Consider the following 72,089-nt stretch of genomic DNA (forward strand, 5'->3'; position numbering starts at 1 on the left):
GCGAAAGTTTTCAGTAGTACAATACTATATACTGTCCACTCATTATAGCAGTTTTCCGACATACGTAATGTCAGCAAATTAATTCAAACCTGGGTTCCACTCACGTACTGGTATTCACACACTATGATACTCATGATAATAATATTTTATGTATGTACATGTGTACCCCCATTTTGATTCACCTTGTCGACATTATGGATCCCAATACTCATAATGTTTTCAGTGGTATTCTTTTTCACAATGCCCATGGTTCTTTAAAAAATCGTATGAATCCGAGCTAGAATAAAACCAGAGGGTCATTACGTGTTTGTTCTCTTTATTCTCTTTATTCCCACCCCCACAACTATCGAGAGTAGTCACCTCAGCCACTTACCGTCAGATCAGCTATGATTTTAATCTGCTTTCTGATGCGTCCTGAATACCCCTATGTAACCCCTGTGTACCCCTCCATGTTATGTAACATTGCACGATCATTGTTTTCACATTTTTTCACACTTCTTTTGTAAGCCAATGGAGGGTAACACTCGTCTTGACCGAGAAGGTTGTTGCGCAAGTTCGCCCACCCTGTAAGAACTGGATTGTATATCAGGGAGGTGGGACTGTGTTTAAGCAGCCTCAGCATTTTACATGCTGATTTTTTTTTTTTTTTTTTTTTGTCGACACATGCCTAGTATGAAATATTTGTCTATCCCTCCTCCGCCCGCTTCACCCTCCTCAGCAAAACACTTGTTTGTTTTATTTTTTAATTTTTCGCTCTTTTTACAAGTGAGCGCCTATAATTCCACTGTTTTTTCTCCACTTTGTCAAACAATATAAGTTATACTGTAGTTTCCATATATCAATGCAACCAGTGCGATGAACTCCAGGAGGGTTGAATCGGGAGCGAAGGTGGGATACACAGTACATCTTTTTTTCGAACATTAGCCCGGTGTATTCGTGCATCCAAATAATAAATGACGCTTCCCCTAGGACTTTGGAATGAAGTGGGTTTTTTTTTTTCTTCCTATTTCCTTGTCACCTTTGTAAGCATGGCATCTAGTTCACATACAGCTATTGCCCCGTCTGCCCCTGCGAGGGCTGTCAGTATTATTATATTACTCACTCACTTCAGCAGTTGTCCGACATTTGTAATGTCAGCATATTATTTTAGCCTGATTAGTTATGCCCCTTGTGTATAATGTAAAATGAATGTGAGACTTCCGGGCCTTGATAATATTATGATACTACATAATGATCCAAGAAATGGAAGGGGTTTTATTTTTATTTTTATTTTTATTTATACACGCATTTATCATCCATTTTCTATATTTTCATCCTATAAGTCAATACTTATTTCCTATAAATAACGAATGATCTTTCCAAATTCGGGAGCTATCTTTATCTCCATGTCCGTTTATATGCTTTGCACTGGTACTGTCAAAGTTCTTTTACAGGCTTTGGCTATTTGTGTGTACGCTTTCTTCCTGTGTTGTTTATGTATTCTATGTTCTTTGATTATGTTGCCTAAAGTCTATGTTTTCGTGAATTTGCCTACTCGCTGTACTATCCGTGAACCCGGAATTGTCCGTGCATCTTTTGTGCCAAAAATGTTCATTCCTTTGCTAACTCGTCAGTTGACATGCCTTCATATACGTTATGCCTCTTTTTATGGCTAATCGACTTAATGTACCTTTTGATTCCCTAGATGATGATGAACTCTTTGATCTGTTTAGATGTTCCCCTTCGGAATTAAGTCGGAATAAGTCACAATCGTCTGCTTTTTTTTGACGATCTTATTGTTAATAATGTAAACTCATTTTCAAAAGATATATATAATGATTTTGATTTTGAATATGACTCCCCTCAAATTCCTTCTAAATATGTAACTGTTGATCAGTTTAAAGATTATACAAAAAGTTTTTCACAAAGCATATTTTCTATGTTACATTTAAATATAAGGAGTATTAATAAACATTTTGATGAGTTGCAGATATTATTAGATAATCAAAATAAACAACAAATTTCAGTAATAGGTTTAACTGAAACATGGTTATCATTTGACGTTAATTTGCCGTATGCATTAAATGGTTATGAGTTTATTGTTAATAACAGAGTAAACAGGACGGGTGGTGGAGTCGCTTTTTATTTATCTGAAAAATTTGAATTTAGTGTTTGTGATGAATTAAATGTAATGAATGAAATTGTAGAGACTTTGTTTGTGGAAATTTGTATTCCGCAAAGTAAGAATATTATAATTGGTATTGTTTATAGACCCCCAAGTTCTAGTTCCAAGGATTTTTTGAATTGTATGACAAATTTATTAAAAAGTCCTTTGTTTATCAATAAAAGCATTTTCATAATGGGTGATTTTATTGATTTGATTAGGAATGATGATATCACATCTCAAGAATTTCTTGAAATGTTTTTGTCAGCCTCTTTCTTGCCACTAATTTCGAAGCCAACTCGTGTTACAAATCACTCCGCAACCCTCCTTGATAATATTTTTTCTAATTCAGTGCAGATTTTAAATTCTGCTATAATTTTATCTGATATAACTGATCATTTCCCTATTATAACATGTTTTGATCTTAAACATTTGGTTAATAAGTTTCAATTTTCTTCATTTAGACGTAGAGCTTCACCGGAAAATTTGGCTAGCCTTGGTGCTTGCTTAGATAGGGCTGACTGGTCTAGTGTTTATGATAATGATGACGTAAATGCATCATTTGAAAATTTTTCAGGGATTATGAATAAATATTTAGATGAATATATTCCTAAAATAAAAGATAAGTTAGTTAATTATAAAACGTCTCCTAAACTTCCATGGATTTCAAAATCCGTTCTTCGTTCAATAAATAGGAAAAATAGGTTATATTATAAATTCAAAATGAAAAAAACAGAGAAGTCAAAAAATAAATACACTTCGTATAAAAATATCTTAACGAAGATTATACGGTTGGAAAAGAGGAAATATTATATGATTCAGTTAGAGAAATATAAACATGATATAAAGAATACATGGAAGATATTGAAGCAGGCTATGAATATATCAAAAAAGAAATTAAATATTACAAAGTTAAAACATGATAATAAAATTGTTGAAGATCCTAATGATATAGTTAATATTTTTAACTCTTATTTTTCAATGATTGGGGAAAATCTGGCAGAAAAAGTACCACAGTCAAATATGCATTTTTCTACATTCTTAGGTCAACCTAATTCTAGTTCAATTTTTTTTGTTCCAACTACCAAATATGAAATAATAGATATTGTTACTGCAATGAATAATAAACGAAGTGCCGGTTATGATGATATAAGTAATTTTATTTTAAAGGGAATTATATCATCAATTGCTGACCCACTTTCATATATTTTCAATAAATCTATACTAAATGGTGTTTTTCCTGAAATTATGAAAATAGCTAAGGTTTTTCCTTTATTTAAAAAAGGAGATGAATTTGATGTAAGTAATTATAGACCCATTTCTTTGCTTTCATCCTTATCTAAAATTTTGGAAAAATTGGTGTTTGTAAGAACAATTAATTTTCTTAATATTCATAATGTTTTTACAAATTCTCAATTTGGGTTTCGTCAGAAACACAGTACCATTCATGCCCTTTTGAAGTTTATTGACCACGCCGCGCATACTATTGATAATCATTCTCATCTTATTGGTATCTTCCTGGACTTCTCCAAGGCCTTTGATACGATAAATCATGACATTTTATTATATAAATTGTCTCATTATGGAATACGGGGGAAGGCCTTGGAGTGGTTCAGGAGTTACCTACAAAATCGAAAACAATATGTATCTCTGAACGAGAATGACTCAAATCTAGAATTTATTAAATGTGGCGTCCCACAGGGTAGCTTATTAGGACCATTACTTTTTATCATTTATATTAATGACTTTTGTAGATCATCTGATATACTCTCATTTATACTTTTTGCTGATGATTCCAATGTTTTCTTTTCTCACCGAAATCCAGATACTCTCGTAAGCATTGTTAATTCTGAACTGAAAAAAGTTACTCAGTGGATAAGAGCTAATAAATTATCACTTAATCTCAAGAAAACTAAGTATATGCTTTTTAGCAATTCTGTAGAAGCTTTGCGCACAAATATCATTTTTGATGACACTCTGTTAGAACGTGTATCTCATATAAAATTCCTTGGTATCACAGTGGATGATGAACTTTCATGGAGACCGCACATTATTAACATTAGTACAATCATTTCACGTAATATTGGTATCATAAATAGACTCAAGTCTCATATTCCAATGTCCTCTTTGTTGACCTTGTATTTTTCTCTGATTTTACCGTATCTTAATTACGGACTCCTAGCATGGGGTAGTGCCCATCAAACTTTATTAGATAAATTACTAGTACTGCAAAAAAGGGTACTTCGTATCATATGCGGCGTCCCGCCACGTTCCCATTCAGAGCCATTGTTTACTAAATATAAGATTTTGACAATTAAAGATTTGTGTTTTTTTCAGCTTGGTCAGTTCATGTTTAATTACAATGCAAATGCACTTCCCAGTATTTTCAATTCAATGTTTCCACGGAATCAGTTTTTTCATAATTATCCGACTAGACAATCTAATGAGTTTCATTTGCCCCTCCTGAGAACTTTATTAGCTCAGAGTACATTTATATACACCGGTCCTAGATTTTGGAATTCATTAAGCTGTGAAATAAAAAATTCCCCTTCTTTGCATTCTTTCAAGCGCAAGTTGAAATCATTTCTGTTAAATCCTCTTTGATATATTTCGTCATTAGTTAGATCTCATCAACCTCAGGGTTCATCATCCATCCACCAATCTTTCGTTTACTGACTTCATTATTACGTAATGGATTCATGGATTATTATGCAATAGCCATTAAATCCCTGCACAGCTGCGTGCAGTACCAGCCCTCTGAAGCACATTCTCAATCACCCCCTGTTCCATTTCCCTAGTTCAGCGTGTAGGCATTCTCTTATTCTCTTTCTCTTTTTTTTTCTTTTCCTTTCTCTCTCCCCATTCTTTCCGTCTTTTTTGTCAAGTCGTGTCATGTCTTTTGTATTTCTCCTGTCTTGTTCCTTTCTGTCGTAAATTATAACTGTGATAAGTATTTGTAAATAAGTAATTCATAAGTTTGTTCATTTTTTGAGTGGTTCACAACATACAAGCTCGCTTTTCAGTGGACCTCTCAGTTCTTTTTTTCCCCTCAACTGAAGCATAACTTTGTACTTTTTTGCCAGTATGCATTCTTTTGTTTATTTGTATCATTTATCTTTTACAAAGTCGAATGTTTATGTTTATGATGTAATTCCAAATATATTATGCGTTATGTTTTGTTGAAAAAAAAAGAAGAATGAAAAATAAATGAATTGAATTGAATTGAATTGATCACAAAAACAAACAAGCAAACAAACAAACATGAAAAACATAAACAAACAAGCCCTTCGATACTCAATTATAGGCCTTCATGCGGTTGAGTGATTTCAGCAATAAGAAATCAGTGAAAATTTGATGAAAAATTGGACAATCCATTCAAAAGTTATGATTTTTTTTTTACAGTCATTGCTGTCATCGCTGTATGAGAAGAGTATAGTATACAGCTCATAACGTCACATGTGGAAAACAGTAGGCCTATTTAGGAAGTATTAAGAGAATTCCATAAAATGTCACTTTTTATCGAATGCACTTTCCCTCAGCTTTTAATTGTCCCCGCGAACGAGTTCGAGCAGGGGACTATGAAACGGGCTCCGTACGTGTGTGTGTCCGTGTGTCCGTGTGTCCGTGCGTCCGTGCGTCCGTGCGTCCGTGCGTCCGTGTGTGCGTCCGTGTGTGATCAAAATCTTCAATTTGCTACTTCTCTGTCATTTATGAGCCAATTTTGATTCTGTTTGCTTTATATGATAGCACTACATGGGAGCTTTGAAACTTCTACACAGAATTTCAATTGTGACCTTTGACCTTGACCTTTGACCTATATTTTACATTTTGCTACAAAATGCTACTCCTTCGCCATTTCTAACCCGATTTCGATTCCGTTTGCTTTATGTGATGGCACTAGGTGAGGGCTTCAAAACTTCTACACAGAATTTTGACCTTTGACTTCTTTGACCTTTGACCTTGATTTTTGACCTATATTGTACATTTTGCTACAAAATGCTACTCCTTCACCTTTTCTAACCCAATTTCGATTCTGTTTGCTTTATGTGATGGCACTAGGTGAGGGCTTCAAAACTTCTACACAGAATTTTGACCTTTGACTTCTTTGACCTTTGACCTTGATTTTTGACCTATATTGTACATTGGCTACAAAATGCTACTCCTTCGCCATTTCTAACCCGATTTCGATTCTGTTTGCTTTATGTGATGGCACTAGGTGAGGGCTTCAAAACTTCTACACAGAATTTTGACCTTTGACTTCTTTGACCTTTGACCTTGATTTTTGACCTATATTGTACATTGGCTACAAAATGCTACTCCTTCGCCCTTTATAACCCGATTTCGATTCTGTTTGCTTTATGTGATGGCACTACATGTGTATAGGTGAGGGCTTCAAAACTTCTACACAGAATTTTGACCTTTGACTTCTTTGACCTTTGACCTTGATTGTTGACCTGTATTGTACATTGGCTACAAAATGCTACTTCCGGCGGGGACATATATTACGCACCGCGTAATTTCTACTTTTCCTTGTTGATATTTATAATGGTTTATAGGGTAAGTGTTATTTGCCCTGATATGGCACCGGAAGGTCAAATATGCATATCAGAACGTTTGATCTGATTGTACGATTTTCCTAAAACTTAGCTGATGCGTTTTACTAAAATTCCTGCATACATTCAATCCACATGTAGGCCTATATTTGGTCCTAAATGATATATTCAAAAGTTTTCAGAAAAGAAGCACGTATATTTACACTGTAGTCTAAACTTTCCTGATCATGCTGTGTTGTTATTGATGATTACGATTTTGCTTGTTTGTTTTATTTCTGCAATACAAAAACTAGGCCTACTGTCAACAACAATTATAGCGAATACAGCGAATTGTATTATAGACGTCCAGGTGAAACAGTCACACAACAAAGATTAATAATATTGTTTTCATTATGATTATCATCACTATCAGCAATAGTCATCACTTTTCTATTATACCATCGATATTACTACTGATACTTCTATAACTACTACACAGGTAACTATATTATATAGTACGACTATCAATACACTGATGTATTATTATCATTATTATTGTTACTATTAGTAGTAGTAGTAGTAGTAGTAGTAGTAGTATTAGGTCTACTAATTATCATCATTAATCCTATCATCATGATTACCATTATCATTATTATGATTAGAAAAAGAAGAGGAAGAAGAAGAAAAAGAAATATAGAAGAAAAAACGAAAAGAAAAACAAAACGGTAAGAACAAGAGCAACAACGACCACCACCACCACCACCACCACCACCACAACTGCATCCTGGGAACAGCAACAGCAACAACAGCACCAACAACAATAACGGTAATCATCATCATCCACACCACCACCATCAACAACAACAACAACAACACAACAACAGCAGCAACAGCAACAACAACAACAACAACAACAACAACAACAACAACACGTGTTTAATCGCAGCAGGAGAGAGCTATCCAGAGGCCAGCAGTGTAACTGGGCATACGACAGCATGGGCACCAAAGAGCGTACAACCCTAAGAGGGTCTACTCGCGCGATTCTAAACGTAAACAGGTGTAGTGCTACGCCATGGAGCCCAACGGCGGCCATTTTAGGAAGCAAACCGCTGGATTATCGCGAGCGTCTAATACATGACCTATAGGAGTGAATTCTGCCTCCCCTTCATTTTCTTCCTTTTAAGGGAGCAAACAGCGGTATAGCTTTGTTTAAGACCTCAAATCTCCATTTAGAAGCATCATTTATGCCTAAAGATGAAAAAAATGAAGAAATTTTCATTATTTTCGAATCTGTAGTCCCTCAAAGTTCGAGCTACTGAAACGCTTTTCTCTCCATCTCTCCCTCTCTTTTGCCCTGCCCTTTTGGCCTTATAAAACATCTTTGGGAGGGGGGGGGGGGCGTGTCCCCTGGATTTTTTTCTTCTGAGGATCACCCTCCCCCCCCCCCCCTGTTTTTCCAAACTTAGTATTCTTATTTTTCTTTTCTTTTTAAGCACCCTTTATAGACCTTGTCACGATGATCTGCAATGGGAACACGTTGAAGAATGATTACAAATATCATGATTGAACATTCTCAAATATTCCACCAAAGGTGCGCATCAGATGGTTTGATTTTAATTCTGAAAATGCATAGGCTCCCACCCCGGACCCTTCGGTCCACCTCTTACACAATGAAGACGCGCATATTATGTCGATCTTGGATGAACAGGTCGCGAATAATAACAAAATAAAATTAGCCACATTTTCCCTACATTTCCTCTCTTTTTTTGAATTAAAGATTGCAAATATTCCGCCAAAATGTGCACCAAATCATCTCAATTCTGAGAATACAAAAGCTCCCTCGTGTGGGAGGGAGACATCCTCTAAGCCCCCCCCCCCCCCCTTCCCCCGGGCCCACTGTCAACTTCCAACACACATGACGTGCACCATGAAGACCAACAACGTATAGATCAAGAGTTGACAGATACCATGATTCAGCCAATCACTGTCCCAGAATCTCTTTGATTAAAAACATTTTAAATATCATTCCACAAAAATGGGCACCGGCCAAAGATTGTTGAATTCTTCTTGAGAAATCCAAAAGCTCCGACGGTATAAGGGGCAGTGGCGTAGACAAGTCCTCAGATTAGACCTGGTATGATTTGCAGCCGAGAGACAATCTCAATGTATTATGGCCAAGAAAGGCGATTAATGTCCGTTCAATGCCCCCCCCCCCCCACACACACACACACAGGTGCTGTTCGTTATTCCGAAGGTTCGTTATTCCGAAACACACAAAACATTTGTGGCGTTATTCCGAAGGTTCTTTAATCCGAAAATGAAATAGGGTTCGCTATTCCGAAGGCCCGTTTATCCGAAAATGATAGGGTTCATTATTCCGAAGGTTCGTTTATCCGAAAGTGAAATAGGGGGTTCGTTATTCCGAAGGTTCTTTGATCCGAAAATGAAATAGGGTCCGTAACGAACTTTCGGAATAACGAGCTTTGTTTCATTTTTGGATTAACGAACCTGTGGAATAACGAACCTTATTTCATTTTCGGATTAATGAACCTTCGGAATAACAAACATTGTTTTCGGATTAACGAACCTTCGGAATAACGAATCTTCAGAGTAACGAACCTTTGGAATAACGAATCTTCAGAATAACAAACCTTCGGAATAACGAACTGTAACCCCCCCCCCCCCCCACACACACACACACACATCACGATATTTAAATACATGACCACTTTACCCAGGAATATTTTTCTATTAGGGCAAGAATAATCGACATTTATTTGTTACAATAACAAGAGACGTTTAGGGATCAGTAATGTGAAAAAGTATAAGGTGATGGCGGCAAAGATCACAATTCTAATAAATAAGATAATTTATACTAAGAAGAAGAGTGTCATGGTTGATAAGAATAAATTCTTATTAATTTCATTTACTCCAGGACAGCACATGATTCAGCCAAAAGGGCTGTTTTTCATGTCCGTGCATCATAACTATAAAAAATGATAATAATACCATGCACCGCATTCGTTTGGTCCCTGTTGATTCTAATTCCAATTCAAATTTAGATTCAAATTTTATTTTTACTTTTTTTTTACGAAGAAATACTGGTATGTGAAATTTGACATGCGTGTCGTTGAAAACACAGCGACCCGGTCATATGCAGGGATACATTATGTTCATGTCTATAATTAATATGATCAGTACAAAAAAGAGACATACAATTCACAAATTTTAAAAGTGTAACACAGCGAAAAAGACCATTGTCTACACTACCCCATCCACTGTATCCCCCCCCCCCATCAACAAAAAAGAAAGAAAGAAAGATAACCCCCAAAAGAAGAAATAGAATAGTGTTCTGCAGCTTCAGGCCCGTAACTGGGGGGGGGGGGGGGGGTTTCAGGGGGTTCGAACGAACCCCCCCCCCCCCCCCCCCCCCCGCTAGCGAGCAGGGTCCGCTTGAACAAAAAAAAAAGGAAACCTTCTTCCCAAAGCTCCAAATACGACAGAAGAATGAAATGATATATACGAACATGTTCAGAGAATGCTCACACTGATTTGTAGGTTTTAGCAAGCTTTTGGATTTAATTGTCGCATGATCTACGACAACAGGGCATGACACCATAACAATGTGCCTGTATTGTATGATTTACAAGTACAACGAACTATATTGAGATAAGTGCAATGTTTCCTACACAGAAATATACAAATTTCGGCTCACTCGCTCGTACTAATTAAGAGTATTTTTTTCAAGTCCTCGGTCTGTTGTTGGTATAAATCGTTTAAGGCCGACTATATCTTGATTAGAATTTTAAGATTTAATAACCAAAAAATGACAAGAATTCTACGTTTTGTAAGCTGTTTTTGTTCGGTTATAAAGAAAGAAAACTGCCGGTCCCGAGCATTTCGTTATAACGGAGTGCACTGTATCTTGATTAGAATATTGTAAGATCTAATAACCAAAAACTGACAAGAATTCCATGTTTTGTAATGCGTGCGCTTCTGTAACTCTTTGCTTTAATATACTGAGTAGTCTAGCCCACCTAGCCTAGCCCAGTGCTATAAGTCCCTAGAGAGGAGCTATGTATTCCGGATTGTCCAGAAGATGCAACCAGGAACAAAAAAAAAAAAAGAATAGAGTGAGAGGAACGTTTCACTGACACCGGACCTGGGATCCCTCATGAAAAGTACGGTAGCAACAACGAAAGCCAAAAAATACAGAGACCCGATGGATGGCGTAGATGGCGTCAATACCACAGAAAATAATGTGTAAAAGAGTTCTGTGGTCAATACTCGGTACACGAATTGTACGCCACAAAATCTAATAACAACAACAACAACTGTATGTAATTTGTTTTGGAGCTCAGAAATCGTCGCACCCTCCCACTTGGTGGAAACCGCTCCCTGCTCTCAATCGTCGCTGTGGTAGATTTTGACGTCACTGAAATGTAGCTGAGACAATGTTTTACCAAATTATCTGTGTAGTCCTCTCGATATACCTCTTCCGCAGATTTCAGCTGTCAAGAAAAATGTTTAAGCAAGGAAGCCCATTATTTACTCTCGGGTAAGTAGAAAAGCTGGAAGGTGGTGTTTTCTGTGGTCCCACATACTCTCTTTTTCGCTGTGTATGCTCGTCCTCAAAGCAACTGGCCTGACCAGACCGCTGTGCTTCTGTTCACGACAGCGGCTGCGTGTGGTTACAAAGCAACCAAATGTAGCAAAGCTTGTTGGTACTTTATAGTACTAACATGTTAGGTAGTGATCCTCCAGAAGACCCCAAGCGGAGTTTAAACTGGAGGGAGGTTGCGGCAGAGGGTGGACTCAATTTGGGAAAATGTATTTTGAAACTGCAGTCTTAGGTGGCTAGTATAACTGATCAGTGGGAATGCTGGGGGATGATTGCTCCAATTTTTATGGGATTCATTTAAGAATAAGAGTACATTGTATATCTATTGTTGTGTGAACATTATTTGCTTCAGAACAGTCTCATATTCAAGTAAAGGTTAATGTGCAGTTTAATGCCCCATCACTGTACAGGCATGGTAACCTATAACCCCGTCGCGGGGCGCTGTAACACAGTAACAGCCCTTTACGGTACGTATTTGTCCGTATGGGGTCGCTGCTGCGGTTAGGTAACGTATATCTATTGACGTATTGTTGTGTGCTTCGCTCCCTCAAACGTTTCCACTTCCCCACAGCTGATTTAGTTACTGTACACTCAGGATACGTACGTCCTGTTCGTGAGTATGGCTGCCCAGTGTTCAGTGGCTCCCTCACAAAGAAACTTGAAAGTCAGTTAGAAGTAATTCAGAAAAGAGCCTGCAGAATAATATTAGGCAAAAACTACACATCGTACATTACAGCTCTTGAAACCTGCAAGTTGGGCACTTTAGCTGAAAGGAGAAGACAGCTGAGTCTAGAATTTGCTTGTCGGATGGTTAAAAACCCGCTTGTATCCCACTGGCTACCTGCTAAACACCAAGGGCATCAATACACATTGCGTTCGAACACAAGGTACCAGCAATACAAATGTAAAACAAAACGGTTTCAGGACAGTGCAATTCCATATTTCATTAATCTACTGAATAATAAAGATTAGAAGTTTTTATGCATTTGTATAAGTAGCATTTCAAGTATAATGTTTTCCGGCTGTTTGTTCATCAGTCTATTTGCCTGTGTTGTTTTTGATATGGTATTATTTGTAATAGAAAAATATATTGCGGATTTGAGTAAATGACCGCATATGTGGTACATATGAAGTAATAGTGAGGATTTAAGTGATTTTATCAGTTTTTGAGCCATAATTTTTGTGATTGTTATAGCAGAGACGGGTAGATTTCGCTTTTCCTTTTTTAATTTCGAATATTGTTTTGTTATGGTAACCGCATTTTTTTTTATAAAGAAAAACAATGAGTGTGGATTGAGTTGATCTCTTTTTCATTTCAGATTTTGATTTGAGATATAGTTTCTTTTTTTCTGATGGATGTAGTTTTTTGATATGTAGGCCTAAAAGATATGTTTTATTTATTTTCAAGGATGAGCTGTCATGATGATAATAATTGTTTAAAAGAAAAGAAAGAAATATTGTTTATTTTATTGAAATTTGGCACACGTGATTAATGTGATGTGTAGGTGTGATTTTTTTTTAAATCAAAATTAATATATGTAGATGAAATAGTAATGGAATTTTTTTAATGACTAGTTGCATAATGATATGTTGACAGTGAATTTTTTCCCCTTTTGCTCATTTTTTTCTTTTTTCGTTTTTCATTTCTTTTTGAAAAAGTAATCTGAGTATTGATGGGCTGGTACCCTCACTGATTTCATTATCAGTTGTAATAGTAATGGTTTTTTTTTTTTTTTATTCAGTGTTGAGCAGTGTTGCCATGTTGACAGGATATTTTTTATCTCCTTTTTCTTTTCGTTTTTGTAAAAGCAATTTCAGAATTTATTGGGCTGGTACCATCATAGATTGATCACTTCTTGTGATTTACCACATGTGACCACTGTAATATTTGTTCTTTTTTATGTCATGTCGTTATATCATTGTTTGTACAGATCACAGAAGAAGTCAGTCTGTTTTTATAACTATGATTGTAAAACATGTGCATTTCAGCCTTTGGCTGCTAGACATGATTTTTAATAAAACCTGTTCAAAAACCTGGAAACATTTAGCTGCACATTACTTGAATATGAGTAGATTAGGTAGGACCATTCTCATTCTGAAGCAAATAATATTCACACAACAACAGATATATAATTTGACCGATAAGTGTGTCTAATTCCGCGAAAAACTTCTCATTTATAGTAATGACATTTGCTGGGTCAGTTTTTTGCTTCTTTAGACAGACACCATTGATACACACGCTATTGCGACGGTTTCAACCGTTTGGTTTAACGCAACTTCGACCCAGTTCCCCCCGCATAAAAATGATTATCATTATTTTTTTCCAGCTTGGTTTTCAAACCAATGTGGAAAAAATATGTACAGGATTAATCAGTAAACATTTTGACTCACCTCTTCCACTGTTTCCTCCTTTTTTCTGGTCGTTTCCTCCACTTTTTTGCAGCGCTCCCCAATTCATCGCCCCTTTGTTTGAAAAATGACCACACGAACGTCTACCGCAAGCCAAATGCTCCATACAATCACTATGTCGGCACACTTACATTTATTGACTAATGTACTAGTAAGTTGTTTGAGCGCCAAATTTAACTTCGTAATATTGTGAATGAGCATTACCTTTTGACCTTAGACTTTTTAGCCAAAAACTTCCAAGAGGATCTCTGTTGGGTAATCCATGTATACACCAAGTTTCAAGAGAAATTCTGCAGGCATTGCATAAATATGATGGTAAAAGTGAAATTTAATAAGTTGACCTTTGACCCTGATCTTTGACCTCATGACCCCAAATTTCCCTAGATAATCACTGCCAGTCAGTAGGGCCTACATGCATTATGTTCCATGCAGATACCTTGAACCATTTCCAAGATATGGAGAACAAGTGAAATTTTAACATTTTTACTTCACCTTTGAACTTTGACCTCATGACCCAAAAACTCTCATTAGAGAATCTTTATTGGGTAATACATACAACACTAAGTTTAAAGAAAATACCATCAAGCATTGCGTATACATATGGGGGACCTAATTTTTTTTTTAGCATTTGACCTTGACCTTTGACCTTGAGCATCTGCACCCAAATATTGACAGGCACAACTTCACCCCCTCATACATATACCTGCCAAGTTTCATTAGGATACCTCAAACGGTTTTTTAGTTATGCTGTCCACAAAATTGATTACGGACCGTCGGACCGATGGAAGGATCAGGACAATCCCAAAACATAATGCCTCCAGGGACACTACGTGGCAGAGGCATAAAAAATACTGTACACAGCCAGAACTTGACATGAAACTAAAACTTGAAGTACAATACAAAACAATCTGCTCTTTGCACAAAAATAACTGTCCGCAGTCTTATAACACTTCTTCCACCACTGGTGCATGAACACTCGTGGTATGGAAAAAAAAACCAACAACAAACTTTTATTTATGGAGAGCTGGGCAACACTTTCAAGGCAGCCGATCGCCATCCCTTGTGGTACGTAAAATCCGAACGACCGAAGTTCGTGCATGCAATTGTGCAATGCCAGACTCGGTGCTATATCCATAAACGTGTGGGACAATGCTGCCACTGAGACATGTGTGTGTGTGTGTGCATGTGTGTGTACGCATCAATGATCATACACAAACATTGTCACCGCGAGCTGAGAGTGTGCGTCCATTCGGAAGCTCTCGTGGCTCGCTCGGACAGCCATTTTGGGTTAGGAGATTTGTAGCATAGAGCTCTTGTAGGTTAGCGTGTTGTTCGCTGACCCATTGAGCCAGCGCTTTTCTCATTCGGGGTCACTACATTTGATACAGAATGGGGGAGGCAGCGTGTTGCGTTCGTCTCCGTGCCGCACAAACCACTCGCCACGATTGAGTGCCTTTAAACCTATCTTAACTGGCTGAAACTAACTTAGCTGAATGAGATTATTTGGCCTGGCTCATTCTCACTCAGCCAAATTAATGATTTCCCAGAAAACGGTGAATGATTTTAAGACTGTTAATTGTTTCTTTGTCACAGATTTGTCCATGTGTAAGTTTGGGTAATACTACAGTAGTGATTTTGAATGCACTTTGTAAGCATTCACCAGTACTTACAATGTCTTGCAGGTTGTCTGTGCGTCATGTTAGGTCTCGTATTTTCCCTAATTCTGCAGGTACAACGTGTATACAAAGACCCGCCTTGGAAACTACTTGAATGGCAGGGACTTGTCGAAAACAAGACTGGAATTCCCAGACGGCCACTCTGTCGTTGACACAGAAGAATATGCAGGTATGAAACAGTGTAAGATTAAACTGAATATTTTTACATTCAGTCATATTGAGGAGAAGAGCTCTACAAGCAGATCCTATGTCGTTTTTTTTTTTCTTTTGCCAGTGTTTGTGACTTTGTGTATGTTTGTTTTGTCATGCTTAAAAAGGAAGTTGACGTATGTTGTGGCTTCTGATTGAGTTGTGGAAAATTGCTTGGGAGGGGGGGGGGGTGTTTCCAAGTAGTTTGCTGTCTAAGAAACTAGGCTATCACTTATAATTGTCAGGCCTCTTTTTTTCTTTCCCTTTTTACGAAGCTATATTCTTGAGAAATACTAAGGTGTGATTTTCTATTTCCAATTTCTGGTATTTGCTGCTCCTTGCTTTTTGTCTCGCCCACCGGAGGTGAAGGCGAGACTAAGGGATCCAAATGGCGTCCGTCTGTCGTCCGTCCGTCGTCCGTCACAAATGTTAAAGTTTACCTGCAACCTGCAAGACTCTCTTATGATGCATAACTTGGCAACTGTTACAGCAATGGCAGCCACACTTGGGTGATAGAAGCACTAGGGGTATCTTCATGTTATGGTGTTGTCGGAGGTCATGTGATGATGTCAAAGGTCATTTGAGGTCATATATTAAAGAGTATGTGCAAGACTCTTTTCTATGTTAAAGTTTACCTGCAAGACTCTCTTTTGACAAATAACTTCACATAAGTTGCTTGGATTACAACTAACTTGGGTCATAGATGCACTGGGGGTAGCTTCATGTTATGGTGCCATTGGAGGTCACAGGATAAGGTCAAAGGTCATTTGAGGTCATACGTTAAAGTTTACTTGCAAGACTCTCTTATCACACGTAACTGGACACATGTTGCTACATTGGCAATCAAACTTGGGTGATGGATGCACTGGGGGTACCTTCATGTTATGGTGCCGTAAGAGGTCACATGATAAGGTCAAAGGTCATTTGAGGTCATACGTTAAAGTTTACTTGCGAGACTCTTATCACACGTAACTCAGCACATGTTGCTACAATGGCAATCAAACTTGGGTGATGGTAGATGTCTCTTGGGAAGTTGAAGGTAACCACAAGGTCAAAGGTTACAGACGGGGGTCAACGAACTTTTAGGGCCCAATGTTAAGTTTTTAGGGCGCATTTCGTTTATGGCTCATAACTTTTGATCCCTTTGTCTGTTTGTGACCAAACTTGGATGGAAGATGTCCCTTGGGGAGGTGAAGGTCGTCACAAGGTCAAAGGTCACAGACAGGGGTCAACAAACTTAGGGCCCAATGTTATGTTTTTAGGGCGCGTTTTGATTGTGGCTCATAACTTTTGATCCCTATGTCCGTTTGTGACCAAACTTGGACGGTAGATGTCCCTTGGGAAGTTAAAGGTCATCACAAGGTCAAAGGTCACAGAAAGGGGTCAACAAATTTTTAGGGCCCAATGTTAAGTTTTTAGGGCGCATTTCGTTTATGGCTCATAACTTTTGATCCCTTTGTCCGTTTGTGACCAAACTTGGATGGAAGATGTCCCTTGGGGAGGTGAAGGTTGTCACAAGGTCAAAGGTCACAGACAGGGGTCAACAAACTTTTAGGGCCCAATGTTATGTTTTTAGGGCGCGTTTTGATTGTGGCTCATAACTTTTGATCCCTATGTCCGTTTGTGACCAAACTTGGACGGTAGATGTCCCTTGGGAAGTTAAAGGTCATCACAAGGTCAAAGGTCACAGAAAGGGGTCAACAAATTTTTAGGGCCCAATGTTATGTTTTTATGGCGCGTTTCGATTATGGCTCATTACTTTTGATCCCTTTGTCCGTTTGTGACCAAACTTGGATGGTAAATGTCCCTTAGGGTGTTGAAGGTCACCACAAGGTCAAAGGTCATAAGCAGGTCAATTAACTTCTGGGAGTTATAAAAAATATTAATTCCTTGTACGCGAATGGGCGAGACACAATTTGGCGATTGCCTTGTCTTATACTGTGTCTTTAGTGACTGTAGAGATGTGTTTGTCCAAAAAAAAAAATTGCCTTAGCCCCATTTAAAGTGCAATTGATTATTCTTGGCTGGCAAATTGACCGATAGTATTACACAAAGTTTTCATCATTACCGATTGCAGTATTTCCTTCTGAGCTTGACTGAATTCTTCTGTACATCAATATATTAATCCTCTGATTGTAGGCAATGGCAGTCTAATTGTCACTTTTGCTGATATTCATACAATCTTTGTGTCATGTAATGTGACTATCTGTTTGTATTGTGTTGAAATGCCAAATGAATAAATAAGTAAATAAATGAATAATTAATATTAATGATAATAATAATATTATTAATAGTAATAATGACAATAATGATAATAATAATAATAATAATAATAACAATAATGATAACGAGATATGAAACTCGTCACACTGAAGACGAGTTAGGTGATACGCTTGGGGTCATCAGATGTCGGTCATCCGTGATCGACAAAAAAAAAGAATGTAATATAGCACCTTGAAATTATAATGAAATACTTAGTTGAACTTTCTTGGGCCTACATTATTCAGATCACATTTGTTTTTCTGTCACACAAACTAAGTGGAAATTCTGTGCGTGTGCGACTAAGTCGATTTACGGACTTTTTGAGTACGTACAGTGCATAAACTTAGACCCCGTTTACGGTGCGGGGCTGGGCCGAGCCGCGGCCGAGCTGCGGCCAAGGCCAACCTCAATTGCGAGGCCGAGCCCCGCAATTTAGTCCGTTTACACTGCCAGGCTCGGCCGCGCTTTTGATTCAAGCCTTTCAATATTTTGTCGTAGTGGCGCTCTACTTGTAAACAAACGCAATTTGGTATTGTCTGGTTTTCAGATCCTTTGCCAACTGAATTCCGTGGCGACGAAGTCGCCGTTCGGGCAAAGGCCTTTGCCGAAGGAGAAAATCCTTTGCAGGACAAAACCACCTTAAACTATACTAGTTTTCGACGTTGAAGTGGTTAATATCCTGAATAGCGAAATAGTACAGGCGAGGATTTGGAAGCCAGACTAAAATTGGCCGCGCATTTAGCCCAGTTTGCGTTTACACTGAGAAAAAGGCCGGGCGCGACCGCGGCTCGGCCGCGACCGAGACCACCTCCAGAGCGTGGCCTAATGCGAGGCCAATTTTGGCCCCGCATTTGGCCTTTTGCGCGTTTACACCGAAATGAAGGTGGGCTCGGCGCGGCCCAGCCGAGGCCGAGCCTCGCACTGTAAACGGGGTCCAAGTGATCCTCGGCACGTACAAATAAAACATGACAATTAAGTGTTTATAACCATCCTGGCTTTAACAGTGGCCTTTTAAAACATGACCTTTGACCATTATTTACATAACCAATATGACTCCCTCTAATCTCGCTATAACAATGATCAGTTCAGAGAGCTCTTACAGCTATATACAAGCTTGTGAGATTTACCAGCAGTAAAACCAATGAAGCCTCCGATACAAAACAAAGGATATAGAGCAAGTGAGTCTGTTTACATGAGAATGTGATTTATCCTGGACGAAAGTGATACCTCAATTAAAGAGAAAAGGGCAAAAGAAAAACGGGCCAAACGTACGGCTCTAGCGAAAGAGACATCACCTTTAACCATGTAACTATAGGTCTCCTCCAACTAAGAGTACACTTTGAACGTAAGCGTATACGTGAATGATAATTTATGATGATCTCACGTGAATGATAATTTATGACAATCTCACGTGATCGACACACATTCAAAGGGGACAGTTAGAAGTGGAAAGAGTGCTTAATCGTGTCATTAATTCCTAATCAATGACACCGCTACTATAGGCATATCATAATTTCTCATCTAAAATCAATGGCCTATAGGACTCATGCACCATTACTTGTATCGTGCATAAACTTTGTTTTTTAAGCTTTGAGTGAAACGTGTCATAATATAATTCTGTAATTCCATCAACAGTGATTAATATAATAAAGAAGAAAGATATATCACCGTATTGAACGCTTAGAACCTAACGGGGGGGGGGGGGGGGGGGGGGGGGGGGGGGTATTATAGCATGATACTCGGTTCTTTACTGCCCAGATGCCAACAACACCCATCACCCACGGCTACGAATAGAGAAACAGCCATGGTGAAAATAAAACTTTGCTTTCTCGTAGGCAGAATGACACAGAATCCCGTCAAACACACTTTTATTGGCAGGGATGGACATGAAAAAGTTCATTACTAATACTAAACAGCGTATGCATTCTATTCATGTGGCGCGAGATACCTCTGTAGCAACATAAAGCCTGTCTTCAACTCCGTTGGTCGAACAATGACAACCTGAAATTTCAAAGAGATGAGTGAGACGCTGTATACACCTGGCCTAGAGTTAATTTATTCAGTTCTCATTCCTACTTCAAGTTGGGTTATGTTATTGTAATCATTCCCATCTGCAGTATAACAAAACCAAAGTGAGGGAAAAGGGGAGAGAAAAACGAGAGGTGGCAAAAGGAAAACTGCATGCACAACTGCAATCCATATCATTGCATGTGACAAGTGAAGCAAATGTATTAGTTGTTATAGCAGTGTTTTATGAGCATAAACAGGCAAATAGACAGACAATGTCAAATATAAAAACCATCAATTTAATGTCAGAGAAGATGGTAAACAAGATGCATTGAAACTGTAACTAAATTGCTGCTCTTCTACTCGGTCACGGAATGTCCAACTTTATATTCAACAACAACAAAAAAATGTTAGGGGAAAGAAACAAATTTAGATATAACATTCTTAAATTAAAAACAAGAAAAAGGAAATGTCCACGTCAGGATTTTAAAAAAAAAACGCCGCAGGAACATGCATTATATTCTAGATGGGAATACGGTCTTGATGCAAAGGTCCAATGATTGTCCAATAGATTACTTTAAAAGCAATCTATGGTTCCCTTACCATCACCAGTACGACACCACAATGACGTCTCTAAAATCAATGGTAGCACATTTATCATTGCATCGTGCATTAACTCCCTTTTCCTAAACTACCAGTGGAACGTGTCATATTATAATCATTGTGTATTTCGATGAGTACTAATTGACTTTAAAGAAGAAAGATAATGCAAAAAATTAAACGCTTACCACATTGCTTATAGGGCTATTCCAGTTTGGTACTGATCTGTTCTATTCTCCCAGATGCCAGCAACATATATCACCTATATGGCTAACTAGTGAAACAGCCATGACAAAAATAAACGACAGAGAACCCCGTCATATAATCACTACACTTGGAAAGCAATATCAAGTCACTTCCTTCCCTGCCTGTCTTTAACTCCGTTATTTGGTCAAACAATAACAACCTGGAATTCCAAAGAGATAAGCGAGACGCCATGCACCTGGACTAGAGTTAATTAATTCAGTTCCCATTCCTGTTAGTTATGTAAACGTACACGTTCCTAAATATCCTGCTACAGTATAACAAGAACACTATGAAGAGAAAGGGAAAGAGAAAACGAATGGTGGCAAGCGGGGTACTGTTTCAAGGGGCAATTTACAACATTACGTGTGACAAAATTAATGAAGCAAACCCAACCTCCAAACTCCAATACAAAACAAGGGAAATAGAGTAGCTTTGTTCATGACATCAGAGTGAAGCTGAACTGCAGAAAAAAAGAAAAAAGAAATAAAAGGAAAAAGTCCTGCGGGACTCGATTAACTTCTCTCCTTCCGGTAGGGCATTATAAACACGCAGCGTGCTAAGCGATTCTGCCACACGGAAGATCCGAAGATCTTGTGCGAAACTTAAATCTATCTATGTATGCTATACACAACACAAATTTACATTGATATTCAGTAGGGATATTGTGTGTGTGTGTGTGTGTGCCTGTGTGTGCCTGTGTGTGTGTACGTTTACATGAAAACGTGATTTCTACATGGACGAAGGTGAATACTCCATAAAACAAAAAAAAGCAAAAGATATTTTGTTTCGTGCTCTCATGGGGTTCGAACCCGTACGTGTGCAACATCACGTCTTTTGTGACGTCGCCTTTATCCTCTCGGCCATGTACGTCTTGACGAGAAAATATGAGGAACGTAAGCTTATATGTGAAAGATGATTCAGGAATCGTTTGGTCCACATTCCATTCTCATTTTCAGTTTTTAGCTGCAAAATTATCAACCTGATGAGGAGATTTGAAAAAAATAAAATGCATGATTACTGCAGCTTATTGTCTGAGCTACCACATACTTAAGTTTCAGAGGAAATGGAGCAAAATCAGCTGAGATAAATGTGCTTAAACGTTGTCAAGTCAATGCATGGTTTAAAAAAACAATCACCTTCCATAGACATAACACGTCAACTTGTCTGATTTTGAGTCTTTACCTTTAATCACAATTTGAAGTATGATGGTAAGTCTTCTCGAACTAAGAGTGTGGAACGGAAGCTTCTACGTGAAAGATGAATCATGACGATCAACCGTGACTGACACATCTTCAAAGGGATCAGTTATTACAGGTGGAAGCCCTCGTGCCAAGATATTGTCTCAGCAATTCCAAAGCAATGATACCCTTACATTTAGGTATACCATAATTTCCCTCTGAAATCATTGGTATTATTCATGTACAATTGCTTGCCTTGTCCATAAACTTTGCTTTACAAACTTTCAGTGAAACGTGTCATAACATAATTCTGTAACTCCATTAGCAGTGATTAACTACATAAATAAAGATATATCAAATTGAACGCTTAGCGCGTATAACTAAGGGGGATTTTAGCCTGATGCTGTGTTATTCACTGCTCAGATACCAACAACACTCATCACCTACGGTTACGTATAGAGAAATAGCCATGACGAAAATAAGGTTTTCCTTTTCTTTGGCAGATAGACACACAACCCCTTTGAACACACTATAATTGACATGGAGGGACATGAAAAAGTTCATTACTACTACTAAACAGTGATGCCTTCTACTCATGTGGCACAAGATACCTCTATAGCAACATAAAACCTGTCTACAATTCCGTTATTGGGTCAAACAATAACAACCTGGAATTTCAAAGAGACGAGCGAGACGCCATACACCTGGCCTAGAGTTAATTTATTCAGTTGCCATTCCTGCTCCAGTTGAGTTATGTAAATTATTTTCCGACCTGTCTTGTGCAGTGTAACAGGAACAAACGTAGAGAAAAGGAAAGAGAAAACGAAAGGTGGCAAGCGGGGCACTGTATACCAAGGGCAATTTACAACATTACGTATGATAAATTTAGCAAATTCAACCTCCAGCCTCCGACAAAAAAAAGGGGAGAACTTGAGTGTCTGTGTGTCGTGGGGTAATGACATCGGAATGAAGCTGAACTGCCAAAAGAAAAACAAAGAAAGAGAGGGAGAGAAAAAAAAATAATAGCGTCCTGCGGGTCCCGAACATCTCGTCCTAAGGTAGTGCATAATGACCATGCAGCGCGCCAAGCGACTATAAAGCCACACGGCTGTCCCGAAGATTGGATGTGAAATTTATATCTTTATACCATAATAATATATACAACATGAAAAAGTTCATTACTACTACTAAACAGTGATGCCTTCCACTCATGTGGCACAAGATACCTCTACAACATAAAACCTGTCTACAACTCCGTTATTGGGTCAAACAATAACAACCTGGAATTTCAAAGAGATGAGCGAGACGCCATACACCTGGACTAGAGTTAATCAATTCAGCTCCCATTCCTGCAAGTTATCTAAACGTACATGTTCCTACCTATCCTGTTACAATATAACAAGAACCAATGAAGAGAAAAGGAAAGAGCAAACGAAAGGTGGCAAGCGGGACACTGTAACAAGGGGCAATTTACAACATTAAGTGTGACAAAATTAATGAAGCAAACCCAATCTCCAAACTCCAATAAAAAACAAGGGAAATAGAGCAGCCGTGTTCACGGGTTACGTATACTTGATAAAATAATACGATAAATGACATTGGAGTAAAGCTGAACTGCCGATAAAAAAAAGAAAAAGAAAGAAAGAGAAAACTCCTGCGGGAGTCGAACTTCTCGCCTTCCGGTATGGCGTTATGAACACCCAGCGCGCTAAGCGATTACGCCACACGGCTTTCCTGAAGATCCTATGCGAAACTTAAATGTATGATAAGACTATCGTCACAGTGCTGACTGAGATGGCGCTATTCAACTTCCCACAAGTGGCCGCGTGGATTCGACCAATATACAGTTGCAAAGAACAATCGGGAATCGTTCCGTACAGATTGCATTCTCATTTTCAGTTTTTAACTACAAAATTGTCGACCTAATGAGGAGATTTGAAAATATAAAATGCATGATTACTGCAGCTTATTGTCTGAGCTACAACATACTTAAGTTTCAGAGGAAATGGAGCAAAATCAGCTGAGATAAAGGTGCTTAAACGTTGTCAAGTCAATGTATGGTTTAAGAGAAAATCACCTCCCATAGACATTACACGTAAACTTGTCCGATTTTGAGTCTTTACCTGTAATCACAATTTAAAGTATGATGACGTCATCAAATTCCAAAACCATGACATGGACTTGAAAGGCAAATGTTCAAATTACAACATATCCGAATTTGGGATAATATTGAGCTTAAACAACAGAGATACGAGCAAATGAATGTCAGAAACAGTACCTCAAAAAAATCAATTCCACTTTTTTTTTATTTAAAATGACGATATGATCACGTCATCGAGTTTTCCTGGCAATATTGATACTTGGAATGTTATTTACAATTCATATGCTTTTGTAATATGCAATAGAAATATAGGGTCAATGGACGATTTAAAGAGCTATGCCGAAATAAACAAAGACATGTTTTTTCACTATATTTGCAGAAAGACGCGCGCGCGGAATTTCAACTTTGACGCCAGTGCATTTCTTTGTTATAGGTCAACATCGATCGGAAATCAATGGATATTGTTACTCAAAGTATCAGGAATCCAAATCAGTCAAAAAAAATGCATTTTCATGTTGCTTACGCCCTCTGCGCGCGAAATTGCGCGGACGGACGCGCACGCGAGAAAATGTTTGAAACGCTTAAAATTGTCTGAAACTTCGAGATTTCCCATTGGGAAGTCGTTTTGAGCCTTTTAAAATTTTGACGCGCGTAATGAAGACCTGGGTAACTAGCGTTAAAAAGTAAGATAGAGCGTGACCTGAACTTTATGTCCACCGAAAATGATACAGAAATGATATCCAGTTATGAAGTTATGATCGATCATGTGACAAGGTCCGAAAATCACAGAATGGCGCCTAGATGACGTCATAGATATGTTACTGTCATGAAAACCTTATTGTGGCTAGATATTGTCATGAGACATGTTGACTGAAAATGTCATGTTATTCCGTAATGTCATTGTTGAGATATTGACGACACAAAATGTGGCAGAAAGAAAGAAGAATAAAAAACGAGACATGAAAACTCGTCACATTGAGGACGAGTTAGGTGATACGCTTGTGGTCATCAGATGACAGTCATCTGTGATCGACAAAGAAAAGAATGTGATATAGGCACCTTGAAGTTATATTGAGCGTACATGCGAAACCGTTTCTGTAACCACTCGGCCACGGGTCATCCACGGAAATGGTAAGACAAAAAAAAAAACAATGTATAGATATAACAGGGGGAAAGTCAATGCCCACTCAACCAACGTGGCCGTGTGAACATCTATTGCATTGCTAGACGGAAAAGCGGCCTTGTAACGACTGAGGTCGCTATGCCATTTCTGGCAACTTGGGAAAAATACGTCCCGCAGACATAAAACCTATAATCGGCTGGTTTTGATACCTTGCCTTTAATCACAATTTTCAGTGTAATGACGTCATCAAATTACAAAACAATGACATCGTCTTGAAAGACAATTGTTCAAAGTACAACACCTCAGTCGTCGTCATTACATACTATGATCGGTTTGACAAAGTCAACCTGCAAAATTGTGCTGTGCAGTCGAAGCAATGTGGTCTCCAACACACAAAAAAGAGGGATATGGCGTGTGTGTGTGTGTCTGTGTGTGTGTATAGGTGCGTTTATATACGTACGTGATTTCTACATGGACGAATATGTAATACAAAATTGAAGAAAAAAAAGTAAAATAGCTAAGTATTTTGTTTCGTGATCTTGTGGGGTTCGAACCCGCAACCTCAAGTCTCTGAGACGTCGCCTTTAACCACTCGGCCATACGTCTCGGCGAGAAAATATGAGGAACGTAAACTTATGTATGTGAAAGCTGAATCGGGAATCGTTTTGTCCACATTCCATTCTCATTTTCAGTTTTAAACTGCAATATTGTCAACCTGATGATGAGATTTCAAAAAATAAAATGCATGATTACTGAAGCTTATTGTCTCAGCTACAACATACTTAAGTTTCAGAGGAAATGAAGCAAAATCAGCTGAGATAAAGGTGCTTAAACGTTGTCAAGTCAATGCATGGTTTTAAAAAAAATCACCTCCCATAGACATAACACGTAAACTTGTCCGATTTTGCATCTTTACCTTTAATCACAATTTAAGGTATGATGACGTCATCAAATTTCAAAACCATGACTTGGACTTAAAAGGCAAATGTTCAAAGTACAACATATCTGAATTTGGAATAATATTGAGCTTAAACAACAGAGATACGAGCAAATGAATGTCAGAAACAGTACCTCAAAAAAATTAATTCCACTTTTTTGATTTCAGATGATGATATGATGACGTCATAATGTATTTAGGGAAATATTGATACTTGAAACGTTATTTTCAATTCATATGCTTTTGTAATATGCAATAAAAACATAGGGTCACCTGACGTTTTAAAGAGCTATGGCGAAATAAACAAAGACATGTTTTTCGCTATATTTCCACATAGACGCGAACACGAAATTTCAACTTTGACGCCAGCGCATTCCTTTGTTATAGGTCGAAATTGATCGGAAATCAATGGATATTGTTACTTAATGTATCAGGAATCCAAATCTGTCAAAAAATGTGCATTTTCATGTTGCTTACGCGCACTGCGCGCGGAAATGCGCGGACGGACGCGAACGCGCGGAACGCTTAAAATTGTCTGAAACTTCGAGATTTCCCATTGGGAAGTCGTTTTAAGCATTTAAAAACTTTGACGCGCGCTAATGCGCGCGTAATGATGTCCTAGGTGATTAGCATTAAAAAGTAAGATAGAGCGTGACCTGAACTTTATGTCCAACGAAAATGATACAGAAATGACCTTTAGTTATGAAGTTATGATCGATCATGTAACATGGTCCGAAAATCACAAAATGGCGCCTAGATGACGTCATAGATATGTTACTGTCATGAAAACCTTATTGTGGCTAGATATTGTCATGAGACATGTTGACTGAAAATGTCATGTTATTCCGTCATGTCAATGTTGAGATATTCACGACACAAAATGTGCCAGAAAGAAAGAAGAATAAAAAGAAAGAAAGGAAGATTTTGACAAACACAATAGGTGATACGCTAAAAGCGTATCACCTAACGAGACATGAAAACTCGTCACATTGAGGACGAGTTAGGTGATACGCTTGTGGTCATCAGATGACAGTCATCTGTGATCGACAAAGAAAAGAATGTGATATAGGCACCTTGAAGTTATATTGAGCGTACACTGCGAAACCGTTTCTGTAACCACTCGGCCACGAGTCATCCACGGAAATGGTAAGACAAAAAAAAAAACAATGTATAGATATAACAGGGGGAAAGTCAATGCCCACTCAACCAACGTGGCCGTGTGAACATCTATTGCATTGCTAGACGGAAAAGCGGCCTTGTAACGACTGAGGTCGCTATGCCATTTCTGGCAACTTGGGAAAAATACGTCCCGCAGACATAAAACCTATAATCGGCTGGTTTTGATACCTTGCCTTTAATCACAATTTTCAGTGTAATGACGTCATCAAATTACAAAACAATGACATCGTCTTGAAAGACAATTGTTCAAAGTACAACACCTCAGTCGTCGTCATTACATACTATGATCGGTTTGACAAAGTCAACCTGCAAAATTGTGCTGCAGTCGAAGCAATGTGGTCTCCAACACACAAAAAAGAGGGATATGGCGTGTGTGTGTGTGTCTGTGTGTGTGTATAGGTGCGTTTATATACGTACGTGATTTCTACATGGACGAATATGTAATACAAAATTGAAGAAAAAAAAGTAAAATAGCTAAGTATTTTGTTTCGTGATCTTGTGGGGTTCCAACCCGCAACCTTACGTCTCTGAGACGTCGCCTTTAGCCACTCGGCCATACGTCTCGACGAGAAAATATGGGGAACGTAAACTTATGTATGTGAAAGATACATGAGGAATCGTTTTGTCCACATTCCATTTTCATTTTCAGTTTTAAACTGCAAAATTGTCAATCTGATGAGGAGATTTCAAAGAATAAAATGCATGATTACTGCAGCTTATTGTCTCAGCTACAACATACTAAAGTTTCAGAGGAAATGAAGCAAAATCAGCTGAGATAGAGGTGCTTAAACGTTGTCAAGTCAATGCATGGTTTTAAAAAAAATCACCTCCCATAGACATAACACGTAAACTTGTCCGATTTTGTGTCTTTACTTTTATCACAATTTAAAGTATGATGACGTCATCAAACTAGAAAACATCGATACGGATTTGAAAGACAGTTGTTTAATGTATAATATATTAATCGTACGTTGTCAGATTGCTATTGACATGACGATCAATCACATGAATAAGAGGCAGGTATTAGTACCTGTATGAAATTATTATAGGCATGGTTATCAAATTCCCTTAAAATTTCCTTATTATTGCTTTATTTTTACACACAGTTAAGCTATCTCTTTAAACTCGTCACAGTTTAATGAGAATCATGAACATCATACATTAGTACCATATTCAGTTCCATAGCTGATCGCGTTTGCTAATTAATTAAGATTTATTGTCTAGAATGTGCCATATGGCCAACCTGTATACACACGTGGACACACAAACACAATGCTAAATGTATGTATCAAACCTCTGTAACACAACTTTGAACTAACTGTAGAAAGTATCGCTGCACTTATCATACATACTTTTTATCATTATCTGAAACTCCACAAAAACCACTAATTGACAAATAATCATCAGTACAGAAGACTGACTTAAAGGAACAATTCAAATACCTTTTTTTACAATGTATAGCTTCTTACATGTATAAAATCAGCACAAAGTAACCACGACTACATTGTGTTACTGAATTGATATGAACAAATTTCATTTTGTTACAATATACCATGATCAGCTTGAAAAGCCCAGCCTGCAATATTTTGCAGCAGTCGAAGCAATGCAGTCTCCAACGATAAACAAAGGGATACTGTGTGAGTGTGTGCGTATAGGTGTGTTTACATGCGAACGTGACTTCTACATGGACGAAGGTGTAGTACTCCATTGAAGAAAAAAAGTAAAAAAAAAATTATTATTTTCTTTCGTGCTCTTGTGAGGTTCGAACCCGTACGTGTGCAACCTCACGTTTCTGTGACGACACCTCTAACCACTCGGCCATACGTCTCGACGAGAAAATTAGAGGAACGTAAAGTTATGTACGTGAAAGATGAATCAGGAATCGTTTCGTCCGCATTCCATTCTCATTTTCAGTTTTAAATTGCAAAATTGTCATCCTGATGAGGAGATTTCAAAGAATAAAATGCATGATTACTGCAGCTTATTGTCACAGCTACAACATACTTAATTTTCAGAGGAAATGAAGCAAAATCATCTGAGATAAAGGTGCTTAAACGTTGTCAAGTCAATGTATGGTTTTTAAAAAAATCACCTCCCATAGACATAACACGTAAACTTGTCCGATTTTGCGTCTTTACCTTTAATCACAATTTAAAGTATGATGACGTCATCAAATTTCAAATCCATGACATGGACTTGAAAGGCAAATGTTCAAAGTAAAACATATCTGAATTTGGGGTGATATTAAGCTTAAACAATAGAGATACGAGTAAATGAATGTCAGAAAGAGTACCTCAAAAAAATTAATTCCACTTTTTTGATTTCAGATGATGATATGATGACGTCATGAGTTTTCCTGGCAATATTGGTACTTGAAACGTTATTTCCAATTCATATGCTTTTGTAATATGCAATAGAAATATAGGGTCAATGGACGATTTAAAGAGCTATGGCGACATAAACAAAAACATGTTTTTTCACTATATTTGCAGAAAGACGCGCGCGCGGAATTTCAACTTTGACGCCAGTGCATTCCTTTGTTATAGGTCAAAATCGATCGGAAATCAATGGATATTGTTACTCAAAGTATCAGAAATCCAAATCAGTCAAAAAAATTGCATTTTCATGTTGGTTACGCCCTCTGCGCGCGAAATTGCGCGGACGGACGCGCACGCGAGAAAATGTTTGAAACGCTTAGAATTGTCTGAAACTTCGAGATTTCCCATTGGGAAGTCGTTTTGAGCCTTTTAAAATTTTGACGCGCGCAAACGCGCGCGTAATGATGACCTTGGTAACTAGCGTTAAAACGTAAGATAGAGCCTGACCTGAACTTTATGTCCACCGAAAATGATACAGAAATGATATCTAGTTATGAAGTTATGATCGATCATGTGACAAGGTCCGAAAATCACAAAATGGCGCCTAGATGACGTCATAGATATGTTACTGTCATGAAAACCTTATTGTGGCTAGATATTGTTATGAGACATGTTGACTGAAAATGTTATGTTATTCCGTAATGTCATTGTTGAGATATTGACGACACAAAATGTGGCAGAAAGAAAGAAGAATAAAAAACGAGACATGAAACTCGTCACTTTAAAGACGAGTTAGGTGATACGCTTGGGGTCATCAGATATCGGTTATCCGTGATCGACAAAGAAAAGAATGCAATATAGCACCTGGAAGTTATAATGAGATACTTAGTTGAACTTTTTTGGGCCTACATTATTCAGATCACATTTGTTTTTCTGTCACACAAACTAGGTGGAAATTATGTGCGTGTGCGACTAAGTTGATTTACGGACTTTTTGAGTACGTACAGTGCATAAACTTAGACCCCGTTAACGGTGCGGGGCTGGGCGGAGCCGCGGCCGCGGCCAACCTCAATTGCGAGGCCGAGCCCCGCAATTTAGTCCGTTTACACTGCCGGACTCGACCGCGCTTTTGATTCAAACCTTTTATTATTTTGTCGTAGTGGCGCTCTACTTGTAAACAAACGCAATTTGGTATTGTCTGGTTTTCAGATCCTTTGCCAACTGAATTCCGTGGCGACGAAGTCGCCGTTCGGGCAAAGGCTTTTGCCGAAGGAGAAAATCCTTTGCAGGACAAAACCACCTTCAACTATACTAGTTTTCGACGTTGCAGTGGTTAATATCCTGAATAGCGAAATAGTACAGGCGAGGGTTTGGAAGCCAGACTAGAATTGGCCGCGCATTTAGCCCAGTTTGCGTTTACACTGAGAAAAAGCCGGGCGCGACCGCGGCTCGGCCGCGGCCGAGACCACCTCCAGAGCGTGGCCTAATGCGAGGCCAAATTTGGCCCCGCATTTGGCCTTTTGCGCGTTTACACCGAAATGAAGGTGGGCTCGGCGCGGCCGAGCCTCACACTGTAAACGGGGTCCAAGGGATCCTCGGCACGTACAAATAAAACATGACAATTAAGTGTTTATAACCATCCTGGCTTTAACAGTGGCCTTTTAAAACATGACCTTTGACCATTATTTACATAACCAATATGACTCCCTCTAATCTTGCTATCATAATGATCAGTTCAGAGAGCTCTTACAGCTATATACAAGCCTGTGAGATTTATCAGCAGTAAAACCAATGAAGCCTCCGATACAAAACAAGGGATACAGAGCAAGTGAGTCTGTTTACATGAAAATGTGATTTATCCTGGACGAAAGTGATACCTCAATTAAAGAGAAAAGGGCAAAAGAAAAACGGGCCAAACGTACGGCTCCAGCGAAAGAGACATCGCCTTTAACCATGTAACTATAGGTCTCCTCCAACTAAGAGTACACTTTGAACGAAAGCTTATACGTGAATGATAATTTATGACGATCTCACGTGATCGACACACATTCAAAGGGGAGAGTTAGAAGTGGAAGGAGTGCTTAATCGTGTCATTAATAATTCCTAATGGCGAAAATAAAACTTTCCTTTCTCATAGGCAGAATGACACAGAACCCCGTCAAACACACTTCACTTTTATTGGCAGGGATGGACATGAAAAAATTCATTACTAATACTAAACAGCGTATGCATTCCATTCATGTGGCGCGAGATACCTCTATAGCAACATAAAGCCTGTCTTCAACTCCGTTGGTCGAACAATGACAACTTGAAATTTCAAAGAGATGAGTGAGACGCTATATTCACCTGGCCTAGAGTTAATTTATTCAGTTCTCATTCCTACTTCAAGTTGGGTTATGTTAGTGTAATCATTCCCATCTGCAGTATAACAAAACCAAAGTGAGGGAAAAGGGGAGAGAAAAACGAGAGGTGGCAGAAGTAAAACTGCATGCACAACTGCAATCCATATCATTGCGTGTGACAAGTGAAGCAAAGGTATTAGTTGTTTAGCAGTGTTTTATGAGCATAAACAGGCAAATAGACAGACAATGTCAAATATAAAAACCATCAATTTAATGTCAGAGAAGATGGTAAACAAGATGCATTGAAACTGTAACTAAATCGCTGCTCTTCGACTCGGTCAAGGAACGTCCAACTTTATATTCAACAAAAAAAAATGTTAGGGGAAAGAAACAAATTTAGATATAACATTCGTAAATTAAAAACAAGAAAAAGAAAATGTCCACGTCAGGATTTTAAAAAACGCCGCACGCCGCATTATATTCTAGATGGGAATACGGTGTTGATGCAAAGGTCCAATGATTGTCTCATTACTTTAAAAGCAATCTATGGTTCCCTTACCATCACCAGTACCACACCACAATGACGTCTCTAAAATCAATGGTAGCACATTTATCATTGCATCGTGTATTAACTCCCTTTTCCTAAACTACCAGTGGAACGTGTCATATTATAGTGTGTATTTCGATCAGTAGTGATTGACTTTAAAGAAGAAAGATAATGCAAAAAATTGAACGCTTACCACATTGCTTATAGGGCTATTCCAGTTTGGTACTGATCTGTTCTATTCTCCAAGATGCCAGCAACATATATCACCTATGGCTAACTAGTGAAACAGCCATGACGAAAATAAACGACAGAGAACCCCGTCATAATCACTACACTTGGAAAGGTGTTGCCCGAAATTCCTCATTATGAAGCAATATCAAGTCACTTCCTTCCCTGCCTGTCTTTAACTTCGTTATTTGGTCAAACAATAACAACCTGGAATTCCAAAGAGATAAGCGAGACGCCATGCACCTGGACTAGAGTTAATTAATTCAGTTCCCATTCATGTTAGTTATGTAAACGTACACGTTCCTAAATATCCTGCTACAGTATAACAAGAACAAATGAAGAGAAAAGGAAAGAGAAAACGAATGGTGGCAAGCGGGGTACTGTGTCAAGGGGCAATTTACAACATTACGTGTGACAAAATTAATGAAGCAAACCCAACCTCCAAACTCCAATGCAAAACAAGGGAAATAGAGTAGCTGTGTTCATGACATAAGAGTGAAGCTGAACTGCAGAAAAAAAAAGAAAAAAAGAAATAAAAGGGAAAAGTCCTGCGGGACTCGATTAACTTCTCTCCTTCCGGTCGGGCATTATAAACACGCAGCGTGCTAAGCGATTCTGCCACACGGAAGATCCGATGATCTTGTGCGAAACTTAAATCTATCTATGTATGCTATACACAACACAAATTTACATTGATATTCAGTTTTTTGGCTATATACGTCAAGTGACTGATAGCGCTATTCAACTTCCCACGAGTGGCCGCGTGGATTCGATCAATATACAGTTACAAAGATAAATCGGGAATCGTTTCAACCAGATTCCATTCTCATTTTCAGTGATCGACAACGAAAATAATGTTAAGTAGCGACTTGAAGTAATATTGAGAAATATTCGTGAAGTCCAATTCTTTATACAGTCCTACATAATTCAGATGAAATTGTTTCTGTCATGCAACTAATTGAAAATTTCGTGTGGTGTCGGCGTGTTCAAGTAAGTTGATTGGAAAGGATATGTGAATAAATATTTACCAATAGGTCTTTATATTGTAAAAAAAAAAATCAAACATGGCCATGCGGTATTTTAAGAGTCATCTTCACTTTAACATTTGTAATTTCAAGTCCAAGTTGCCTGTCAAAGCAATGTGGTCTCCAACACAAAACAAAGGGATATTGTGTGTGTCTGTGTGTGTGTGTGTACGTTTACATGAAAACGTGATTTCTACATGGACGAAGGTGAATACTCCATAAAAGAAAAAAAGCAAAAGATATAAGTATTTTGTTTCGTGCTCCTTTGGGGTTCGAACCCGTACGTGTGCAACATCACGTCTCTTGTGACGTCGCCTTTATCCTCTCGGCCATGTACGTCTTGACGAGAAAATTTGAGGAACGTAAGCTTATAATGTGAAAGATGATTCAGGAATCGTTTGGTCCACATTCCATTCTCATTTTCAGTTTTTAGCTGCAAAATTATCAACCTGATGAGGAGATTTGAAAAAATAAAATGCATGATTACTGCAGCTTATTGTCTGAGCTACCACATACTTAAGTTTGAGAGGAAATGGAGCAAAATCAGCTGAAATAAAGGTGCTTAAACGTTGTCAAGTCAATGCATGGTTTAAAAAAAAATCACCTCCCATAGACATAACACGTCAACTTGTCTGATTTTGAGTCTTTACCTTTAATCACAATTTGAAGTATGATGGTAAGTCTTCTCGAACTAAGAGTGTGGAACGGAAGCTTCTACGTGAAAGACGAATCATGACGATCACCCGTGACCGACACATCTTCAAAGGGATCAGTTATTAGAGGTGGAAGCCCTCGTGCCAAGATATTGTCTCAGCAATTCCAAAGCAATGATACCCTTACATTTAGGTATACCATAATTTCCCTCTGAAATCATTGGTATTATTCATGTACAATTGCTTGCCTTGTCTATAAACTTTGCTTTACAAACTTTCAGTGAAAGGTGTCATAACATAATTCTGTAACTCCATTAGCAGTGATTGACTACATAAATAAAGATATATCAAATTGAACGCTTAGCGCGTATAACTAAGGGGGATTTTAGCCTGATGCTGTGCTATTCACTGCTCAGATACCAACAATACTCATCACCTACGGTTACGTATAGAGAAATAGCCATGACGAAAATAAGGTTTTCCTTTTCTTTGGCAGATAGACACACAACCCCTTTGAACACACTATAATTGACAAGGAGGGACATGAAAAGTTCATTACTACTACTAAACAGTGATGCCTTCTAATCATGTGGCACAAGATACCTCTATAGCAACATAAAACCTGTCTACAATTCCGTTATTGGGTCAAACAATAACAACTTGAATTTGAAAGAGACGAGCGAGACGCCATACACCTGGCCTAGAGTTAATTTATTCAGTTGCCATTCCTGCTCCGGTTGTGTTATGTAAATTATTTTCCGACCTGTCTTGTGCAGTGTAACAGGAACAAACGTAGAGAAAAGGAAAGAGAAAACGAAAGGTGGCAAGCGGGGCACTGTATACCAAGGGCAATTTACAACATTACGTATGATAAATGAAGCAAATCCAACCTCCAGCCTCCGACAAAAAAAAGGGGGAACTTGAGTGACTGTGTGTCGTGGGGTAATGACATCGGAATGAAGCTGAACTGCCAAAAGAAAAACAAAGAAAGAGAGAGAAAAAAAAATAATAGCGTCCTGCGGGTCTCAAACATCTCGTCCTAAGGTGGTGTGTAATGACCATGCAGCGCGCCAAGTGACTATAAAGCCACACGGCTGTCCCGAAGATTGGATGTGAAATTTATATCTTTATACCATATACAACATGAAAAAGTTCATTACTACCACTAAACAGTGATGCCTTCCACTCATGTGGCACAAGATACCTCTATAGTAACATAAAACCTGTCTACAACTCCGTTATTAGGTCAAACAATAACAATCTGGAATTTCAAAGAGATGAGCGAGACGCCATACACCTGGACTAGAGTTAATCAATTCAGCTCCCATTCCTGCAAGTTATTTAAACGTACATGTTCCTACCTATCCTGCTACAGTATAACAATAACCAATGAAGAGAAAAGGAAAGAGCAAACGAAAGGTGGCAAGCGGGACACTGTAACAAGGGGCAATTTACAACATTAAGTGTGACAAAATTAATGAAGCAAACCCAACCTCCAAACTCCAATGCAAAACAAGGGAAATAGAGTAGCTGTGTTCATGACATAAGAGTGAAGCTGAACTGCAGAAAAAAAAGAAAAAAAGAAATAAAAGGGAAAAGTCCTGCGGGACTCGATTAACTTCTCTCCTTCCGGTCGGGCATTATAAACACGCAGCGTGCTAAGCGATTCTGCCACACGGAAGATCCGATGATCTTGTGCGAAACTTAAATCTATCTATGTATGCTATACACAACACAAATTTACATTGATATTCAGTTTTTTGGCTGTATACGTCAAGTGACTGATAGCGCTATTTAACTTCCCACGAGTGGCCGCGTGGATTCGATCAATATACAGTTACAAAGATAAATCGGGAATCGTTTCAACCAGATTCCATTCTCATTTTCAGTGATCGACAACGAAAATAATGTTAAGTAGCGACTTGAAGTAATATTGAGAAATATTCGTGAAGTCCAATTCTTTATACAGTCCTACATAATTCAGATGAAATTGTTTCTGTCATGCAACTAATTGAAAATTTCGTGTGGTGTCGGCGTGTTCAAGTAAGTTGATTGGAAAGGATATGTGAATAAATATTTACCAATAGGTCTTTATATTGTAAAAAAAAAATCAAACATGGCCATGCGGTATTTTAAGAGTCATCTTCACTTTAACATTTGTAATTTCAAGTCCAAGTTGCCTGTCAAAGCAATGTGGTCTCCAACACAAAACAAAGGGATATTGTGTGTGTCTGTGTGTGTGTGTGTACGTTTACATGAAAACGTGATTTCTACATGGACGAAGGTGAATACTCCATAAAAGAAAAAAAGCAAAAGATATAAGTATTTTGTTTCGTGCTCCTTTGGGGTTCGAACCCGTACGTGTGCAACATCACGTCTCTTGTGACGTCGCCTTTATCCTCTCGGCCATGTACGTCTTGACGAGAAAATTTGAGGAACGTAAGCTTATAATGTGAAAGATGATTCAGGAATCGTTTGGTCCACATTCCATTCTCATTTTCAGTTTTTAGCTGCAAAATTATCAACCTGATGAGGAGATTTGAAAAAATAAAATGCATGATTACTGCAGCTTATTGTCTGAGCTACCACATACTTAAGTTTGAGAGGAAATGGAGCAAAATCAGCTGAAATAAAGGTGCTTAAACGTTGTCAAGTCAATGCATGGTTTAAAAAAAAAATCACCTCCCATAGACATAACACGTCAACTTGTCTGATTTTGAGTCTTTACCTTTAATCACAATTTGAAGTATGATGGTAAGTCTTCTCGAACTAAGAGTGTGGAACGGAAGCTTCTACGTGAAAGACGAATCATGACGATCACCCGTGACCGACACATCTTCAAAGGGATCAGTTATTAGAGGTGGAAGCCCTCGTGCCAAGATATTGTCTCAGCAATTCCAAAGCAATGATACCCTTACATTTAGGTATACCATAATTTCCCTCTGAAATCATTGGTATTATTCATGTACAATTGCTTGCCTTGTCTATAAACTTTGCTTTACAAACTTTCAGTGAAAGGTGTCATAACATAATTCTGTAACTCCATTAGCAGTGATTGACTACATAAATAAAGATATATCAAATTGAACGCTTAGCGCGTATAACTAAGGGGGATTTTAGCCTGATGCTGTGCTATTCACTGCTCAGATACCAACAATACTCATCACCTACGGTTACGTATAGAGAAATAGCCATGACGAAAATAAGGTTTTCCTTTTCTTTGGCAGATAGACACACAACCCCTTTGAACACACTATAATTGACAAGGAGGGACATGAAAAGTTCATTACTACTACTAAACAGTGATGCCTTCTAATCATGTGGCACAAGATACCTCTATAGCAACATAAAACCTGTCTACAATTCCGTTATTGGGTCAAACAATAACAACTTGAATTTGAAAGAGACGAGCGAGACGCCATACACCTGGCCTAGAGTTAATTTATTCAGTTGCCATTCCTGCTCCGGTTGTGTTATGTAAATCATTTTCCGACCTGTCTTGTGCAGTGTAACAGGAACAAACGTAGAGAAAAGGAAAGAGAAAACGAAAGGTGGCAAGCGGGGCACTGTATACCAAGGGCAATTTACAACATTACGTATGATAAATGAAGCAAATCCAACCTCCAGCCTCCGACAAAAAAAAGGGGGAACTTGAGTGACTGTGTGTCGTGGGGTAATGACATCGGAATGAAGCTGAACTGCCAAAAGAAAAACAAAGAAAGAGAGAGAAAAAAAAATAATAGCGTCCTGCGGGTCTCAAACATCTCGTCCTAAGGTGGTGTGTAATGACCATGCAGCGCGCCAAGTGACTATAAAGCCACACGGCTGTCCCGAAGATTGGATGTGAAATTTATATCTTTATACCATATACAACATGAAAAAGTTCATTACTACCACTAAACAGTGATGCCTTCCACTCATGTGGCACAAGATACCTCTATAGTAACATAAAACCTGTCTACAACTCTGTTATTAGGTCAAACAATAACAATCTGGAATTTCAAAGAGATGAGCGAGACGCCATACACCTGGACTAGAGTTAATCAATTCAGCTCCCATTCCTGCAAGTTATTTAAACGTACATGTTCCTACCTATCCTGTTACAGTATAACAATAACCAATGAAGAGAAAAGGAAAGAGCAAACGAAAGGTGGCAAGCGGGACACTGTAACAAGGGGCAATTTACAACATTAAGTGTGACAAAATTAATGAAGCAAACCCAATCTCCAAACTCCAATACAAAACAAGGGAAATAGAGCAGCCGTGTTCACGGGTTACGTACACTTGATAAAATAATATGATAAATGACATCGGAGTAAAGCTGAACTGCCGAAAAAAAAAAGAAAAAGAAAGAACTGGAAAAGTCCTGCGGGAGTCGAACTTCTCTCCTTCCGGTATGGCGTTATGAACACCCAGCGCGCTAAGCGATTACGCCATACGGCTGTCCTGAAGATCGAATGAGAAACTTAAATGTATAATAACACTGTCGTTATAGCGTTGACTTGTGATGGCGCTATTCAACTTCCCACAAGTGGCCGCGTGGATTCGACCAATATCCAGTTGCAAAGAACAATCGGGAATTGTTCCGTACAGATTGCATTCTCATTTTCAGTTTTTAACTACAAAATTGTCGACCTAATGAGGAGATTTGAAAATATAAAATACATGATGACTGCAGCTTATTGTCTGAGCTACAAGATACTTAAGTTTCAGAGGAAATGGAGCAAAATCAGCTGAGATAAAGGTGCTTAAACGTTGTCAAGTCAATGCATGGTTTTAAAAAAAATCACCTCCCATAGACAATACACGTAAACTTGTCCGATTTTGTGTCTTTACTTTTAATCACAATTTAAAGTATGATGACGTCATCAAATTTTAAAACCATGACATGGACTTGAAAGGCAAATGTTCAAAGCAAAACATATCTGAATTTGGGGTAATATTAAGCTTAAACAATAGAGATACGAGCAAATGAATGTCAGAAACAGTACCTCAAAAAAATTAATTCCACTTTTTTGATTTCAGATGATGATATGATGACGTCATGAGTTTTCCTGGCAATATCGGTACTTGAAACGTTATTTCCAATTCATATGCTTTTGTAATATGCAAGAGAAATATAGGGTCAATGGACGATTTAAAGAGCTATGGCGAAATAAACAAAGACATGTTTTTTCACTATATTTGCAGAAAGACGCGCGCGCGGAATTTCAACTTTGACGCCAGTGCATTCCTTTGTTATAGGTCAAAATCGATCGGAAATCAATGAATATTGTTACTCAAAGTATCAGAAATCCAAATCGGTCAAAAAAATTGCATTTTCATGTTAGTTACGCCCTCTGCGCGCGAAATTGCGCGGACGGACGCGCACGCGAGAAAATGTTTGAAACGCTTAAAATTGTCTGAAACTTCGAGATTTCCCATTGGGAAGTCGTTTTGAGCCTTTTAAAATTTTGACGCGCGCAAACGCGCGCGTAATGATGACCTGGGTAACTAGCGTTAAAATGTAAGATAGAGCGTGACCTGAACTTTATGTCCACCGAAAATGATACAGAAATGATATCTAGTTATGAAGTTATGATCGATCATGTGACAAGGTCCGAAAATCACAAAATGGCGCCTAGATGACGTCATAGATATGTTACTGTCATGAAAACCTTATTGTGGCTAGATATTGTTATGAGACATGTTGACTGAAAATGTCATGTTATTCCGTAATGTCATTGTTGAGATATTGACGACACAAAATGTGGCAGAAAGAAAGAAGAATAAAAAAAAAGAGAAATTTTGACAATCACAATAGGTGATACGCTGATAGCGTATCACCTAACGAGATATGAAACTCGTCACGCTGACGAGTTAGGTGATACGCTTGGGGTCATCGGGTGTCGGTCATCTGTGATCGACAAAGAAAAGAATGTGATATAGGCACCTTGAAGTTATATTGAGCGTGCATGCAAAACCGTTTTTCTAACCACTCGGCCACGGGACATCCCCGGAAACAGTCAATGCCCACTCTACAGTCGTGGCCGCGTGAACATGTATTGCATTGCTAGACGGAAATGCGGCCTTGTAACGACTGATGTCGCTATGCCATTTCTGGCAACTTGGGAAAAATACGCGCCGTAGACATAAAGCCTATAATCGGCTGGTTTTGATACCTTGCCTTTAATCACAATTTTCAGTGTGATGACGTCATCAAAGTACAAAACAATGACATGGTCTTGAAAGACAATTGTTCAAAGTACAACACCTCCGTCGTCGTCATTACATACTATGATCGGTTTGACAAAGGCAGCCTGCAAAATTTTGCAGCAGTCGAAGCAATGTGGTCTCCAACACAAAAAAGAGGGATATGGTGTGTGTCTGTGTGTCTGTGTGTGTGTATAGGTGCGTTTATATACGAACGTGATTTCTACATGGACGAATATGTAATACAAAATTGAAGAAAAAAAGTAAAATAGCTAAGTATTTTGTTTCGTGATCTTGTGGGGTTCGAACCCGCAACCTCACGTCTCTGAGACGTCGCCTTTAACCACTCGGCCATACGTCTCGGCGAGAAAATATGAGGAACGTAAACTTATGTATGTGAAAGATGAATCGGGAATCGTTTTGTCCACATTCCATTCTCATTTTCAGTTTTAAACTGCAAAATTGTCAACCTGATGATGAGATTTCAAAATATAAAATGCATGATTACTGAAGCTTATTGTCTCAGCTACAACATACTTAAGTTTCAGAGGAAATGAAGCAAAATCAGCTGAGATAAAGGTGCTTAAACGTTGTCAAGTCAATGCATGGTTTAAAAAAAATCACCTCCCATAGACATAACACGTAAACTTGTCCGATTTGGCATCTTTACCTTTAATCACAATTTAAGGTATGATGACGTCATCAAATTTCAAAACCATGACTTGGACTTAAAAGGCAAATGTTCAAAGTACAACATATATGAATTTGGGATAATATTGAGCTTAAACAACAGAGATACGAGCAAACGAATGTCAGAAACAGTACCTCAAAAAAATTTCAGATGATGATATGATGACGTCGTAATGTATTTAGGGAAATATTGATACTTGAAACGTTATTTTTAATTCATATGCTTTTGTAATATGCAATAAAAACATAGGGTCACCTGACGTTTTAAAGAGCTATGGCGAAATAAACAAAGACATGTTTTTCGCTATATTTCCACATAGACGCGCACACGAAATTTCAACTTTGACGCCAGCGCATTCCTTTGTTATAGGTCGAAATTGATCGGAAATCAATGGATATTGTTACTTAATGTATCAAGAATCCAAATCTGTCAAAAAATGTGCATTTTCATGTTGCTTACGCGCACTGCGTGCGGAAATGCGCGGACGGACGCGAACGCGCGGAACGCTTAAAATTGTCTGAAACTTCGAGATTTCCCATTGGGAAGTCGTTTTGAGCCTTTTAAAATTTTGACGCGCGCAAACGCGCGCGTAATGATGACCTGGGTAACTAGCGTTAAAATGTAAGATAGAGCGTGACCTGAACTTTATGTCCACCGAAAATGATACAGAAATGATATCTAGTTATGAAGTTATGATCGATCATGTGACAAGGTCCGAAAATCACAAAATGGCGCCTAGATGACGTCATAGATATGTTACTGTCATGAAAACCTTATTGTGGCTAGATATTGTTATGAGACATGTTGACTGAAAATGTCATGTTATTCCGTAATGTCATTGTTGAGATATTGACGACACAAAATGTGGCAGAAAGAAAGAAGAATAAAAAAAAAGAGAAATTTTGACAATCACAATAGGTGATACGCTGATAGCGTATCACCTAACGAGATATGAAACTCGTCACGCTGACGAGTTAGGTGATACGCTTGGGGTCATCGGGTGTCGGTCATCTGTGATCGACAAAGAAAAGAATGTGATATAGGCACCTTGAAGTTATATTGAGCGTGCATGCAAAACCGTTTTTCTAACCACTCGGCCACGGGACATCCCCGGAAACAGTCAATGCCCACTCTACAGTCGTGGCCGCGTGAACATGTATTGCATTGCTAGACGGAAATGCGGCCTTGTAACGACTGATGTCGCTATGCCATTTCTGGCAACTTGGGAAAAATACGCGCCGTAGACATAAAGCCTATAATCGGCTGGTTTTGATACCTTGCCTTTAATCACAATTTTCAGTGTGATGACGTCATCAAAGTACAAAACAATGACATGGTCTTGAAAGACAATTGTTCAAAGTACAACACCTCCGTCGTCGTCATTACATACTATGATCGGTTTGACAAAGGCAGCCTGCAAAATTTTGCAGCAGTCGAAGCAATGTGGTCTCCAACACAAAAAAGAGGGATATGGTGTGTGTCTGTGTGTCTGTGTGTGTGTATAGGTGCGTTTATATACGAACGTGATTTCTACATGGACGAATATGTAATACAAAATTGAAGAAAAAAAGTAAAATAGCTAAGTATTTTGTTTCGTGATCTTGTGGGGTTCGAACCCGCAACCTCACGTCTCTGAGACGTCGCCTTTAACCACTCGGCCATACGTCTCGGCGAGAAAATATGAGGAACGTAAACTTATGTATGTGAAAGATGAATCGGGAATCGTTTTGTCCACATTCCATTCTCATTTTCAGTTTTAAACTGCAAAATTGTCAACCTGATGATGAGATTTCAAAATATAAAATGCATGATTACTGAAGCTTATTGTCTCAGCTACAACATACTTAAGTTTCAGAGGAAATGAAGCAAAATCAGCTGAGATAAAGGTGCTTAAACGTTGTCAAGTCAATGCATGGTTTAAAAAAAATCACCTCCCATAGACATAACACGTAAACTTGTCCGATTTGGCATCTTTACCTTTAATCACAATTTAAGGTATGATGACGTCATCAAATTTCAAAACCATGACTTGGACTTAAAAGGCAAATGTTCAAAGTACAACATATATGAATTTGGGATAATATTGAGCTTAAACAACAGAGATACGAGCAAACGAATGTCAGAAACAGTACCTCAAAAAAATTTCAGATGATGATATGATGACGTCGTAATGTATTTAGGGAAATATTGATACTTGAAACGTTATTTTTAATTCATATGCTTTTGTAATATGCAATAAAAACATAGGGTCACCTGACGTTTTAAAGAGCTATGGCGAAATAAACAAAGACATGTTTTTCGCTATATTTCCACATAGACGCGCACACGAAATTTCAACTTTGACGCCAGCGCATTCCTTTGTTATAGGTCGAAATTGATCGGAAATCAATGGATATTGTTACTTAATGTATCAAGAATCCAAATCTGTCAAAAAATGTGCATTTTCATGTTGCTTACGCGCACTGCGTGCGGAAATGCGCGGACGGACGCGAACGCGCGGAACGCTTAAAATTGTCTGAAACTTCGAGATTTCCCATTGGGAAGTCGTTTTGAGCCTTTTAAAATTTTGACGCGCGCAAACGCGCGCGTAATGATGACCTTGGTAACTAGCGTTAAAACGTAAGATAGAGCCTGACCTGAACTTTATGTCCACCGAAAATGATACAGAAATGATATCTAGTTATGAAGTTATGATCGATCATGTGACAAGGTCCGAAAATCACAAAATGGCGCCTAGATGACGTCATAGATATGTTACTGTCATGAAAACCTTATTGTGGCTAGATATTGTCATGAGACATGTTGACTGAAAATGTCATGTTATTCCGTCATGTAAATGTTGAGATATTCACGACACAAAAATGTGCCAGAAAGAAAGAAGAATAAAAAGAAAGAAAGGAAGATTTTGACAAACACAATAGGTGATACGCTAAAAGCGTATCACCTAAAAAGAGAAATTTTGACAATCACAATAGGTGATACGCTGATAGCGTATCACCTAATAATAATGATGATAATAATTCATGAATCACCATCCAATCTGATCCCTGTTTTGCAGGCTTCACAATCACTCCAATCCCCTACCTAAAAGACAACTATGCATACCTGGTAGAAGATACAGTAACCCAGGTTGCCGTGGTGATCGATCCAGGTGATGCTGATGCTGTGCAGGTCAGTCGAACTGCACATACGTACACTGTATATGTCTACCACCATTTCTCTTGTGCAAATCAGACGGGGATTTTGCTGCAGAAGTTATTGTCTTGTCATGAAATTGGCAACTCTGAATTTTACGGCATATCTTAATATTGGAGAAAGATGGCACTGGTTGTATAGATTAAGTATGTACAAAGTTAGAAAGATATTTTCAAAAATGTGTAAATGTGAGCAAGACACAAGGACTTTAATCTTCTTATTTGTATGTTCCCAATTTCAGTACAGTCATTGTATCAGTATTCAAAAATAGTTATTGCATTGTATCAGGCATTTTGAAAATTCTGCAACCAGAACAACTAGATAAATAGTGGGCGCAAGTGAAATAACTATAAACTTATTTTTATTATACCTCATGAAACATCAACCATCAATTGTTAATTTGATGATATAATTACTGAGGTACAATTTAAAACAGCTACCAAAGGGTAGAAATGAAGGAAAAATCAGAGTGAGAGTGCACTGAATTGGAGTTTCTGTAGAATGACTTTTGATTCTAGCATAATTTCTGTTGTGTCAAACCTGAGCAGGAAAATTACATTAGCATTGCAAGTCAATGAAAAATTGAGTGCTGTATTCTTGAATGCCTCATTTCTGTTGTTGGCATTGTTGCTTTTGTTTCATTTGAAGTTCTCCTTGCGTCTGATTTGTTCCTTCAGACAGTGGTTGCTAGGCAAGGTGTTCCTCTGTCCGCTATCTTCACCACACACAGACACTGGTAAGTTTCCCCTGTGTACTGTGTACTCCAGCCTTGTTACCTTTAGCTCTTCATCTGGTTTCAAATTGTAAAATGCCGTTTGTAGCCTTGAAAAATTATGACATTGACTTTTGTCTTGCGAGTAATTTGTCCAATGCCTTGAAAGTCAGGGGTATGACTCAGCTTAGTTATTGAAACACCATGTATTTCACATTTGCAGATAACCTTCATATACTGATATGTATGTATGTATGTGTGCCTGTTTATATATCAATGCAGGTTTGTATTATATGTGCAGTGTGTATTTTTGTGTACAAATTTAAGAATCTATGCATACACCATGTACCTGGTAGTGGTACACATTCAAATTGCCCCTGAATGTCATGCAAGATTTCCATGTTTACAACCTTTTCGGTGAATACAACTCTATACATACTGGTATGTAAATCAGTGTACACCATAGCAAATAAGACACAGCGTTGTGCTGCTATGCTCAAAGGACTTTTCACAGTATTTGACAGCTGTTGTGCATATTGCATCTTACACTTGGTATTCCACTTGGTATTCCACTCCCGGCAGGGATCACTCAGGTGGTAACAAGAAGCTGAAATCGATACACCATGATCTGGCCATCTATGGGAACGCAGAGGACAGAGTGCCTGGATCGACACAGTAAGTGTCATCAAGGACAACCCACCCAGTGGGATGATGCACATTTTGATGAATTAAAGATAATATAAAGTTTTGGTACCTCAAAAGTTTCCCTGAGTTTCCTTGTCTTAGTTTGTGTTTCAGGTTAAAGTACCTTTCATATAACTAACACTGTGAGGCTTACTCGCCCCAAAGTGCTCTCATGTCTTAGTAATCATGCAATAATGGTTTCGTACAATACGTGTATATTGATTGTCGCGGTACTGCGTCGAGTCAAACTAACGGCTCGTTTGAATTTTTCAGAGCCCGCTCTGCTCTGGTACGAAACCATTATTGCATGATTACTATAAAGATATGAGAGCACTTTGGGGCGAGTAAGTCTCACAGTGTTGTAATAGTTATATGAAAGGTACTTTAACCTGAAACACTAACTAAGGCAAGGAAACTCAGGGAAACTTTTGAGGTACCAAAACTTTATATTATCTTTAAGTTGATTTAGATCATTAACCAATGATTGACCTTTAACCCTCTTTGCGGACAGGAAATATTTTCCATTTTACTTCTATTAATTACGTCAAGCAACATCATTATTTGACTCAAAGACCTGTTCTGCTTGAGCACTGTTTTATTTGTTAATGTCTATTTTAGCCATAACAGGGGGTCTTCAGTATGTCCAACAATAGCTGATTTATGAACTGACACAGCAATGCACCTGACTTATTTGCACAACCCATTGAATCATCTTTTCTTCTTGTTTTATAGGAAGCTCTCCAGTTATGGCCAACGTGAGTTACAGTGGTTTAAAACCGAACAGATTTATACCTGTAGGAATTTGTTGCATGAAAACAATGTTTAAGTTGAATCTTTATTTTGACAACCTCTACTTTCTACCCGTCTTTTCAGGCAAGCAATGGAATTATTTCTATCCTCAACAGGAAATTACATAAAGTGTATACATTTCAATATTTGTAGAATATGTATATTACTTTTTTTGTGTGTGATATACTTTTTGCACTTATATTCTTTGTTGAAAATGAAAATAAAGAAAAAAAAATGAATAATAGACATTCCTAACTCTATGGTTCAAGAATTAGTTGTCAACCAAAGTGTGGTGGCCTTGCACCAAGACCTTTGACCTATCACCACTATCATGTTTGCACAATCGGCAGTTTTTGTCTACCATGTCCACGAACTTACATCATCACTGGACATTTTTACTCGTAGCGATGTATGGAAATGCCTCTTATTTTTTGCACATAATTAGAGTGATCTTTGACCTTGACTTATGACCTTTCACCGCTATCACGTCGTGGAAATATTTCCTATTCATTTCTACCTTCACTACAATTCGTATTGCCTGTGGACATTCCCCTCATAGTTAAAACTGAAAGTAAATGCCAGTTGTAGCCAAAGCGCAGTGACCTCTGATCACCTTGGACCTTGAGGGATTTTGAAAAAAAAGGAATTAAAATTAGTGCATCTTTACTTGAAGCATAATACCTGGGCCAATTACCAGGAAAATTTATTGAGTATTGAATGCTACTGAAATGGCACTAACTGCATGTGTGATGGTAGAGGGACGGTGGATAATTTGGCAACACAATGCCTCGGGTATCCTTTGGGTCAAGTCATAACAAAATAATCAGTATACCACTCGTAAATAATCAATTCCAATACTTGCCTTTGATACAAAAAACAAGAAAAATTGTAGCCATGAAACATGATGGACTTATGAGACAATTTAATTATCCTATCAGTAGAATTTTCATCTTTATATCAATGCTTGTATAGCAATGCACAATTATAAAATATGTCAAACATACTTCAACCTGCAGCAAAATTGGGGATGGCGAGAGTGTACAAATTGGCAACCTAAAATTCACCGCCCTGTTCACTCCCGGGCACACAGTTGGTAAGTCAACACCCCTGTGAAGAACATGCTAGGGGTCCAGCAAGGGTTTTACAGCCATTATAACTGCAAGTAGTGCATTTCCTTTTGTGACCTTTATATATCTGAAAAAAAAAAAATGCTCAGTGAACTTACAGCATCAAATCAACAAAACTAAATTATTCTCCACTTGGCGCAAAGCGGAACGAAGGAGATCATTGAAACAGTACCGTATTTCTCTTTTATAAAGTGTTACTGCATCTGTGTTGTGAATCCTGTCTATTCCTGTGGTAACTAGAAAGCATCTATAGTAAAGGTATCGCCACAAATCATGTGACAGAATTTGTTGACACAGTCTCCTGCAGTGTATAAAGACATAATATTAGTACAACTTGAGCAAAGTACATGAGGCAAAAGGTTGTTTCAAGAAAATATTTAGATAGATGTCACGTTATCATTTCAGCACAACAGAAAGCACAGGGAGTGAAATATTTGAGAATTTGCAAAGGCCTTCAACTGTTTCAGTGCACATATGATATAGTTTATTGGCATCCCAATAATTTGGGTACTCTGGCCTTGTTTGTTTGTTTGTTTGTTTGTTTGTTTTTTGACCCATTTCTTTGTCCACAAGTGGGGGCAAGTAGAGAATATGATCATGCATTCTCATATGGCATAAAATGTAATTGTGCATACTGTAAAACCAGATACTTTCAGATGCATGAAACTATTACGAATTTTGCGAAGAACCAAGATTAGCAAGTTATTATTTCTTTTGATGCATTGAATACCAGTGCCAATTTGCAAAAGTTTCATCCTGGAAAAAAGAGAAAAAATGCCTGTCCCCCCAATTCACAAAAGTTTCATGATGCAAATGTTTCTGGTTGTACAATTTATTTGCAGAATTGTTATGTTAGTTTGCATCGGTTCAAAGTGCTAGCCATCATATCTCCCACAGGTCACACAGTATACCTGTTAACGTGTGCGCAGCAGGGGTCGCCTGGATGTCTCTTTACCGGTGACTTGCTGTTTCTAGCCGGCAATGGTAAGAAGGCTCGAGTTCCAAACAGTGAATGTAGCATCAAGGAGAGCAACGTGTGAACATAGCTGCCACATTCCCCAGACAGCCCAGACTCTGCCTTTTAATCACAAAATGGTGATTGATGATTACTGTAAAACACGATATTTTCGCAGCATAAAATTTTTGCCAATTGGAGCTGACGGCCTTTTTCGGGGCAGGAAATATTCGCGAGTTACCCCTAACATTCAATGCATATAGTGTAGACAAGAACTTCAGGTGCATTTTGATTTCGCAAATCTTGGCTCTTGCGAAATTCGCGAAATCAAAATGCACACGAACACTCCTCGTTTTACAGTAATCACCTATGAAGACCAATCACCTCTTAGTCACCAATTGGTGATCCGTGGGATCCGCTGCTTTAACCCGTTCCATACTAAATTTTGAAATCCCCATAGACTTAATACACAGGCCACCAGGATTGCGTATGGAACAGGTTAATTAATTTGCCAGTATTAGCACATGCGTGTATGTGTGTATACATATAAATTATATACGTAGAGAGAGGGGGAGAGAGAGAGAGAGAGAGAGAGAGAGGGAAAGAGATAATGAGAGAGAATACATAAATACATATACACACATACATATTAAATATGAATAAACTGTGATCATGCAATCAACTTCACGACAATGGGCTTTGAATTAATGGACAACATGGAGATTGTACACCTCCTTTGCTGTGTCTAAACTGACTGTACATGTAAAAGTTTACACACACACACACACACATATATACATGTAATTAAATATGAATAGAATATGAGCATACAATCAACTAGTGGGTTTTGAATCAGACAGCCATGGAGTTACACCTGCTTTGGTATGTCTAAACTGACATTAAAAGTTCTTTGGGGAAGTGGAAGTGACTAACAAACAGCCTTCGATATTACAGTTATTAAAGTGAATTGGCACATAGGGGATTGAACAGTAGCATATTTCATTAATGATTTATTTCTGACAAACTTCTGAGGAAACGTAACATCTGCGTGGCTCATCTTCTTCTGCGTTGTCTGTGTCATCCAGGTCGGATGTTTGAAGGTCCACCATCTCAGATGCTGTCAAGTTTAGATAAGGTGTGTGAATTACCAGACGACACAGCCATATATCCAGGTACGTGACCCTTGTTTGTTGACATTTTTATGAAGAGGCGCTGAAGAGTTTTCAACACGTAATGTATGGATGTCTGAGTGAGAATTTTACTATGTATGTGAGAGTGTGAGTGTATCATATGTCAATGTCTTTTTTAGCCAAGATGAACAAATTAACTACATGTTGTTTAGTAATCAATTAGCATCCTCTTTGATATTCAATGCTGAAGGCAGCTTCTAGCCGAAGTACTTCTGCTGGCAACTCCCGTTAGTAACGAAGTCCTCGTAACTGACAGGTTTCTTGTGTTATATCAAAATTTCTTTGCAGCCGCACAATAAAAGCTTGTTAAGATATTCAGATAGAAATACATTTGATGACCTGAATTTTCACTTCCTTATAATGACACTTAATTTTGTTATGACAGGAATGCACTTTCTGATGTAGTGTGATGTATGACATAGCTTTTGTCAGTGTGAGGAGATAAAAGGGTGCGAATGTGGTACCTTTCCTAGATGAGTTGCTGGTTTATTGCCTCTGACAAGGAGGTTATGTTTTTGTCGGTGTTGGTTTGTTTGTCTGTTTGTCTGTGTGTGAAATAATTCAAAAAGTTGAGAAAGGATTTGAATGAAAATTGTAGCAAAAGTTGATATTGATACAAGGACAGATGATTAAATTTTGGTAGTGATCAGGGAATTTTATGAATTTTTGAAGGATTTTTATATCTTCTGGCAAATAGGGTCAATGAACTTGGGAGTTCAAGCTGCGTTGTATTTGAAGTTCGCATACGCGCAATGAAGCATACATGTGCTCTGCTCGAGGCGCTGCGCTGCAGGAAGCTGATGAGGTAAATACTTGTACAAGGCTTCTTTATCATTGGGAAATTGAGTGATTTTCAGCGGCAATTTTCAGCATGCGTGTATGGGTAGAAATGGGCTGCTTCGCCGAGGTCTGCACTCTCGAAATACAGTGGACTCCCATTACAATGAAGTCCTTGGGACCGGCAGTTTTCTTGTTATATCGAAATCTCATTATAACCGAACAAATCAGCAATAAAAATACATAAAGTGGATAATGTTGCGGCCTGAAATTTTATTTCGTTGTATGTGGAATTTCGTTATTACCGTGTTCATTATAACGGGAGTGCACTGTAATTTTCCAGTTTACTGGGTCCAAAGTTCTATACATCCCTGACCCCCCCCCCCCATGATGTTTTCAAATCATTGTTATAAATGTCCATTAACTGTAACTTGTGTTAAACAGGAACTTTTCCCAAATGTGTGTGAGGTCAGTGAGTGCAGAATGATCTGTGAAACACTCATATTGGCAGTTTGAGGGAGATCTCGCAATCTTTTTTAAAGTTATGAATTGACATTAAATTCTATTGTGTTAAGTTCCAGTAAATTCTGTGTGCTGCCCTCTCCAGATGCAAACTCTACAAGTTCTGATGTCACAGTAGAAGAAACAAGGAATGTTTGTGTGCATTTTAACCCGTTCAGGACGGACTAATTTTGGTACAACATGCATTTCCCATAGACACCTGCCCGAGTATACTTGGGACTCGTCCTCAAGGGGTTCATTTCGCGAATTTCGCGAGAGCCAAGATTCACAAAATTAAAATGCATGTGAAAGTTCTTGTCTACACTATGCGCATTGAATTTTAGGGGCAACTCGCGAAAATTTCATGCCGCGAAAATATTGTTTTACTGGAATTCCGTAAAGGAGGCGGGGGAAGGGCGCAAATTTCTGGTGCCACTTCCAAGTTTCATTAAAAAAAAAAGCCGTAACAGGAATTTTCTCGTACCGCTTCTGGGGTTAATTGGCTGACAAGCGAAAAAAAAAAAGGAGAAGGCTTAAGTTCAAATTTTCTGGTTTTCATGCATACTTTTATTTTAAAAAATAAATGAATAAAGGGGGGCTTTTTTTCTTTTATTGAAAAAAAGAAAAGAAAACAAATTAAAGGTTGATGCCCCCGGTGAGCACCCCCACCCCCCCCCCCCCCCCCTGGATCCGCCATTGATGCCTGTTCACCGATCGTTGCCTTGAAGAAAGGCTAGAACTTTTCCTTCTCATTATCACAATCTTGTATTCCATTACACCAATCTTCTCTCTCTCTCCTCCCACAGGTCATGAATATGCACTAGATGACTTGGAGTTTGCCCTGCATATTGACCCTGAAAATGAAGCTGTTAAGGTGAGGACTTTATGGTCTTTCTGGTCACTGAGCATTAATCACCCCCATTGCAGGCTGACTTACAGTACCTGTTGATTACCTATTCAACTCTGGGGTCCAATGGGGAGAATTCCACTTTATATCAGCAATGACGATCACCAATTTTTTAGAATGAAAGGCACTGAAACCAAATGAAATTTGCAAGCATGTAAATGCCAATCCCAAATTACTCTACATGTCTTTGTTTCATTATATTTCTACTTATTAAAGCCCACCATCCTTTTGCATACCGGTATGTCTGCTTCAATAGATCTGTATCATCTTTGTTTGCCCAGTGTATTTTGTTTGATTTGCCTTGTACTTTTTTTCTCCCATCTCTTACATGTACATATTTAGGCAAGATATGGCACTCCAACTGTTGAAAAAAATCACACCTATACATTTTTATTTGTACAATAGGCTTTTTGAAATTTGTATTCAAAGAAGAATGTAGGCCATTCATGTACTTACTGTGTTGCATGTGCTGCATATATCTCAATACATGAATTCATCTGTATCTCTCCCCTGTCAATCACACTGTGCAGAGAAAACTGAATTGGGTTAAAGGAAGGAGAAAGGACACAAAGATAACAGTAAGTATACATTTTTGTGCTTGCAGCAATATTGAGAAACATTTCACATTCTGCCCTTCTTATCCTAAATAAGAGTTCACCTTGCCATTTGCACAAGTAATAGCATATATTGAACTAAATTGTACCTAGTTCTGGGAATTTGATGTCGAATATTTACATGATAGCATTTAAGCCATGTCTTCATCAGATTATACAGTCTGTAACATGTACTTTGCTTAAGTCAAATCTATTTGGACTCACTTAGTAGCTTGGACTTATGGAAAAATTTGACTTATGAGGGATTAAAATCCATAGATTATGAAGAGAAGAGGACTTGAAAAGACCTTCGACTTAATTAAATTGATTATTCCCCTTATGCAAGGTCAACTATTGCAAGGTTGACTTTATTTGCTCAATACTTCTGTAGACAAGTGCAGTACAGTACAGTAGTTGTGGCTTGTCATCTCTTAACCTGTTGAGGACGAGTCCCAAGTATACTTGGGCAAGTGTCTATGGCAAATGCATGTTGTAGCAAAATCAGCCCATCTTCAACTGGTTAAAGGGATGGTAGTACATTGTATTGGTGGAGATGAGGATTGGGCATTTAACTTTTTGTGAGATACCAAGAAGCCACTTATGATATAATACAGAGCATACCATTCCAATAGGAATGCAAAGTTTATTTGATGAAAATCGGTGTTGGAATGGCTGAGACATCCAAAAAACAAAGTAAAACAAAGTGATCCTAATAGAAAGTGGGTCCCGTCTTTATGATCGCTCTGTTTTGGATATTTTAGCCATTTCAAGACCAATTTTCATCAAATAAATGTTGAATCCCTGTGGGAATTACATGGTCTTTCATAGTTTCCCAATATCTCACCAAAAAAAGTTAGAAACTTAAAGTTAGGTCTCAGCCAAAAGTATATGATCCCTTAACCCTAAAAAGACTGGGCTATTTTGGAAGCTCGAAAGACTGGGGGGGGGGGGGGGGGGAGGGGGCCTAAATGGCCCCCCCTTAAGGTCTCGGCCGTGGATCGCGCGATCGCCGCGGAAATTTGCACAATGGTAGTGTGCGATGTAATCTACAAGTTCGTATATTTAAATTTTCCAAAATAGTCTTCTTTTATTTCATTTTGATTAATTATGCTAATTTATGCGAGAAATCAGACTTTTTTATCTAAATCAGTAAATAAAGCTCCAAAAGTGCTCATTTTTGGCCTAGATATTCTTTGTAGCATTCTTAGCAAATGTACTTCAAAAAAAATTCGGTATCAAAATTAATTTCTTATTCATTTTATTGTTTTATGAATTTCTTATGTATTTCTTTGTTTTTTCGACCTTTTGTTTTTGTTGTTTTTTCGACCTTTTGTTTTTGTTGTTTTTTTCAGCAAAATTTGTGGCAGACCCTTTTTGAAGCATAATCCTACTAAAACAAATTGATTTTAGCCATTGAGAGTAAAAATAAGCATATTTATATGAACCATGTGATAAAACTCAATTTGTATTGACTTTGTACACAAAATCACATTTTGGAGCCATTTTCGGTCTCATGTGCATGTACAAAAAGTTATGTAACTTCGGAACCGTACCCCCGGGCGTCACAAATTTGGTGTCAAAATGTGCGGGAAACTCGAAAGAAAAAAGTCATAGAGCATCGCAGCGAGAGCATTGCGTGTTGCTGAGTAATCGCGCGAAATGTCGAGGGGGGGGGCCTTTTAGGCCCCCCCCCCAGTCTTTTTAGGGTTAAAACTGTGTATAACCACTCTGTTCCCAATCTGCAGAGCCCCTCGAGTCTGGGTGAGGAGAAATCCTACAATCCGTTCCTCAGAACGTCCCAAGAGAACATCCTCCGGCTGGCGGATCCGGAGTACCAGACGGCCACCGACCGCCAAGCCCTGCGAGCCAAGGCTCTCTTCTTCCTGCGCAAGAGCAAGGACAATTTTAGATACAAGCTTTGATTGCTCGAATTCCACTCGTTGCCATACAGTGGCACACTTTTGTGTCTAATAGGCCTTCACTTACATTCTACACACATTTTAAGAATGGAGAAGAGGTGACCATCCAGCAAAGCGACTGTTCTAGTAATGTCAGTCTTAAAGGACAAGTTCACCTTCATAGACATGTGAATTGAGGGAATGCAACTACAATTGTACATTGTATATCACTAGACCACATCAATGAAAGTTTGAGGAAAATCGGACAATCCGTTCAAGTTATGAATTTTTGAAGTTCCTGCTCAGTCACTGCTGGATGATAAGACTACAGGGGAAACTCGGTATAACGAACACTGATATAACGAGATATCGGTTATTACGAGGAAATTTTCCCGGTCCCAAATTTCCTTCCACACAAGTCTATGTAAAATGCTACTCTTATAGCGAGATCGGCTATAACGAAATAACTGCTATAACGAGATAAATTTTGTGACTTCCAAACAAAGAAAAACATAGCCAATCAAACCTGTTATAGCGAGGTAAAGCAAAATGTCCTCGGTTAAAGCTTTATTCGCCTGTGGTATCACCTTCCGAGATTGTAAAGCGCGATGCGCCAAAAACTGTCTTGTACACACATATTTTCTTCAGTGCACTCCAGCTAGCACCGCATGTTGTACGTGTATGTGTGTGTGTGCGCACACCCTGATACATGCAGAAAATGTGGTGGGACGCGTCCATATGTATACATGACATCATCATGACGATTAGCATGTGTGAGGCAATCTGATGCTGTGATTGGCTTTCTACGTAGGGAATTCCCCATCTTCACACACACGCAGTCATAATGTACATACAGAATGTGTCACATACACACACAGCATTGCGCAGACCATATATTCCACACACCCATACCATAACCACATACTAATCCACAGACGATCTTGACACAATCGCAAGCTATATAATTTACAGATTCAAACATCTATTAATAAGAAACACAGTCTTGATATTGGATTTCATTGGCGAAAAAACATCTTCTTACCCATAAAGGTGAGTAATTCCCTCACACACATTATCAAGTTATCAGTATTGATTGAAAGATGATGGGTAGTCCCACATGTGCAAATTAATGTCTTTATGTTATGCTTTCTTTTATGCCTACTGATATAACGAGATATCGGCTATAACGAGGAAAATGACTCGGTCCCGACCATCTCGTTATATCGAGTTTCCACTGTACTACAGCTTGTGATGTCACATTTGTAGAACAATAAGAAAATAATAAAGAAAATTCAACGTATTTTCACTTTCTCTCGTAATAAAAGAGCACTTTACTTGCCTCTTTCAGAAGGCAGGGGGAATAATATTACCCTTTATTCATCAGTGATATGTCGAGGAAATGTGCACTTCAAAAAAAAAATTTTTTAATTCTCTACAATTTTTTCCTCTTTACATCGTTCTATGCAGTGACTGCACAGATACTTTAAAGATTCATAAGTTTTGCATAGATTGTCCGATTTTCCCCAGACTTTCACTGATGTGTTCTACCTACTAGTATTGCTGCATTCACTCAATCCACATGTATATGGAGGTGAACTTGTCTTTTAATGTGTCAGCACAGAAAAACCCTAATACAAAATTGTATAGTGAAATCTCATAATAGAGAGGTCCGATATAAAATAAAACCCTCAAGATTGCATCACGGTGATATTGCATGTCTCAACTCTTTATGATTTCTTTTTTTTTTCTTTTTTAACCCTGATACAGTATCATGAGAAATCTAATATAATAGGTGATTATCATTACAGTTTTTAAGTCCTTATCATACCAAGGTTCCTCAGTTTATTAAGATCATCACTACTGCCAGGATGTTGTTACAACCAATTACTCATAATAAAATGTAAATGTGAAATACAAAATGTTGTACAAGCTTTCAAAAAGTCATACATGTACTTGCCACAAACATGTGATAGTGAAAGTCACTTAATAGCACTATCATTAATGTTTGATCATGAGTAAATATCAAAATGTTCTTATAATTCAGAATATGGATTTTGAGGGATAAGACAAAGTTTGTGATAAATCATAAAATTGAATTCTTGGTATATCCTCTCAAATCAAAGAAGTCGTGTTTGTGTGTGCATCCTTCCGTTTTGGCAAGTGGCATATTATTGTGTCTTTATGACATATAAGTCATAACATTGTCACTATTCATATTCAGCACTTTGAAATACATAAAGATATATATGAAGAAATGAAGAAATATATGAAATACAAGTATATAAAGAGCCAGTTAAGGATTGGGTGTAACCATACAACTACCCGAAATGTAAATTTTAACATCCAGGTTTGTTATCACAGCATGGCTGCGCTTGATAGTGTAACATGTGATTTTATGTGGTCCTCTGCAAATATTCTCTTCACAAAACTGAGATGTCATTGTGATAATGACATGCTACAAACGACTGTCTCATTGCAAGTAATTCCTCATAAATCTTGGTTCTATTTATGCAGACTCTCTTTTGAACATGCAAGTATCGAAATACACTGTACATGTACACCTGTGTTGAGCACAACTCTGAACAGAGTTCATTTGTATGTAAAATACATATTAAAAGATATATACACTGTAGCAAAATTATTATATACAATCATCTGAAACATGCTGTGCTGGATTATTGTTGTGTTCGTGTACAAATGTCTCTGAGAATTGCTCAATGCTGCAGTTTCCATAGTTTTTGCTATTTCATGTTTCGTAATGCACGTATCTGTGTAATTAGGTCTTTGTGTTGAAATTATCACATAATCTCATGTTAATCCAGTCATCAAGATTTTGCCGTATTCCACACCAAGTTCTGAGCCAATCTGACCAAGCATTCCATGTCAGTTGTTGTTAAAGATTACCTGTTCAACAAAATTTTCAGGTAGCAGCTAGGCATGATTCGCACAGTCTCTAAAAATTTGTCACATGTGTGTACCAACTTCTCCCAACATACAAACACGTCATCATCATCATCATCATCATTTTCATGTTATGTTCACATCATATGCATGAAAGACTTCAACTGCATTCTGGTTTTGACATTACTGAGGAAAAATGCCTTGGAATGCAAGCACACTGCGGCAGCATATCACCTGCACATGAAATTCAAACATAAAACTGCAATAAAGAGAAATTTAAACTTGCTTCTAAATATTAAATATTTACTGATATTTATTGGAAGACAGCATGATAAGTTGTTGAGCTGAGTGAGCAATTGATTACACTTAACATGGATGAAAAAATGAAAAAAAAAAATAATTAAAAAAAAAGTGCTCTACATAATACAATAGAACCTTGTTACAACGCGGTCGGATACCGCGATATACCTGATGCAAGGTAATTTTGCAGGTCACTTTTCTTTAATATTTTGTTATTCATGATTTAACAAAGAAAATCCAGTGGTCTCAAGCAGCTCATTATCACAAGGTTCCCTTATACAGTGCACTCCCATTATAATGAACATAACTGTAACAAAATTTTGGGTACAGTGCACTCCTGTTATAACAAACATGGTTATAACGAAATTCTGGTTAAAATGAAGTAAAAATTCACGCCACAACATTATCCATTTTTTTTTTATTGTTTATTTGTTCGGTTATACCGAAATTTCGATGCAACAAAAGAAAACTGCCAATCCCGAGAACTTCATTCAAACGGGAGTTCACTGTACAACAAAATAAAAATTCAGCCTGCTGCATTATTTGCTCTCTGTTTTACATTGCTAATTTGTTCGGTTATAACAAAATTGTGATATAACAAAAGAAAACTGCCGGTCCCGCTTCCCGAGGACTTTGTTATAATGGGAGTCCACTGTATAACGCCAAATGACCAAAGTACTCGCCTGGCAATCTCGTTGTAGCATGAAGTGTCTTCAATGTGCGATGCTTCTCTTAGGGTTTCTAGGGTTACTGTAACATTGATATGATACAATGTGTATCATCAAGGAGGTACAAGAGAATCTCATACCTCCTTAATATCATATGGTTCTCTGCAAATACACATACATGTACATGTCCTCCTCATAAACTGAGAAGTCATTGTTTATTAGACACTTACAAGTGGGAAGTTATACCACAGGGGAACAAGCAGGACTGATGTAAACAGCTAAAAAAGTCAACATGCCACATACACTTCCTCATTGCAAACTCCTCATAAGCTTGGGCTCCATTTTATTGACACGCTTTTTCTAGGATTACAGTAATGTTGATATGATTTCATATGGTTCTCTGCATATGTCCTCATAAATCAAGATCAGATGTCACTGTAATCAGACACTTACAAGAGGGATGTTGTGCTGTAGGAAAACCAGTGGGTGTAAAACAGCTGGAGAATTTCCACGCCGAGTAAATTTCCTCATCAACCTCGGTTTCCTTTTACAGACTTGCTTTTTCTACGGTTACAGTAACATTGATATGATTTCATGTTATGGTTCTCTGCCAATATCCTTTGCATAATACTGATGAATTCATAAGTTATATCAGGAAAAAAAACAAAAACAATGATTTAAAAAAATGCTATCGTGAACGGCATAAAATCACGAGTCCAGCATTCACTGTTACATAATACATGTATTTGGCACTTAAAAAAGAAAGAAAAACAACATAAATACAGAACAAATTATTCATAATACTAGTACTGAAGATTTGACACATAAAGGACCATTTAATGTACTGATATTGTAATGCGAGACCCTCTCATCTCATCATATGGTGTACTGATTATCTGCTGTCACCACATGCTTTTTACAAGAAATTAAAGGACAAGTTCACCTTCATAAACATAAGGATTGAGAGAATGAAGCAATATTAGTAGAACACATCAGTGAAAGTTTGAGGAAAATCAGACAATCCGTTCAAAAGTTATGAATTTTTGAAGTTTTTGTGCAGTAACCGCTGGATGAGAAGACTACTGCAGTGTATGTATAACTTAGATGTCACATGCGTACAACAATATAAAGAAAATATAAAGAGAATTTCACAAAATTCCATCTTTGAAAAAAGTACACATTCCGGACTCGTTACCGACAAATGTTATGGGTAATATTATTTCCCCCGCCTTTAGAAAGAGGCAAGTCAAGTGCTCTTTTATTACGCGAAAAAAGTGAAAATATGTTAAATTTTCTTTTACATTTTCTTTATACTGTTGTACACATATGACTTACAAGCTGTAGTAGTCTCCTCATCCAGTGGTTCCAACACAAAAATTTTAAAAATTCATAACTTTTGCATCGATTGTCCAATTTTCCTCAAACTTTCACTGATGTGTTCTACTATTATTGTTGCATTCTCTCAATCCTTATGTTTATGAAGGTGAACTTGTCCTTTAACTTACCGACTGTATTGCCCTATAAGCATGTGACAAATTGTCATAATTCCACAAGAGACTGATTCTACTGCAGAGTAAATACCTCACTTAAATATGCTCACAGCTAGTACGCCTGGGTAGATTAAGACATTTTAATGAGGACAGTCACGTAAAAGCAAAGCATATAAGTCATCAACTATTTTTAAAGATAAAATACGTATCTCAGATGCAAGAAGGATCAGTACATTATGAATTCTGAGATACACAATGTATTATATGAGTATTATATGAATTACAGTGTGTGGCAAAAAAAGGCACCTGATATTTTATATGGTACATGTTTTTGAAAAAAACATTCAAATTATAATGCTACGAAGACAGAAAATGAAGACAAGAATAAGAGAAAATTGCTGTACCTTAGATTATTGGAGTTGTATGCTTGGATCTGGTCATGAATTTCCATCCATTCCCAAATTGTTCTATCTGCTACCTCTTCTTCCATCTAACCAACATACATTGTAGTCTACTACATGTATATCCACCCACATGCACCCCTTGCAAAACCCATCACTTCCAAATGCTTTTTCCTTATCCTAACCCCCCCCTTCCATTTCCTGTACCAACCTGTACAAACAAAAACATACTGATACATTGCATTACAAAACACACTTTGAAGGCAAAAATAATTTCTCAAACATACTCAATGAAATTTTGAGTAAAAAGGCATCCATTTCATAATAAGAAATAATATGTCTCTGATGAAGAAAGTATGCCATGTAAATACTTACTGTCATAAAGACATTACACTTTAGTTGGCAGCTCTGCCTTACTCCCTACAGAGCACCTCGCTGTATAGAACATCTCCCATATCCACACCACTCCATGATTAGATGTCAAGTCTGTCACTAGGCTAAGAAATCCAGAACCACCTACACAGGTTCTCCCCCACAACCTCCTCCTGGATCCTGGTCACACTCGGCTGTACCGTTCATTGGTGGAACGCCGGCCTGTAGTACGGAAATAAGGTGCATGGACAATTATTGTATCATTGATATGTCATGTGATTTTGATTAAAATGGTGCTGCTTTAAGACTATACTCGTGCAGCATGTTATTATCATAACTTCATTCTGTGAATGTATGTATAGCAATAAAAATTGGCAGCATATCTCATCATACACTAGAAACAGTGCACTCCTGTTATAACAAACATGGTTATAACACAATTCTGGTTACAACGAAGTAAAGATTGAAGCCACAACATTATCTGCTCTCTGTTTTTTATTATTCATTTGTTTGGTTATTATAACAAAATTTCGATAAAATGAAAGAAAACTGCTGGTCCTGAGGACTTCCTTTTAATGGGAGTCCACTGTATAGGGAATATTTCAAGCAGTAGAAAATGTCTGCATTTTGTATGATTTGATACCAGTGAGTGTGAAAACTCTGTTTTGTTTGCTGTGTGTTTGTCAAATTCATCTTCTGATAAGAATGTGTGAAACATGAAAATTTAGTTTTTTTTTTCTTTTTCTCCTTTCAACATCATCCCATTGACTCCAAGGTACATGTAAGCATATTACATGGCTTCTTCCATTTTCTTATTTCCCATCCTGAGTTTTTTTAGAGAAAGTTGAGTCTCTCTGTAATATTGCATCTTTCAAAGGCTAAATACTGGTTAGTGGTAAAGTTAGAGTAAAGATTAGGGTAAGAGTTAGGGTTAGAGTTTGGGTTAGGGTTAGGATTAGGACTAGGGTTAGGGTCAGGGGACGGGTCTGGGGTAATTGTCCAGGGAGTAATTGCCCTACACCCCCTAGACCAGCAGTGCACAGGTTTGGTTGCCCTCAAGAAATGACCTCAGAAGTATACCCGATTTGCCTGTCGAGCACAATGACATTAAAAACAAACAAACAAACAAACAAACTGTGAATTTTACACAAAACTTGATTCACTTTAAATGCATAGCTCAGAGCAAAATACCCAATGCTATTCTTCATATTAAAGTCTCCACTATGGCAGTACCTTGTTATTCTGAGATTGCAGATTGCTGAGATGCATCTGGAAGGACTTGTTGCTTACAGGAGCAGGGAAGCCCATGAGTGCACAAAAGTCGGCCAGTCCTTTTTGCCCCAGCCCAACCTTCAGTGCAGCACTCACGGAGCGCCGGTTGACATCCGCCGACTGCCCGGCACCTTCTGCTGTGTTTTCTGACGTCCTAAAGACGTGCTCTGCCTCGCACTTTGAGCAGTTGAGGACGAGCGTGCTGCAGAGTCCACTGCGCTGCCGGTCAGCCTCGGCAATCTGGAGAATGCCTGCAATTATTAAAGCAGAAATAAGGTGGATGTCTATGCACCATTGCTGGATCAAATCAGCTATCACAATACTGAATCAAACTCTCAACAGTTTAGGGTATCTACAACTCACAAATAGACCTATCTGTTCATTTCAGATTCTGTAAGTGATATCATTCTAGGAGTACATTTGTAAAGTACTAGTTCAGTGGAGGACTCCCATTATTGAAGTCCTGGGATTGGCAGTTTTATTTCGTTATATCGAAATTTCATTATAACTGATCAAATAAACCATAAAAAGCATAGAGTGGATAATGTTGCAGCCTGAATTTTTGCTTTGTTGTAAGCAGAATTTCGTGATAACCGTGTTCTCGTATTAAAGTTAGTACACTTTGGCTCTCTGCATCACAAGACTTAGAGTTGGTCAAGATACAACTACAAGAGTAAGACTTAACGAAACAGAAAGGTAGTGTATACAGCTACATGAGTGTCTTTCCCATCCAGACATGTGCATGGTTGTATCAATGACCCAAGTCGCTTGATACAGTCACACGTATGTGACTACACTGTGAGAGAAGAAGTTGGGATACCGGTACCACTGTAACCACAAGACATACGGTGTACATCACACTCCACAGAGCAAACCTTGTACCTTGTGTTTGTTTGTCACTTCTGAATGGTCCTCTGGGAACTTTAACTGGAAGTTTCACTTGGGGATGAATTATTTTGAATAAATTTTTAGGATGCAGATTTAAAGGACATGCTGGGCTTGATGTCCACAGTATTTTTGGGGAGATCACTACTGCAGACTTTCACAGCTTCTGGGAAGAAGGATTCTGTAAATGGTGTTTACAAGCAGGGAAACACAGCTCACCGCTTGTAATGTGTTTGCCTACAAGTTTCTTAAACTTTTCTTCTGGAGTTACTCTTCTAGTGGGAGATCCAGCTCTGCATTGAGTATCTTGTGGAGTGTAGTTGGCCTTTGGACTTGTTTTTTTTTTTCTCTATACCATATATGCATGTCCCCCCCCCCCCAAAAAAAAAAAAAAAAAAAAAAAAAAAATTACTATGGGACTACAAGGAGATTATCTTCAGAGGAAATGCTTAAGAAGTAGGTGAACATACGTAAAACATGTTAGGCTCTGTGTTTTGATACTCGTCAACACCATTTAGAATCCCTTTTCCCAGAAGTTGCGAACCTCTGGAATGACCTTCCCCAGCATACTGCAGAGTGCAGACATCAAACCAAGCATGACCTTTAAATCTACACCTCCCCCCTCCCACAGGAGGGGGCTTTTAGCTCTTAATGGTGCGATCTGGTTCATACTTAAGTGACATATTTTGTAAACTTATTTTGAAAGACACAATATCACTTTAATCCTTTAGAGCTATGGTCCCGATGCATGAGAAAAAATGGGTGCCATGCGTGAGATCGTGAGACGGACCGTAAATGTGTGAGACTTGGTAGCTCTGTAGGAATTGCATTACATGTTGATCTGCCTGAACCAAGCTGGCCACATACAGTCACAATACACTCACACACGTGTGGCTGTATACTGTTAGTAGTATAGCATCCAGTTCAGGCCAGCATGGATTTAACTCACTTAAGCACATAAGAATGTGGCTGTAGTAATTGTTAGATCTGGTCTGTATTCTTAGTAATTAGACTGTACTAGATAGTACTAACGTTAGTATAACAAGAAAGGTCGCCACATGGCCAGATTGGGTGTTTTATACTAGAACCCACTAGTTTAAAACTGTTGGTTACACATACAGTGCACTCCCGTTATAACGAAATGCTTGGGACCGGCCGTTTTCTTTCGTTATAACTAAATTTCGTTATAACCAAACAAATACAATACCATATATAACAAAAACAAGGAAACCACGCATATATCATATTCTGTTTGTTGAATACTCATCATACACTGGAAAGCTATATGAAATGGGATGGTACCTTTTTGATTTTGTTTGGATATTACATTTAAAAGAGAGCATAAAGTTGTTTGTTGTCACACAATAAGTCGTATAGAAAATGATGGTTTAGGATTCCGTTACAGTTCGCTTTTCCACAGATTCGTTTTTCACTGAAGTTCGTTACTCCGAAAGACTCTTTGTTCCGAAGTTTCGCCATTCCCGGGAATCCGAAGGTTTGCTCGTTATTTTGAAGCTGCACTCTTCCGACGATTCGTTATTCCGAAAGTTCATGATTTAGATATAAATATATTGTTCGTTTTCCGATGGCTTGTTTATCGGAAAATGAAATGAGTTTCGTCATTCCGAAGGTTTGTAAATGAAAAAAATGAGAAAGGTTCACTGTTCCGATGGTTTTTTAATCCGACAATGAAATAAGGTTTGTTATTCCTCCGAAGGTTTGTAAATAAAAAATAAAAAAATGAGAAAAGTTAGTTATTTCGAAGGTTCGGTAATCTTAAGACGATTATGAGGTTTGCAATTCCCACGTTTTGTTAGTGGACACACCTTTTTCACCTTTGGATTAACGAAACTTTTTTTTGAACGAAAGTTTAGAATTCCTGTCATTTTCTGACTAACGAACCGTCGTAATAAGAACCATATCTCATTGTCGGTTTAACGAAATTTAGTAATAACGAACTGTTTGAATAAAGCCAAAATGTTCGTAATAACAAACCCTATTTCATTTCCGAACCAACGGACATTTAGGTGTATAAGAATCTGTATGTTTTGTGATAAAGTACCTTCGGAACAATGAAACAAACCTTGTTTAATTTCAGATTTATTGTATTACAATAATGCAAGTTCCCCTCGGAAACTGTGCAGGACACAAGGAGCAAACACGTACACGGTGATGTGAAGCATTCGCCCATGCAGAGACGCTATAAATGCTTGTTCCCCTACATATTTTCGGAAGCAATCCGCATTTCGTTATAACGGAGCACATTTCTTTTGTTTTTCTTAATTGTCAGTGGTGCTCAGAAAAGACTTCGTTATAACGAGAATTTCGCTATAACCGTGTTCGTTATAAGCGAATTTTGTACCATACACTTCAATGGCGATAATTTTGGGACCAGAAGTTTTACTTCGTTATAATGAAATTTCGTTATAACCGTGTTTGTTATCTTCTTCTTCTTCTTCTTCTCTATAAGTACAGGCCACCATCGGGTGTATTTTCGTACTGTTGTGCTGTGCACTGCAGGCATATGTACAGTGTCTGGATTAAGAAAAATCTACATGGAACGTACTATGTGCGGCTTAAAAACAGGCATCCGTGTCTTAACGGAGCTGAGTCTTGAGTACCTCTCTCGTAAAGCTTGACAGAGAGGTACAGGAGATGGTGGCCTGGGGTAATGAGTTCCAAAGCCTGGTTGCATCTGGGATGAAGCTTCTTTGGAGGACTTGTGTTCTTGCGAATGGTACTTGGAGTTTCAGGTCGTGGCCCCTGTTTGAAAGAGGTAGCGATGGGGTCAGAACTGTTGCCGGGGCGGATATCATGGAGTTCTTAATGCAGTAAATCATTGCAACCTTTGCCTGTGCTCTTCTTTCTTGCAGGGATGGCCATTGAAGTTTTTGAAGCATGGCTGTGACACTGCTTGTTCTGTGATGGTCATTGCAGACGAAGCGTGCATACCTTCTCTGGATCATTTCCAGTTTTATGATATTTGCCTGGGTGAAGGGATCCCAGATTATGCTTCCATATTCCAGGACAGGTCTGAGCAGGGTGAAGTAGCAAAGCACCTTGACTTTGAGTGGACATGATCTGATGTTATAACGGGAGTACACTGTAATTATCGTTTTTTTTTTAAATTATAAATTTAATGATAATAATATAGATGTGACTCAAAAGAAATGTTCTATATGGCAATTGTGGTGGTTCATGGGATGTCCTTGGCTTAAGTGATACTAACGATAGGCCTACTAACCTCCTTGGCAGATGCGATCACTGAATTCAGCCAGAGCTGCGTTCAGCAACGGAAGACTCACAATCAGGTTAGTTGTAGTGTAGCATTCACTGGGAGCCCCACACGGATTTGAGCGTGTAGGACTAAGCCTACCCTGAGAAGCAGTGTTTTTCTTCACGGGAATATCGGCTGCTCCGCGACTCATCTGCCTGATAATATGACTCGGAATGCCTTTAAACCCTTTCTTTTTATAGTAGGTAGCCTTCCTCCTACCCATACTGGTAATGTGGTGAAACACTGCTTTCTTAGCGATGTAAGAAACTTTCGGCAGCGTGAATTATGAGAGTATATTTACGAGATTTTAAAGGGGGCGCGCGCGTGTTCACAAACACATTATCCACGTGTGATACAGTACAGTATATAAAAATAAAAACATCACACCCACAACACCTAACTGTAGTACCACTAGATGGCAGCAGACCTGTTTGCTTGTTGGTGACCAATGTGACTGTGGTTGACTCTCGATCCACAGAACTAAGTTCTGTGTCTCGATCTCGTTGATTGAGTACTAGTACGGTGCGGTCATGCGCACGTGGTCGTCCGGAGCTATAATCAGAGTACAGTACAATGATTCCGACATTGTTGTGAATACCTTCTTGGTACTACCTCCTTGGTTGTATATCAGGGAGAGTATCCAGGGTGTATCCTCCCTGGGAGGCATTTCATGAAGGAACTTGTCGGATAAATTGTCTGACAAGTCAATTATATCCGACAAGTTCAGAGAAATCAGCCAATCAGAAGAATTTCTCAAAACTTGTCGGATATAATTGACTTGTCAGACATTTTATCCGACAAGTTCCTTCATGAAATGCCTCCCAGCTGGTTGTCTCACTGCATCAGGGCCCTCGGCCCCTGTCTTATAAAACTTGTGATAGAAATCAATCAATCACAAATCCCTTGAAAGCTACGATCAATCGCAACCTGTGATTGATTGATTGGTTGCAGTTCTCCGTCTTAATTTCAATCATAACTTTTTTTTGATGGATTTTTGCATTCAATCGTAAAGTTGTGATTGATTTGAATCAATCACAAGTCTTTGTAAGACGGAGCCCCAGTATAGGACCAAGGGAAACTGAATACATGGTACTGCTGTGCGTTAGATAATATTGAAGTTCCACATTTTTTTTTCTTTTCACGTTCACATTCTTCAGATCTATTAGTTGCACCATCGTGCTAGCCTCGACGATATAAAAGTACAGGCAAAAAAAAAAGATGTGTTGGGTTGATGATAACTGTAACTGTCTCTCAATTAAAGGGGAATTAATCCAAAAAATACATGTTGATTGAGTGGATGGAGCAATACTAGTCGAATACATCAGTAAAAGTTTGAGGAAAATCGGGCAATCCGTTCAAAAGTTATGAATTTTTGAAGTTTTCGTGACGAGACCGGTGGATCAGAATACTACTATGGATCATGACATCACATATGGACTACCATATAGAGAAAGTACATGTATTAAAAAAAATCAAACATGTTTTCACTTTTCTAGCACAATGAATGAGCACTAGACTTATCATTCTTTCAAAAAGTAGGGGGAATAATATCCTTGACATAAAATACATCAGTAACAAAGTCAGGGAATGTATACTTCTCATATGAAATTATATTTTGTGGAATTTTCTTTGTACTTTCTTTATAGGCCTATATGTGATATGGTATAGCCCATAGCAGTGTCATGGTCTGCAGTAGTCTTCTGATCCAGTGGTCTCTAACTCTTCACCAAATTCCAAAATTTCATAACTTTTTAACTGATTGTCCGATTTTCCTCAAACTTTCACTGATGTGTTCTACTAATATTGCTGCATTCACTCAATCCACATGTATATTTGGGGTTAATTCCCCTTTCAGTTATAATGGCTTTCATACAATGAGTTCATGAAGAGGATACATGTAAGCCTGCAGTTCACTTACACTCTATTGAAAATGGGGAAGTAATGATTACAGCGACAATGATAATGTGTAGGCCTATTGGCTGTATAATATTATGTTAGAATGTTACTCAGTAGCTTGCAACTTGTGAGGCTATGACGTCATAAAATGTGCACAGTTTGCTCAACTGTTTTGTCTCCGCCGTCAGCAAAATTTCTGTACAATTTCAACCTGTTCACTTTATTCATTCTCATTTCGACCAGTGTGTCCACTTCTTAGTTTGGATTCAAAGGGATCTAGATTATCCACATCAAGACAACAAAACAGGCAAAGAAAATATATATCATGTCATTGTTGTCATGGTTATGAGTTTGAAAAAAAAAAGATAAGTATCACTATTATTCACAGCATGCACTGATATCAAATGTTAGACAAGATGTGAAGACTTTTACAAAATGCTTCAGGGAATCATTCCATGTGACAATATTATTTATTGCTGTCTTGTTATCTTGAAAGTACAGAGCGACAGGGCTGTACATACTCTCAATCAACCCGCTCTGTACTTGCTTGTAGGCGTGGGTTGAGGGAGGGCACAGAACTCGAAATTCGTTGAGGGTCGACTCCACAGCACTCTACTTCTGGACATGGTCGACTCTCGTGATTTCCTCTTCATCATAGTTACAGTCCCAAATAAATAAATGAATAAATAAAAGAATACAACGGTACCCTCCGCAACGATAACTTGAAAATAGTGAATCAATCCAAATACAATTTCAGGGTATAAAACTATAACTCATTGCCCACATCTTACAGAAAATCCCATCCGATTTGCTTCAGTGGGCAAAGAGAAATGAGGAATTCTGTAGAGCGTGTCAGGAATCTCTTCCATACAATTAGTTCTATCTATATTGTGCTCACACATTAAATATTCAGTTCCAAGAGCATGCAAGTGCTAAAACTTGGAAGGATCAAATTCATGACATGCTTTATATACAACAATCCACATTTCTCTGTGACCGCGTAACCAAATTGAATTAGGTTTTCTGCAAAATAGAGCCAAGATGACCCGAAGGGTGTTATCAATACAAAAATCCGATTTTTTTTTTTTTTTTTTTTGGGGGGGGGGGGGGGGGCATACTAGACACTCCGAAGATGGATGGCTCAAAAAGTTGGACACAATCAATGTCATTACTAAACTGAACAAAATGAACTTATAGAACACATTTGAATCAGTATTCATATGAATGAGGGCGATGCAGAGTTTAGGTTACCGAAGTGGTAGCCAAGGCTATACCCTCTTCCGTTTATACAAAGTTAGGCCTGGCTTATATACATCTAACGGCATAACGGCACACAGGCCTACAGGTATAATAGGCAGGTGACATCTTTTCTGAATTTACATTAGGCCTATTTGGTGTTTGACTCTTAAATAAGAATGTTAGTTAATGAATAAGTTATTGTGTAGATTTGGTTATTTTAAGTTATTAAAGTAGTTCCCATAGTGGATTTTAGGAGCAAATTGCCCACCCCAGTGAAAGAGCTCAGTACATGTATAAAAGCCATGTCGACTTTACTCTCTAAAAAAAATCAAGTGAAAATATTCACTCTTAAAAGAGTGAATACAAAAAAGAGTGAATTTCGAGTGAAATTGGAGTGAATTTTGAGTGAAAATGTTCATTTTCACTCATTTTGGAGTGACGTCAGGGATCACTCCAAAATCTTCGAGTGATCCCTGACGTCACTCCAAAATGAGTGAAAATGAGCATTTTCACTCAAAATTCACTCCAATTTCACTCGAAATTCACTCTTTTTTGTATTCACTCTTTTTAGAGTGAAAATTTTCACTCGATTTTTTTTAGAGAGTACATTATTCTCTTGTCGTATAGCAAAATCATTGTTGTCTGTGGCATAGGGTGCCTATCATAAATCATAGCCATATTCGAGGCCATTCCCCATTTATTTTCTTTGCTATCCAATTCAATGTAATTCAATTCAAATGATTTCATTTTCATATAAAGTAATGTATACAAAGCAATATGTACATAACGCTTACATGAGTACCACTTTGAATCACACTATTTTATAAGTTTCAACAAAACATGGATATAATATTATGATAATACCAACTTTGGTTTTTAGATGAATAAACAAATAAGCAATATACAATCTTATTTTGTAACTCTATGGCAAAGAGGAATTCACAAGAAAAACATGGTTTGTAAAATTTGTGAATTACTCTAATAGAGATAAGGGCATCTCAAGATCCATCAAGGACTCCATGCCCAATTTGTATGAAAATTTTGATATCATGACGTCGTGAGGCAAAACAAACAGAAAGAAAGGACAAGAACGAAAGCAGGCACGGAACAGACAGGAGTTACAAACTAAAGATTATATAGGCATTATAACCACACACACAAAAAAAGAGAAACAACAACAACACTGTGTCTACAAGTACAATTCATTTATCTGGAAAGGTCACCAAAGCATGAGTAAGCAGTTGAAATTCTACACAAATTTGGCTTATGATAAAACATACTTATCATTTTTTTTTTTTTTTGAATGAAAATGTCCAAAAAACACATTTCTTGTTTATTTTTATGCAAATGACCTAAAAAAAAATCATTTTAAAAATCTATTCGTTTGTTTTCGTGAGGATGACAAAAGAAGTTGTTTTCAGGAAAAGTCAGAGCATCTTTTAGAGTATTATCAAGGCTGTTCGAGAACCTCGGGCCAGTGATAACGATAAACCTATCTTCAAAATATATCATTATTGTATCACATTAGTATTAGGCCATATTATCAAGTATTATCAGTAGGACCTACTAGTATTATCATCATCCACATCATATTCATCATTATTTCATATCATCATTATCATCATCATCATCATCACCATCATCGCCACAATCACCATCATCACCATCATCACCATCATCATCATCATCATCATAACAAAATAATAGGCCCGATTGATAATTTTGTTGTCCACGAAGTATCAAGCAGTTGACGACTGGAAGGAGAGATACGGTTGGATCATCGTGTTACGTGACAATGCCGTCGTGAACTTATGCGGCCCAACGTGACCCCTTTCTTATGACTCAATAAATGCAGGGCGAGTTGTAGTCGCACTCGAATGAAAAAAAAAATAGTATAGATTTGCCGAATATAGTCTAATTCTTATACTGAGTTCGCACCCCAAAGTCCAATTTGTTTCTATCCATTCTGGATTGAGACTCCAGTAACTATTACCAGGAAATTCACATATCATGTACCACGATTCCATATTTTGTTAATTTCAACTTACAAAAAGAATGTAAAAAATCATGGAGAGATAGGATTTTCTCGAATCTTGAATTATTCCAGGTCTGAACTTTGCGTTTATGATTCCCGTCGTCTGAGTACTATGGTAGCCCAAATCTGTAATACGATAAAATACTGAGCGGGTAGCTGAAGCTAGTGCGTGATTGCTAGGTTGTCGGGAAGCCGGGAACACTTGTCTGTGCACGTGAGAAAACGTAAGTATTTATCTGCATTCCTTTTAAATCATAAGCTTCTGATGTTGCCTATACATTTTTATAAGCAACAAAAATTGGACCGTAAAGTGGCTCACAGGACAGATTTATACGTCGATGTAGAGTCTATAAGGAGGATCACAACACGTGATGGCAGATCATGTTGGGAAGTCGTGCACCACCATGCATGCGCTGACCGTGTGTCATCGGGGACACGCTGGGTTGGTTGGAGGCGAGTGGCTGACATGCTTGCGTTCTGCAGCAGCAGCGCAGCACGTCAGCGCAGCAGTCTACGCTAGCCACGTCTACCAGAGGAAATGGGTTCTGAAAAATTGAAGTCAGACTCAACAAGCATGCATGAATTTAATTATGTAGTCACACACAAGTCAATAGGTCAATTAAAAAAATACTAACGTTAGTATTTAAGTATCATGCTTTATTACGGAAACACTGCTTATTTGTTGTTGTGCACATTCTTAGAAAACAAATGAACAACTTCAGAATATTAGAATAAATCTTAGTCTAGATTTAGAACACCTAGTCTAATTAATGTCCTAACGTAAACGGTCTAACGTTACAATCCCCTACCTAGATCAGTTAGACTA

The 72,089-nt window shown here is 38.1% G+C and overlaps 1 protein-coding gene across 1 annotated transcript; it reads left to right on the forward strand.

Moving 5' to 3' along the window:
• Positions 1–11,073: 11,073 nt before the first annotated feature.
• On the forward strand, positions 11,074–54,551 carry LOC139732011 (probable hydrolase PNKD). The gene is made up of 11 exons (XM_071642883.1): positions 11,074–11,233; positions 15,435–15,550; positions 44,258–44,370; positions 45,072–45,130; positions 45,689–45,781; positions 47,596–47,672; positions 48,604–48,690; positions 49,747–49,833; positions 51,936–52,003; positions 52,567–52,614; positions 54,375–54,551. Exons 1-11 carry the CDS (start codon positions 11,130–11,132, stop codon positions 54,549–54,551), a joined length of 1,029 nt encoding a protein of 342 aa, XP_071498984.1. The 5' UTR covers positions 11,074–11,129.
• The last annotated feature ends 17,538 nt before the right edge of the window (positions 54,552–72,089 follow it).

The sequence above is a fragment of the Diadema antillarum genome, unplaced genomic scaffold (assembly GCF_040938485.1).
Source record: "Diadema antillarum isolate AM-2024a unplaced genomic scaffold, OU_Dant_1.0 seq00000396_RagTag, whole genome shotgun sequence".
NCBI lineage: Eukaryota > Metazoa > Echinodermata > Echinoidea > Diadematoida > Diadematidae > Diadema > Diadema antillarum.

Excerpts from the sequence above, each read along its gene's own strand:
- LOC139732011 (XM_071642883.1), top strand. The coding sequence starts at position 11,130 with ATGTTTTACCAAATTATCTGTGTAGTCCTCTCGATATACCTCTTCCGC. Across the intron at positions 11,234-15,434 it reads AGCCCATTATTTACTCTCGG|GTACAACGTGTATACAAAGA; the intron begins GTAAGTAGAAAA and ends CTAATTCTGCAG. Across the intron at positions 48,691-49,746 it reads GCTGTTTCTAGCCGGCAATG|GTCGGATGTTTGAAGGTCCA; the intron begins GTAAGAAGGCTC and ends TGTGTCATCCAG.